This window comes from Crinia signifera, chromosome 4 (genome assembly GCF_055691185.1).
Source record: "Crinia signifera chromosome 4, ASM5569118v1, whole genome shotgun sequence".
NCBI lineage: Eukaryota > Metazoa > Chordata > Amphibia > Anura > Myobatrachidae > Crinia > Crinia signifera.
This window is the reverse complement of record NC_139220.1, coordinates 237,730,561-237,791,508: the sequence shown is the minus strand read 5'-3', so window position 1 is coordinate 237,791,508 and position 60,948 is coordinate 237,730,561. Positions and strand designations below refer to the sequence as shown.

Sequence of the window (60,948 nt, the reverse complement as noted above, 5' to 3'; positions counted from 1 at the left end):
GCGCTCCCACCGCAGCCCAGCGGTCGCTGGTCGCAGGAACTTGCTAGAATCGCTGGTCACCAGTAAAATACTGATAACAAGCATTCAGTCGCTGAGCGACCAATCGCTAGCGACCAGGTCACATAATATAAAAAATAGTTCACTATATATAAAAACAGTTAAGGTGCCCCAACACTGAGGCGATTTGGTCCGATTTTGGCCAATTGCGACCAATCGACCCGTTAAATTGGACCAAATCGCCTCTCCCTGACATGCCGTTGGGTCCCGTGCGCATCGGACCCGACCAGGTGGTCGGACCGGCAGGCCGTCCACCCGTTCCTCCTGGCGGTGAGGCGGGGCCGGAAGCAGGGACGCATGCAATCTATCACAACGGATCGCATGCGTCCGTGCATGCAGGCTGTCGTGTGTCCGTACACTGCTGCGAGGCGTTGCAGCAGTGTATGGGCACCTTTAGCTTGGTCGATTCCACTGGTACCCCAGGACTGGGTATATTGTTCCTCATTATATTGACAGAAACAGACAATCTCTGACCAACACTTCACTGATGATCATATAGTGGTTTCTGCCTGGTAATACTAATGCAGTTTATTAATGAGTGTTGTATGTGAATGACATTCACAAATATCTGTAGCTAGTTGTATTGTGTACTTATTATTATTATTATTATAGCTTGCCTGAGCTGGTATAACATTCAGTGACTCCTCCTCTCTGAATCCTCCAGAGCTTAGTGTGTGTCTGTGAAATTTGCTGCTGTTTGAGTGACTGGTGCTGCAGGGTGAGGTTTGTGCTCTGATTGGCTCTCTGAGTCAGTGAGAGCCAATCAGAACTAGCAGTGGGCCCTGTTGCCTAGCAGCTACAGCAATCATAGAGAGGGAGGGAAGCAGAGAGAAAAAGTCAGACAGCCTCCAACGAACCTAGGAAGTTTCCCTGACACAGACACAGCAGCCAGGGGAGGCATATCTTTTGAGAATTACAAAAAATAAGCCACCATCGGTACACCATCGAATGATTAGGATTCGATGGTGACAAACATCGGAAGGTCACCATTAAATGGCAAAAACACTAACATCGAAAGAAAACATCGATGTTTCTGAAACATCGACCATCGATGTCCATCCCTACGTGCAGGTGCCGCCGCGGGACAGCAGAATTAGCAGTGTGCGCCGCTCAACAGTTATGCGCCGCTGCCGCCCTAGGATAGAAGGCCACTGATCGGTCCCCTAGCTGCCGGAGCCTGCCACTGATGTTACCAGTGAGTAGTAGGGGAAGGGGGTTGGTGCTTTCTGTGTATGTGAGAGAGGTGTCAGGTGGGTGGATATGGTGCTGTGTGAGAAAGCTGTCACTGAGGAGGGGGTTCTGGTGCTGTGTGTGAGAGGTGTCGGGGGTTGGTGCTTTGTGTGTGTGTGTGGGGTCTGTGTGTGTGAGGTGTCAGTGTGTGTGTGTGGGGGGGGGTCTGTGTGTGAGGTGTCAGTGTGTGTGTGGGGGTATGTGTGTGAGGTGTCAGTGTGTGTGGGGGGGGTCTGTGTGTGAGGTGTCAGTGTGTGGGGGGGTGCTGTGTGTGAGGTGTCAGTGCAGGGATTTTGCTGTGTGAAAGAGGTGTCAGTGGGGGGTGCTGTGTGTGAGAGGTGTCAGTGGGGCGGTGGTGGTGCTGTGTGTGATAGGTGTCAGTGGGGGGTTTGGGGCTGTGTGTGATAGGTGTCAGTGGGGGGTTTGGTGCTTTGCGTGTGTGTGGGAGAGTTGTCAGTGGGGCAGGGGTTGGTGCTTTGTGTGTGAGAGGTGTCAGTGTGGGAGGGTGCTGTGTGTGAGAGGTGTCAGTGTGGGGGGTGGTGGTGTGTGTGAGAGGTGTCAGTGGGGGGTGCTGTGTGTTAGAGGTGTCAGTGTGTGGGGGGGGGGTGCTGTGTGTGAGAGGTGTCAGTGTGTGTGGGGGGGTGGTGTGTGTGAGAGGTGTCAGTGGGGGGGTGCTGTGTGTGAGAGGTGTCAGTGTGGGGGGGTGCTGTGTGTGAGAGGTGTCAGTGTGGGGGGTGCTGTGTGTGAGAGGTGTCAGTGTGTGTGTGTGGGGGGGGGTGCTGTGTGTGAGAGGTGTCAGTGTGGGGGGTGCTGTGTGTGAGAGGTGTCAGTGTGGGGGGTGCTGTGTGTGAGAGGTGTCAGTGTGGGGGGTGGTGCTGTGTGTGTGAGAGGTGTCAGTGGGGGTTTGGTGCTTTTTGTGTGTGTGGGAGAGTTGTCAGTGGGGCAGGGGTTGGTGCTTTGTGTGTGAGAGGATTCAAGATGGCTGCAGGTGGACTGCGGTGCATGCGCTGCTACCTGCAGCTCCTCTCATATGCCTTTACAGAGCAGAGCACTTGAGCGACAGCTCACGGCTCTGCCTCAGATCCCCATGTCTCTTGTAGGCCATGCAGAGGTGTGTGTGTGGCTACGCTGTGTAAATTGGAAACAACATTGGTAGTTGTTCTTGTTCACAGTAATCGCGGGTGCTAGCATCTTCTGGAGCTAATGCGGATTAGGAAGCTCAGGAGGGTGTGAAGGCTGCATGAAAAGGATCCAGGGAACCGGAGTTCCCCGCTGGAGGTATCCAGAGCCCAAGTGCCATGACATGAGGTGAATGATGTCCAGTGTGTCTCCCCCAAAGGCAGGTTTATTTCATCCTTTCAATGGAGGTCCAGGCTAGTAGCCACTACACCCCCCTCACAGCCTAACCCTATCTATATAGACACCCAGCCGCAGCCTATCCATATACACACGCATAGCCTAACCCTCTCCATACACACACACACACCTGTACCCTATCCATACACACAGCCGTAGCCTAACCCTGTCCATACACACATATAAACACAGCTACTGCCTCACCTTACACATATACACACACACAGCTTAACCCTATTCATACACACACACATAGCTTAATCCTATTCATACACACCCAGCTGCAGCCTATCCCTATCAATACACACACCTGTAGCCTAACCCTGGTCATACACACACACACACACACATATACACAGCCACAGCCTAACCCTAACCCACATATATATATACCCATAACTTAACCCTATTCATACACACACACCTGTGGCCTAACCCTGTCCATATACACACAGCTGCAGCCTAACCCTACACACACACACACACACACCCACCCACCCGCACCCATAGCTTAACCCTATTCATAACTGTGGTGGAGAAATCTCATGAGGGGTCGTGGTCAGCAGGGAGGGGAGAAGTGATATGAGGCAGGAGTAGCCCCTTCCCCTTGGCTGACCATGTCCCCTCATGAGATCCCACCCCCATTAGGGCTGCTTTGAGAAATTTCCCAGGCTGGTTTAAAATCCCAATCTGCCCCTGGGGCCAATCCGCCCCTGCCAGTACTCCTCTGTGCTACCTGTTACTTCTATGTGCTCATTATCCACAGACCATCTTACTCATTATTACTGGCAGAGTACCAATTAGTTCCTGTTATACATATATGCTACTAGTCCACATGCCTGTTATTTATTATTACTGCTACCTGATTACAATTCTAGGTACTTGTGAGTTATCCGGACGCCCGATTTCAAAATCGGGTCGGATCGGGCACATCGCATCGCATCGCATGCGACCATGGGATGCGATGCGATGCGATGCGATGACCCGATTTTTCCATAGGAATCAATGTTAAAATGGACTGAGTCCATTTTAACATGGAATTCAATGGGAAAAAGGGGTCCTTTTCATACCCCTACTATCCAAGTGGGCATGGAGTTGGATATAAACCTGTGGCGAGCGTAGCGAGCCACCGAGCCCGAAGCGTGGCGAGCGTAGCGAGCCCCGCGAGGGGACACGGAATACCGTCCCCTCGCGGGGCTCGCTTCGCTCGCCACGCTTCGGGCTCGGTGGCTCGCTACGCTCGCCACAGGTTTATATCCAACTCCATGCCCACTTGGATAGTAGGGGTATGAAAAGGACCCCTTTTTCCATAGGAATCATTTTAACATTGATTCCTATGGAAAAATCGGGTCATCGCATCCGATGGTCGCATGCGATGCGATGCGATGCGATATCGCATCGCATCGTATCTGATTGTATGCCTTAACTTAAGGCATACAATCAAAAAATCGGGCGTCCAGATAACTCACAAGTACCCAATTCTACATACTCTTAAGCCCCGTACACACGGGGGATATTTCGCTGAGCGATATATCGCTCGCAATGAGCGATATATCGCTCAGTGTCCCATTTGCATCAGTGACCAGAGATGGTCGCTGATGAAAATGAAACTGCCGGGGGAGCCGCAGAGGGAATCAGCTGGTCGCAGGAGCATGTTCCTGCGATAGCGATCACTACGGGGGAGAAAACGGGAGCACGCACCCGGCGATATATCCCCGGTGCACACTCCTATCGCGGGCAATATGGTCGCTCAGCGACCATATTTCCCGCTATATTAGACAAAATCGCCCCCCTGTGTACGCACCTTTACCCATAATTACTACCATAGTACTAATTAATACCCGGTGCTTATCTATACTTACAGTCTACAGAGCCTCCTACTAATCACTTCCAGAGGATTACATGATACATATTCCTCATCTATACTACCAGATTAGAGACTCACTAATTATTACAGACAGGGTACCACTAGTCCACAGATCCTTACTTATTATTACTACCAGAGTACCCAGATAGTGCTTGTTCCTCATCTATACCACCAGGTTAGAGACTCTCTTATTATCCCTACCAGTTCATATTTTCATTTTGCTCATTATTACTACTAGAATATGTTACGCGTGGCTGTCATTCCTTTATACTATCAGTCCAGAGCCAATTTTACTCATTATTGCTCTACCACCAGAGTTCCAAATACGGATTCAGTATTGAATCCCGGTGGTCGGGATCCCGGCGTTCAGAATCCCGACAGCCGAAATGCTGGCAAGGGGGGGACGTGGATCGCCCCCTCTTGCGGGCTCGCTGCGCTCGCCACACAGCGGGCCCGGTGCCTCGCTACGCTCGGCACACTAATTTATTCTCCCTCCAGGGGTGTCGTGGACACCCCAGGAGGGAGAATATGTCGGCATTTCGGCGGTCGGGATTCTGGCGTCGGGATTCTGAACGCCGGGATCCCGACCGCCGGGATATTAACTGCATCCCCCAAATACAACCTGTTACTCATCTGTGCTACCAGATCCAGAACCCTTACTGTCTAAACCTGTGGAACACATTGGGGAAGGGGAGTGAAGAGTCTGCAGATTGCTGCATGTACATTCCCTGTTCTATACCCCCCCCCCCTCTATGCATGGACTGCCTGCGGACCCCGCTGCATCTTGGATCCTTCGCCCTGTCACATGACCAGCCAGCACTGCTGAGAATTGTATCTTGCCACAATGTCCCGCAGAGATAACGGTTACTATGTTCATAGTCTTTGGGCTGATCCATTGTTTGAGGATTTGGTAGGGAACCCCATATTTGTTACTACCACTTTCCTCTTAACCCCTTATTTATGTGCTCTTTATTAACCCTTCTTACACTGTGGGCCTTGCTCCTCTCCCTCCTGTGTTGCCCGATTCCCCCCCCCCCATTTGCTTCATCAGGTGTCGGTGCTCATGGGAAGAAGAGGAGTCTAATGAGCGAAAACAGAAACCTGAAGGAGCAGCAGGAACAGTCAACAGACAAGAAGCTGCTTCTGCTGCAGAGTCAGATCGAGCAACTGCAGGAGGAAAACTACCGGTAATGGGAGAAGGGTGGGGCCTAACGGTCAAGAGGACCAGCGCTTGCTTTACGCATGGCTGTAGGAGCTTTGCGATCCGGTACATGTGGGGCTTGCTTGATGGCGGTTTTTGCTGCCTATATGGGAACGTGTAAATTATAGGGATTATAGCAGTTGCAACATATTTTTATTAACCCCTTCAGTGGTAATCCAGGAAGCTTTCCAGGCTATGCTTCAGTGCTAGCACTTCCAGGATTGCCACTGTCTTTTCACCCTCCTTGGCTCTGGGCAGCACCGCTGAGCTGAGCGATGATCTCCTCTGCAGCGGCTGCCCGTCCCCGGCTCCTTCCTTCCTGGCTGTTTGCGGCTTGACCTTGCTAACGTCACGCCATACACAGCCAGGTTGCTGGGGTAAGTTCCGGAAGGCGCTGCCCAGCCTCGGGACACTCATCGGTGGCTTTTTTTTTTCTTTTACTGAGCCCCTCCAAAAATCCTGCCCTGTGGGGAGCGCTCCCTAAACAAAAACAAACAATGACTGTAGGGGGTTAAATGTCCAGAATGAATGGCTGTCCATGTGCCCCCAGTGGCTTTGGATGATCTCTGTGAGAGGCCGCATAGAAGGTAACTTGTGATGTTTCTGGGCTTACTTCAGGCTGGAGAGCGCGAGAGATGACTACAGACAGCGATGTCAGGAACTGGATCGGGAGGTTCAGGATCTGCACATGCGTAACCAAGATCCAACCGGGCTGGCTCATGAGGCGCAGTCCCTCAGGGATGAGATGGACGTACTCAGGTGAGCAGTGGTCCAGGGAATGGGGCTCTCGGGCCTGGAATTGCAGAGAGATCACCTGCTTTATGACTTATTTATCCCTTGCCTGAGGTGTGGTCACAATTTGTAATTTAGTGAGACCAGATTGACTCTAGGCCAGTTGCAGTATCAGACTATGCACAGCAACACAGAGTATTTCAGGAGTTGAGCCAGCTGTACTTGTTGAAGTCTTGTATTTGTAAAATTAAACAGCAGGAGTGGAATGGATGCATCAAGAATCCAGAGGCTGAAAGTTGTATGGTAGAAGGAGCAGAGTCCACAACAGAGTAGTGATATGAGGATGCAGCAAGAAGCCACAGGCTAAAGTCCCCCATACATTAGTTTGACTATTCCAAGTCGGACCTGATTTCTCCTGCACTTTTCCCCTGGAGGGGTCACACACGATTAGGCACTTGATGTGCCATGTTTTGAATGCGATTTATCATATGCAACTCCCGGGGAGCTGCAGGGGGAGAGGAGGACAAAGAGGCAGCGGACAGGGGATGCTGGTGAGCCAGGCAGGTGGAGCAGCGGACACAGATGCAGTGGGAGGGGGATGCCGGTGAGCCAGTGGGGGGTGGGTGAAGAACGGTGAGCTGGGCAGGGGGATCAGGGAGCTGCAAGGGGGAAAAAACACCCCAATACTAATTAATGGGCTGAATCAAATGAATCAGCAATTGGCTGAGAGCAATCAGCCAATCACTGGCTGCCCATTCATTTGTATTGGTTTTTACTTTCCTTGCAGCTCCCTGATTGTCCTGCCCAGGCGTACCCTGCCCGCTACCGCTGTGTTCGCTGCCTGCTTGTCACTGCACTTGCAGTGTCTCCCGCCCAGAGGCTGCACATAAGTTTTAGAAAGTGTTATGTGCAGCCGGCCTGACTCTGATCCGGTGCACAGAGTTACATCAGAAGGAGCAGGGTACCCAGCAGCACATAGTAGTAATATGAGTGGGGAATAGTGGTGGCAGGTAGACTGAGAGCCAAACAGGTACTGTATGTACTAGAAGGGTCACAGAACTGAAAGAGACCACCTTCCCTGTCAGTTCCATGTGTTCTATACAAGGGTGTAGCTACCATAGGGGCAGGGGGGTGCAGCTGCTATGGGGCCCAAAGCTAAGAGGGGCCACCTTCCCTGTCAATTCCATGTGTTCTATACAAGGGCGTAGCTACTATAGGGGCAGGGGGTGCAGCTGCTATGGGGCCTAAAGCTAAGAGGGGCCACCTTCCATGTCTGTTACGTTTATAGTTATTTAGGTGTGTGTTTATTTTATTATACAATTTATTAAATGAATCGCCATAAAATTCGACACAACACAACAAAATACAGTAGCAGTAATATCACAATAAGTCAGATCCAGTTTATCAGACTAAAAGATAACCGTCAAAGGCAATAGAACCAAGAGAAGGTCGAGAAGGAGAAGACATAAGGAAAGAGAGAAAAAACAAAGTGTGGGGGGTGTGGGAGGGGGGGGGGGGGGGGTGGAGAAGTCGGCATGGAGACCAGATCTTGCTAAATGTTTTGGAAGTATGTATTATGGCAGCCATATATTCCTTATCTGGTATGTTTAGAAGATTGAATATAACGGCCTGCATGGGGAATGTGGGGGATTTTTCCAGTTGTATAGTTACTTTCCAGACGATGCTGGTCTAGAGCGGTGAAGTGGTTAAATTGCCCCCCCCCCCCCCCCCCCCCCCAAGAAAAAATTACATGTGGCTTGTGGATTGTAAGCTCCGCTGAGGCAGGATCTAAGGTGTACCCAGCTTAATTCTTATCCATGAAATGGGTGTAACTATAATTATAACCTTTCAAAAATAATTAACAGCTCTTCCAACACACCCATGAGGTGGCTGCCTAGTGTCGTTTTTTTTGTGGGGTGTCGCCAGTAGCCCTAATCCCCAGATGACATTGTAGTTCAGACCAAACTACAGACATGGAAAGTCGTGACTGCTTAGAGTCGGTTAGCAGAACTGTACCGGACAGGTGGAACACGGTACATCTCCGGAGAAGTAGTCGAGGACGGAGCAGGCAGCAGGTGCAACAGGTGTCTATTCTTTGTCATGCAGGTCGCCATTAACTGATGATATGGTATCTAGCTCCATTGGCACGTTGTGATAGCTTTTACCCCATTTAGGGCACACAAATTGAATGTCGTCAAAGAGGCTTTGGTCCATGTCAGTAATCGACTCTTTGTAGGCTTCGCTGTAAGACAGGGGACATTGTTGAGCTGTACCATGCACGTGTGCCTTGCACATGTGCGGTTTGAGTGGAGACGCTGTTTTTCCAGTCTCTACGTTTTGCCATGCAACTGAAGAGAAGTAGGGGTGTTCTCGCACGTTGCCGTTTACCCCGAGCCGGAGGGTCTGGTCCTTGCGCAGGAGTTGGGATATAATGTCCTTTGTTGCGGGATCAGTAATATATGCGTACGATGGTTTCTTAAGGGTACTTCTCATGATCTTTTCCTTAACCTTTCCAGGAAAAGGGTGGGTTCCTAGGGTGAGCTTATATAATATCACACCGAATGCAAACCAGTCCACGCCTGCACTATATGATGCACCTAATAAAACTTCTGGAGCCTTATAGCCACGTGTCCCAACAATCATACTGTCCTTGGTTTCTCCATATACATTTAACATGGCCAGACCAAAGTCTGTGATCTTTACATGTCCACACTTTGTCAGCAAAACATTCTCAGGTTTTAGGTCTCTGTGGATTATTCCTCTGGAGTGCAGGAACTGCAATCCACAGACCAGTTCTGCGGCAATAAATTTTATCGCCAATGGGTTCAGCATGTTCCTGACCCCAAAATCAAAGAGGTCCCCTCCGCCAGCAAGTTCCATTACATAATAAAGATAGCTGTTTGTTTGGAAGGCTGCGTATCCACGGATCAGGAAAGGACTCTCATGTGCCACCTGAAGTACCTGACACTCGGTCATAACGTACTCACGTTCATGTGATGCTCTCATCTTTGCACTTTGAATGAGTGCTCTTTTCTTTAGGATCTTAACTGCTACTCTTTTCTTATGAACAGAGTCTTTGGCAAGCATCACTTTGCCGTAACCTCCCTTTCCAAGAAGCGAGTGGAAAGTAAATGTTTCCACTGTTAAGGGGACAGTAACGCTCTCTTCTGCAGTTTGCTGACCTTCTGCAGTTTGCTGACCTTCTGCAGTTTGCTGACCTGGTAGGGTGTCTGGTTGTCCTCTGCCAATTGCTGTTATAAATTGACTCTTTTTCTCTTTAATAAAACCAGCAAATCTATTCCAGTGTCTATGCCAAGCTACTTTGCCTAACTTCTTATCGCAACTCTTTTTCTCTGCCAAGTTTGTCTGGCCTGCCCAACGGCTTAATCCTTCCCCTGGATCTTCAGCAATGGACATGTTTCTCCTTTTTTTCACTTGCCAAAATCTGGGACATCTGCGACATGATTTAAGGAACTGATCTCTTTTCTTTGTCATAAAGGCTACCAATCTCTTCCAGCCTCTTTGTACACCTGCTACCATTGGCACATTTATCATGTGTCTCACTCCCTGCTTTATTTTCCTGCTCACTTTCCTTCTCCTCTGCATTTTCTTTCCTTTCTTTATCCATGCTTTCTTTCTCTTGATAGGACCCATGTTATGTCCAAAGACAAGACTAGGGCTCTTAGAGAACAAACAAATTTGCACTATCGCAAAAACAAATTTGCACAAATCGCAACTGTGACCTCCAGTAAGAACTGTATATCACATCTGAGACTCTGTGTCTTCAGCAGTTGTGTGATGTCATCGGTAACTGTGATGTCACAATGGAGCATAGTTCTAAAGGTCACCTACATTATGCCAGCTGATATGAGGTGTTTTTTTTTTCTTTACAAATTCTAAAACTTATTTTCACCAGTTATGATATTAACTATTAGAAAACCTAAATGTGTTCTTTAATATTGCCAATGTTTTCCACCAGTCCTACAAGGAGTTATTTGCTCAATGTAGCTTATATCTATCTAGTGCTTAGTGCTGCTTCAGTAATCCGGAAGCCCTAACTTGGCTTAATGGGGACAACCGATAATGTGGCAGATGTATTAAGCCTGGAGAAGAGATAAAGTGGAGATCAGATAAAAGGAGATAAAGCACCAGCCAGTCAAATCCCAACTGTCATTTTGAAACACAGACTGAGAGTTATATAGTAGAAGGTAGAAGCTTCCCAACTGGCAGAGTAGGAATAAAAGGCTCTTGTTGGTTGATGTTGATGAAGTTTGTTCTGGGGGAATGGGATAAATGTACAGATATGCCCTGCTTCATCTTTTCCCCAGCTGCGACTATTCAATATACCCGCGATAGTAGTTCCCATGAACGGGTTAATGTGTTGCGCTCGTACCCACATCCCAAAGGGAAAGAATGGTTGCTTATGCACGGCATCAAAGACCCATGCGGCCTCCAACAGTTACATGCTTCAATGGGCATGGCCTAGATTATGCCGGACTCCTCTGTATGCAGCTATTGAACGCTTTACATGGCTGGATCAGTCCCAGTGCCTAGTGAGAGTATAAGCCACATCCTTACATCGCTTGTTATTGTGGTGCGCATGTCTCACGACACTGTGTACATACAATAAACAGCTGCTATCCCAATATAGTGTTCATTCTAGCACCTTTTTGAAACGTGTGCAGTTCCGCTTTCTTGCCTGTGGGGGCGCTGTCTGCTGTGGTGCTTCTAGTGGAGTCTAGTCTGTATGAAGAAAACCACAGCAGGTGACGCCACCACAGGCAGGAAAAGGAACTGCACATGTTTTGAAAGGTGCAGGTTGCTAGAATGAACACTGCCATAACTGCTGGGAAAAGAAACTCTTCAATTGTGGAATCTGAACGAATGTAAGGTTCCTACATGCTACGGTAATAGGATAGAGCATCTAGGCGGACATCTAGAGGATGATGCACAGTGGGAGGTATTGTACGGTGTATCTGGTGTGCGGGAGGGCGGACATCTAGAGGATGATGCGCAGTGGGAGGTAATGTACGGTGTATCTGGTGTGCGGGAGGGCGGACATCAATAGGATGATGCACAGTGGGAGGTATTGTACAGTGTATCTGGTGTGCGGGAGGGCGGACATCTAGAGGACGATGGACAGTGGGAGGTATTGTACGGTGTATCTGGTGAGCGGGAGGGCGGACATCTAGAGGATGATGCACAGTGGGAGGTACTGTACGGTGTATCTGGTGAGCGGGAGGGCGGACATCTAGAGGATGATGCACAGTGGGAGGTATTGAACGGTGTATCTGGTGTGCGGGAGGGCGGACATCTAGAGGATGATGCACAGTGGGAGGTATTTACGGTGTATCTGGTGTGCGGGAGGGCGGACATCTAGAGGATGATGCACAGTGGGAGGTAATGTACGGTGTATCTGGTGTGCAGCCACTGTGTGCATACCCAGTTAGTGTGCGCCTATGGAGACTTGCGCCCTTCCGTGTGTGGAGTGATGGGACGTGGGGAAGGGAGGGAGCAATATGGGGGAGTATCTGTGACCAACGAATAAAATATTGCATTCAAGCTCAAGTTTAAGCCCCAGCAGCAGCACCAACACACAGGAGGGGAGGAGGAGGCGCGGCAGAGGGGAGGGAGCCGGGCAGCGCTGAAACAAGCTGAGTTCAGCGATGCCTGGCCCTAAACACTGGGAATCCCTAGAATTTTCCAGGCTTGCCAGTCTGGGCGTTAAAGCATAGCCCGGAAAATTCTCGGGATTACCAGCGAAGGGGTTAATGGAACTTCCATCTTAGTAAATAAACCACTTAACCCTTAACTGTGGTGTCCCAGAGCCTCCCCCTATGTATATATACTGTACACAATGCATTGGGGAACCTCATCTGCTGACGTTAATGTTCTAGCAAACTCCAAATTAGCGGGATGGCAGGAACTGTAGTGACCAGGTGCAGGCGCTGAGCCATAACTCAGAGTAACTACAACCCAACGAATCTCCAGAAAACTTCCCTTGTTCAAAGTGGTGATGCAAGTGCCGTTATAACATCTACACTGACTCCCTGGAGTGTATTACTGTGGGAAAGGTTTATTCAGAGCTTAACTGGCTGGATAATATAGAAGCCAATACTGTAATAGTCCTGTGGAAAAACGTGTTCTGTACTTTATCTCCATATTACAGTAATACGAGCATGGTTTGGCGGGGTGTTTGCACTTTAGGCACCTGTAATCAGCACAACGGCTGTATGCAGCACCATTGGGGTAATACTGTACTGTTGTACCAAATGGAAGGCATTGCCCATTTCAGAAGAAGGAGGGAGCAGTTGGAAGAGAGTAACCCACCAGGGACTTCTAGATGAATATGAGTCAGTCTCTACAGTCTGTGGAGATAAAAATAAGTTTCCCATAACTCATCCCCAGATCTTTTTGCCAATAATATAAAAAAAACAGTACTTTTAGGATTTCTACTACAGCGGGGATTGATTTAGTAGCTGGAGGCAATTCTAGGCATATGGAGCTGGAAGGGACAACCACATCTTGTCCAGGTCCAAAGCATCACTTAGGATAATGTAACGGGGCAGATCTATGGACCTCGGCCCCGCCGGACCTGCCAGTGCAGCCTAGTCACCGCTAAGCCATCTGGTTTATACAGTATCTCCGCTTCGTTTCCTGCCCTCTTTGGTATATGACTCTCAGTTCCTCATTGATGGGAAGAGGAAGGATTTAAAATTTTCCACCTTTTCTGTTTGCCCATTGATAGTCTCTTATACAGCCCGTTATCCTTGGGAGCAGCAGCAGGGGTCTGATAGAAGTAGATGCCCCCCTGAATACAGTGTCCCAGGATGCAGCAGTGGATCTCCTGTGACACCATTGGCCAGTTGCTTGACAAATGAGGCCACGCAAGCTGACCGCTGCCGCTCCAAACTGGAGGCCAGGAAATCTGTCTTCCTGGCTGTGGCCATCACTGCATCCAACTGACGGCAATTACTGACAGTCTGCACCCGTAGCGCGCCCAACATCGCGGGACCTTTACTGCACATGCTCAGTACAAGTCCTGTGGATAAATGGGCTAAAGATAAAAGCCAGACATGGACCAAGCTTGAGCTTACATTCCAGGTTACATGCAGATTGCAGACATTTCCATAACCTGTATCCTAATACCATATTTTGTAAGGGTAACACACATCACAAAGTCACGATTACCCTTATGTCCATGTTTAAAGCACCTGCTGCCTCGTGGAGAAATATTTTCGGCACACATTGTGCCATGAATACTGTGGTCAGAACAGCCCACAGAAATACACGGTCAGGGAGGCCAAGGTCAAACAGGACACATCCAGGGGTCCACTGACTGTCACGTGGGCACAGTCCTTGAGGAGCGTGAATGTGGAGCTGAGCTGGCTGTAGCCACGTCCATGTCTGGTCTCTTGCTGCAATAGTCTCTGAGAATTCACGCAAGTACCACTACAGACACATACAGCAGAGAGAGAGAGTGAGAGATACAAGTACCAGCCAACCAGCTCCTAACTGCCATGTTACAGGCTGTGTTTAAAAGATGAGATTTCAGAGTTAAGTGGTTGGCAGTTTAGGTGTGTGTGTGTGTGTGTGTGTGTGTACCACACACTGGGCCTGATTCAGACTTGATCAATGCTGTGCAAATTTGCAGAACCCTGTGATCGGATATCCTCTCCCCAACAGAGTGACATCCCGCCCTGTGCAGGTCTACGAATGGATCGCTGAACTGAAAACCAGTCCACAACTTGCTCATCATGACATGATTTCCCCGGTCTGTGCACGCATGCGTAACCCTGTCCCTTCCACTAGTCTGCCACAGAGACAGGCTGATCGAGGCCAGAGGTGACAACACAGACCCTTCCTGACAAGCCTAGGAATGCCTGCGGGTTTTCCTGACACTCTCAGTAAAGGCCGGTCACCACTCCCAAATGCCAGATTCCCGCCAGTCACGTGAAGGGAATGTGATTTTGCCCTTTGGGGTTGAACAGTGCAAAACACGGATTTACACAACAGTAGAAAAATAGCTTTAATAATAAAATGTAATGTTAAAAACATCCCTAGCCTGAAAGCAGACTAGCTTGTTATTTTATGTGCAAAATACATAATAATATATACAGGTAGAGCAGGCCTAGAAGCGGCTTTGGCACAGGGTGAGGTCGAGGTGGGGGGACATTGTGCAGACAGAAACAACTTGTGCCACAGACTAGTCACTCTAGAAGTCCAGGCAGAGGGTTTGTACCGCAATGGGCAGAGGTGTGTTCCTTTACCTCGCAACCATGTAAGGGGAGTCTATGTCCATTTTGGTCCTTTACCTCGCAACCATGTAAGGGGAGTCTATGTCCATTTTGGTCAGGCATGTCCAACCTTGGCCCACTAGCTGTTGTGAAAGTACACGACCCATCATGCCTTGCCACAGTTTTGCGATTACAGAATGCTAAAATTATGGCAAGGCATGCTGGGATGGGTAGTTTCACAACAGCTGGAGGGCCAAGGTTGGGCATGCCTGATTTAGGTTATATTTGGAGGGGCCTCACTTGACTACTGGATTCATTTTCCGGCAAGACAGGGACAGTATCCACTATGGGAGTTGTGGGCTCATTTGGGGTATAAAAGGGACTGACATTGAATATCGTGTGGACCGGGATGTCTGGTGGTCTGGTCTCCGGATGCGGTAGAGTCTCTTTGCACGCTGGGTCCTCAGGAATCTCCCGGTCCAGGCTGCCAGAAGTCTCAGAGGCTGAACTGGCAGATCGTCTCAATAGCATCTCACCGCTCCCAGGGGCGGCAGATGGGTCTGAGAGAGAGGAGGATGAGGAGAGTGGAGAGGCCCCAACGCCTGGAAGCAGGCGGCTCAGCAGAGGAAACGGACGGGTGACCGATTCTTCGTTCATCTCCTCGATGTCCGAGAGGGGCTGGAACTGCATGTCTTCCTTAGCGAGCCTGCCACCAAAAAAAAAGGAGTCCAGGTAGGTTATGAGGTAAAATAAGAACATGTCCACGTCATCTCTACGTTCAGATTGAGTAATAAGTAGGTAATGAAGCGGAAATGCCCATAGCAACTGATTCTGAATGGTTGCTATGGGCACTGGTCTCTTTTTAAAGCTTTAAATAGTGGTGGTACTCACGCCATGTCAAATGTTGATCCCTGGAAGGAGGTTTGATGTTTCTGAAATAACGTGGCGTCGGTGTAGGGAGGACGGGGATCCGAATCATTCCAGTATCGATCCTTCACTAAGAGAGGGACATCCCCATACATCTCATCAACAGCCATCATGGACACCTAGAGGAAACGGGAAGCCAGAGTTACAGGTGCTCATGCGTGTGACTGCCATGTGTGGTAAGGGACACAATGGGCCATAATACAGTACAATATAATGCCAACACGAGAAACAAAAGAACGTGCAGAGTTGCTGCCATAGCTGGAGACCTATGGTGGAGGAAATGGAAAGCGGTGATGACCAGACCTTGCCTTGAATAGCACTATAGCAGTTACCATAGGTATCCCCAGAGCTTTCTCCACAGTACCGGAGCATGGATACAGGTATCAGTTAGTGCTGGGATGTAGCCTCTCCTGCACTTACCCCATCAGTCATGGTCCTATTACAGTGGTTCTCAAACTCGGTCCTCAGGACCCAACACAATTCACATTTTCCAGGTCATCCGACAGATGCATTCATAACCGACTGACACATTTTTAAAGATCCACAGGTGGAGCTAATTACCGTATATACTCGAGTATAAGCCGAGTTTTTCAGCGTTTCTTTTAGCTGAAAAAGTCCCCAACTCGGCTTATACTCGAGTCAGTAGCTTCTGTCCTAAGTCCGGCCATCCAATTCGCTGCACGGCTCCACTTTGAGGAGAGGCGCGGCTACGGCAACATGGCCGCCGGCCTCCTGCACTATACATGTCCTCAGTGAAGGAGGCCGGCGGCCATGTTGCCGTAGCCGCGCCTTTATTCAAAGTGGAGCCGGGCAGCGAAGTGGACGGCAGGGCAGTGGCAGCAGCGGCTGCGTACCCCTCCCGTGGAGCCATTCAGCGGCGCACCCCAAGCCCCCTGGAGTCGGACGCTTGAGGAGGTAAGCGATGGCTGCTTCCTCTCCCCTCCATGTGTTTTGTCCCTTGCAGGGGGATCAGCTTGTGGTGTCACAGGGATGAGCAGGGGGATCACCCTGTGGTGTCCCAGGGGTGAGCAGGGGGATCAGCCTGTGGTGTCCCAGGGGTGAGCAGGGGAGCAGCCTGTGGTGTCCCAGGGGTGAGCAGGGGAGCAGCCTGTGGTGTCCTGCTATTGGGCAGGAGGAGCAGACTGTGGTGTCCTGCTATTATGCAGGGGGAGCCACCTGTGGTGTCCTGCTATTATGCAGGGGGAGCTATCTGTGGTGTCCTGCTATTAGACAGGGGGAGCAGCCTGTGGTGTCCTGCTATTATGCAGGGGGAGCCACCTGTGGTGTCCTGCTATTATGCAGGGGGAGCTATCTGTGGTGTCCTGCTATTAGACAGGGGGAGCAGCCTGTGGTGTCCTGCTATTAGGCAGGGGGAGCAGCCTGTGGTGTTCTGCTATTATGGAGGGGGAGACGACTGTTGTTTCCTGGTATTATTATACAGGGAAATGTACCAGTAGCTGCTGCATTTCCCACCCTAGGCTTATACTCGGGTCAATAAGTTTTCCCAGTTTTTTGTGGCAAAATTAGGTGCCTCGGCTTATATTCGGGTCGACTTATACTCGAGTATATACGGTACATCACTTTATTCTGTGAGGAGACCTGCAAGACATGCGCTGTGTGGGGGGCCTGAGGACTGACTTTGAGAACATGTGTCCTATTAGAATACCAGCAGGATAGGGGCACATTTCGCATGGCTATTAATGACTATAGAGCTTGGACAGGGCAGTCCAAGCAGTGTGGGCCCCTGGGCAAAGCACTGGGGCCCTTACCCTCTAGGGAGGTAAGGGGTGTTTTATACTCAGGGGAGGGTTGGATAATTGAGTGGGCTTAATATTCGTCATTTTCCGGTGGAAGGGCAGCTTGTTTGACTGCAGATATCGCCATTATCTAGAAATATATTTCTTAGCCTTCAATAGTATAAAAACCTAGAGTCCCAACTTTCAGGAGGTGCTGGGAACTTGGGGATCAGAGATCAGGAGCCAGAACAATCCATTGACAAAATTATAAACTGTACACCAGACGTTTGGAGCTGGAGCAGGGACCGGCTGCTGGAAGGCTGATATCTCTGGTTCTGGGCATGATAGAGACAAGCCGCTAGTGTCGACAGAAAGAGGAGAGTCCCAGTTTTCTAAGTCAGAGAGAACCTGAGAAATATGACTGGGAATTGCAATTAACAGGTGGGATGTGTTAGAGGCATCCTGGATGGAATACAAGCATAATAATATACAGACGGAGGAAGAATCCCCCTCATTGTTTTGGCAGGCCTCCGTAATCTGTATTAAGAGGAAACATTATCTCCTACACATCTAAACATAAAAAAGATGCCCAAAAACTATATTTAGATGCCCAGGAGGGATTAACCGAAGCGTATCAAACATTCCAGAATCACCCAACATTGGCCAACAAAGCTAAATATAATGAAAAAAGGAATCTATTTGATGCCCTACTAACCCAACTGGAGTCTAAAATCACATTCCTGTCACAGGCCAGATTCCATAGATTTGGTAATAGATCAGGCAGGTTGTTATCTAATTTATTGAAAGGCCAGCATCCCCCTAGTGTCATCCAGGCATTTAAGACAGTAGATGGTACAGTTGTACACTCTGGACAGCAGATCACTGACACACTTCATAAGTTCTATGAGACATTGTATGCTCCACTTTCAGTAGGGGATCAGCGAGGGGAGACTTTCTGGGAGTCTCTTACACATCCAATCCTAGATCCAGACTCCTCAAATTCTCTACTGACACCTATAACGGAGGAAGAGGTATTAGCTACGATTAAGGCACTTAAAATGGGTAAATCCCCAGGCCCGGATGGATTATCTAATGAATATTATAAATTACTGGCACCTAAAATTGTAAAACCCCTATCCATCTTTTATAATTCCATACTACAAGGAACACCTCCTCCATTATACTTTAATTCGGCCCTCCTTAAAATTATACATAAACCTGGTAGAGACCCTTTACTCCCGGGATCCTACCGACCCATATCCCTCCTAAACTCAGACTACAAAATTTTTACAAAAATATTAGCGGACAGACTCAAGCTTAAGCTTCCCTCGCTGGTACACCTTGATCAAACAGGATTTGTTTGGGGCCGTCACTCGGTCCTTAACGTCCGTAAGGCCCTCACAGTCATGCAGTGGGTGGAGTCCGCTGGGGAGCCCGACCATTATGCTTTGCTTTCATTAGATGCTGAGAAAGCTTTCGATTTAGGGCCTTATTCGAGTTCACTCTTTCAGACAAAATCCTTCTTAGATGGACAAAACCATGTGCACTGCAGGGGGGCAGATGTAACTTGTGCAGATCTAATTAGATTTGGGTGGGGTTTTACTTCAAAGTGAGATCTATATTGCAGTGTTAAAATAAAGCAGCCAGTATTTACCCTGCAAAGAATCACCAAAAAATCACCAAATCTATTTCTATCTGCACATGTTACATCTGCCCCCCTGCAGTGCACATGGTTTTGTCCATCTAAGAAGGATTTTGTCAGAAAGAGTGAACTCGAATAAGGCCCTTAGTCACATGGGAACATTTGTATGATACCATGGAGAGGTTTGGGCTCCCGGGGGACTTCATCCGCACTATTAAGTTATTGTACTCAGGCTCGAGATCCCATATCTTAACGAACAACTATTTATCGGACCCGGTATCTGTCACACGTAGCCGCGACGGAGCGCGGCGGGTACAGTACTCACCCGTCCGCGCCCGCCGCCGGCTAGCGTGTGCAGGCTCCGGTCTGCGGTGTGCGGGTAGCGGCAGCTCTGGGTAGGGATGGCAGCAGGGGAGCGTCGGGTAGCGGTGTCTTTGCAGATAGTGGTGCCGGGAGGCCGGCGTCGCCATCTTGGTTGAGGGCAGGAGACAGATTGGCCCAGAGTGGAGGTTCCCTCCTCATCCTGCGCTGACAGCCAATGGCAGCCGTCCCCTGGGGATATAAGGGATCTGCCTAGGCTGTTCAGTGTCAGTGCAATGAGTCGTTGGAGTCATTCACAACTCCTAGCTGATTCCCGGATCCTGGCTCTTTCTCTCCTGACTCTGGTGCCTTGCTCCCTGCATCTTGCTACAAGGAAGTTTTCTCCTGACACCAATGCTGCAAGTCCTACCTAGTGCTTGTTCCTGCTTGTGTCCCAGAATTACCCTGCACAGCATTCCGCTGTCCTCCTTCATACAACTCATTCATTCCATCATCTTTCAGTCATCCGGATCCATTTCTTCTGTCATCAAATCAACCTCTTTCCGGATCTTCCTCTATGTACTCTGGCTCATCAAATACACGTTTCCAGATTTACCTGCTCGTTATTAATATTGTGCTGGACTCTATTTAATTTATCCCAACTGTCACTTAAAGAAGTATTTGAGTGAAGTTTATCATTTATGAAATCTGTTATTAAACCTGCACGTTTCAATCCTACTCCTCCTGGTCCGTCTCCGGCTTCTGTGCACCACACGACTCCATCCAGCCCTTTAGCCGTGACAGTATCATTATATCGAGGCACCAGGCAGGGTTGTCCCTTGTCGCCCCTACTATTTGCACTCGCAGTCGAACCACTAGCAATAGCTCTGAGAGCTTCGAGCGAATTTACTGGAGTAAAGGTGAATAATATGGAGGTCAAGCTTAGCTTCTTTGCGGACGACATCCTTTTATTTATAGCCAATCCCACGACTTCGATCCCCGCCATACAAGAGATTGTATCTCGTTTCTCTACCTTCTCGGGGTTTAGGGTGAATTATGATAAATTCCGTTTACTGCCACTGAACTCCTCCTCAGCATATTTTAATTCTCCCTCCTTCACTTCACAGTTTGCCATCTGTCCACATTCGCTTAAATACTTGGGAGTTCAAATCCCTATAAAACTAGATGACCTTTATAATATAAATATTAATCCCTCTTACTTGTCAATTGAAAAACTTTTGAATGGCTGGATGGGGTTGCCTCTGTCTCTAGCGGGCAGGATAGCTGTAATTAAAAATATAGCCTTTCCCAAATTATCCTACCTCATTCAGATGTTGCCACTGCAGCTCAGAAAGGGAGATCTGCAAAAATTCAAATCGTTGTTTCTTAAGTTTGCCTGGGCGGGAAAGGGGGCACGTGTACCGTATACTAGATTAAAGCTTAACAAGGCTGATGGAGGTTTTGGCATGCCCGACATACAATCATTTGCTCTGGCAGCGCATTTCAGATATATTACGGACTGGTTCACAGCTAGGTCAGAATATACCTCCCCCTCTCTTGAAAAACAATTATTCCATCCTTACTCACCAGCAGCGTTATTACATGCCCCAACAAGACTAATACCTAAACCAATCAGAGATTTAGTCCTATTTAAAGACACTTACAGGTCCTGGAGGCAAATTAATAAAATATTGCACAGAGAATATACTTCATCCCCATTTACAACCTTATGGGGGAACCCCCAGTTCCTCCCGGGACTTGAGAATGCAGAGTTCCGTGGCTGGAGAGACAAAGGTATATCTAATGTTCGTACATTATTCGACCCGGGTGGCTCAATGCGCCCATACTCTGAACTGGTAGAAAAATTTGATCTACCCAACAGACAATTTTACATGTACCTTCAGTCGAGACACTTTGTACAATCTCAACCACCCTCCATGAGTTTGACCACTCAGACAGATCCAATTGTATCTTTGCTACGTCCGGAATATGTATTGGGATATCGGATCAAATATTTATATTCAGAACTTATTGTGGCAGGGAAGGATCTACAACTTCAGAGACTTCACACTAGATGGCTTCTGGATGTTCCTGACCTTCCAGAGCCAACTACTCTATATAACAAACTGTCATTCACCATGAGGCATTTGCAGTCGGCTGCTTTACAAGAAACCCATCCCAAATTTATAAATAGAGCATACATGGCCCCAGCGCAGAGGGCGCACTATGTCCCCACTGATACTGGGGCGTGTTACAAATGTCAAAAATCCAATGCCTCTTACTTTCATAACTTTTGGGAGTGTAGGAAAATTAGATACTTCTGGGACAAAGTGATCAGTTATATAAATAGCATCTATTCGCTGAAACTTCGAAAGCACCCGACTGCATGCCTATTCCTATGTTTTCAGGTCTGGGACCTCGGCCCCAAGAAACCACAGATCATACCTGTTTTGTCCATTATTCTAACTCTAGCCAAAAAATTGATCCTTACGCACTGGATCCATGGAGTTGGCCCCTCTATTACTGAGCTAAAAAAATCCATTATGAATACCCTGTTTTATGAAAGGCAAGCAATGAGATCAGACCTCGAGAAAGGGGCTCCGCGCTTTTATAAAAAATGGGAAACCTATATATTGAGTCTTGAACATCAGGTTCAACTACAAATACAAAAAATGTTTGAGTCGACCACCTGGTTTCTTCTCCGACAGATTTAGATTTCATCCCTTCCTAATGAGATGTTTGTCTGACTCAGAGAGATCTATTTGTTGAGAAGTGATAGATTATGTGAAGAGAATTGTATTCTATACTTGAAAAATTATTTTAGGTTCTGTCTTGTGTCCCCCCCCCCTCTCCTCCCTTTTCTTCCCTTACCCACTTGTTACTATTTTTAGAGTGATGCATAGAATAATGCTATTCTGTTAAAACTGATATACAGAAACAATAACATTTTATATTTTATAATTTTTATTTTTTATATGGAAAATATGTATACCAGACTACTTGAAAACTTGTCACACAATTGTATACATCTATTTCTGCTATATTTTACTTGTATTGTTCTATATTGCTCTATTCTGCAAAACAATAAAAATTGTTTAAAAAAAAAAAAACAGGTGGGATGTGGACTTCTGCTTTGAAGTTGGATATCTCCAGTTCCCCAGGGTCGATTTTCAAAATTCTAGTATCCCTGGAAGAAGGGGGTCCTCAGTTATCAGCATAGGTCCCTTATACACCTGGGGCCCCTGGGCAAGTGCCCATTAAGCCCATATGAAAAGACGGCCCTGAGCGTGGAGACTTGGGTATGATGACATGAAAGGTTGGGGGTTGCTAAGAGCTACGTCATTATGAGGTGGGGTGCCTAGGACTGACCTAACTCCATTCACATGAATATTTTGGCACTAGATCTTGGGGCGAGTCCTCCAGTGACAGATGCAGGTTACACCGTGTTCTTGGGAAAAGTTCTTGCTACCTGGAAATTCCGGTCGATCAAGAAGTTGGTTTCAAAATCATCATCGTCGTCACCAAAGGGATTGATCAGCTGCTCAGCCACCTGGAGGGGGGAATATGGAGAACGGTCAATTGGATTTAGACATGGTGCACAACGGCCCCTTATGTAATTACCACCAGCTGCCGACACAGGTGTGATCCCGGTGACGTATCTTTATCGGCAATAAATTTAAAATGAAGATAAACAGTTTGGTCGTTCCAGAACATTTCTTTATTCGGCATGCGCAGAACTATTGCAAAGAACAGATTCATTATTACTCTGGAGCTTTAAACTGAACATTTAATTAATGGCACCATAAAAAGTGTTGAAGGGTATCCAGGCACATTAACATCCCCACCTTGAGCCAGCCAGCATAGAAGAAGAACTGCAGCAGAGTGAATACAGGGACGTAGAGGTTCAGGTCGTGTCCGGTGTACCCCTTGGATGTATCCAGAAACTGCCGTCCAATCAAACAGGTGATAAAATAGCTGTACACCGCGATGGTCACCACCTAGTGGAGAGAGAAGAGATGACAACGCGACTCTGTGACCTGGTGTCAGAAAGGGAGTCTGCACCCTACAAACACACATGCCCACACACCCACTCCACAAGCAGGATCTCTGTGTTAGATGTATGAAGCAGTGAGAAGTAGGCGGGAGGAGAAGTTGGCCCATGGTGACCAATCAGCATTGAAGTAACATCTATAGTTTGCATAATATAAGATTATACAGAGCAGCTGATTGGTTGCCATGGGCTACTTCTCCCCTGGCTCACTTCTTTCTTATCACTGCTTCATACACTGCTTCATACATCTACCCCCAAGTACTAATTATATATATATATAAATCTAAACAAAAGATTTGTAAAAGAGAAAGTTCTCTTTAGTGAGGGATCAGATAGAGGTAAGATTTATACAGCAAACATGACTGGAATCTCTGGGACAGGTGCTCATCTGACAGACTCTCTGTACAACCGCCGCCTGAGACCATCTTAGACCTCCTAAGGAGGAATCTCCAAATACATATCATTTTATAGTATCCTCCGAATCTTCCGAGATTAAAAAAAAAAAAGGTACTTGTTTCCTAGCAGGGCGCCCACTAAGCTATTTCCTTAGTGGGTTATTCTGCGTAGTGAAATCGCATCGCACATTTTTGTGGCTTGCGATGTGTGCGATGCGATCTCAGTAGTTAATTTAGTTCATTTATTCACTGCACCCTGAGTGAAATCACATCGCAGATGAGATGAGATCTCAGTAGTTCATATGGTAAAACAGCTAAAACGTCGGCGTGGAGTTGATATTATATAGTGTGGCGAGACACCAAGCCCGAAGCATGGCGAGCGTATCGAGCCCCGCGGATTACTTTACATGTATTCCACGTCCCCTTGCTGCGCTCGCCACACTATATAAAATCAACTCACCGCTGATGTGGATAGTGGGTGTATGAAAATGTCGGAGGATGCGTTCCGCCGCCCCTCGCGGGGCTCGCCACGGGGTGACGTGGAGAGTGGTGCTGTTTTAGGTGTTTTACCATATGAACTACTGAGATCTCATCTCACGCCACAAAAAAGCGATGCGATTTCACTCAGGGTGCAGTGAATAAATTAACTAAATTAACTAGTGAGCGTACGTAGGAAATCTGGGCGCCCTGCTAGGAAACAAGTACCAAAAAAAAGTATAATATGCCCCGACACTGGACGCAATTATACATTGCTACCAACCACTAACTGTTCAGAGTCCTTACATAGAAGTTGAGTTCTGGGAATTGTTTTTTTATCCCAGCAACCTGTGTATAAGATATCTATACGCTGACTGATAACACGCCCCCTTAGAAGAGCCAATCAGCTGCCGACCTGCTGGGCACTAGTGACGCCCTCCTTACCTGAGTGTAGACCAATGGGATGCTGATCCAGTCATAGTGGAAGAGCATGCTGCAGTTCCCCCGAAACGCATTCAGTTCCTAGACACAGAGAGAGCAGCGGAGATAGGACATAACTGTAAATACGGTTCTCTTTAAGTCTCTGTAAATGGTCAGAAATACATCGAAAAGGAGAAATATTAACATTCATAAGCTGGGTTCACAGACCGTACACTAAACGCATGACCACCGGTAACCAGTGCCCTTATTCTGATTCGTGTGGCCAGAGCCGCACACGGTGCTCCGGCCGCACAAACCAATCCCCGCCCACACTACGGATCGCCACGGCCGTCCGTACACGGACGGCTGGCGATCCGCACGAAAATGGTGGGGCGTACGCCTCCACCATGGTGGGAGCTGCCCCCTGCATTCGATGGTCGGTGACCATCGAAGGCAGGGCCGCACGCCCCACCAGGTCCCGCAAGCTGAGACCACACGGACAATCGTCCGTGTGATAGCTTGTATGGGGGCTGAGAGCTGACATCCGGCGACGTCAGCTTTCCGCCCCCATCACTGGCGTCATACCCTCATTAGCATGCATACGCCCCGCGTTTGCATGGGAACGCCCATGAAACGCGGGGCGTATACATAGGGAAATGAGGGTATGAAGCCCCTCACGCCCCTATACGCCCCCTTTGCGGCGTAGTAACTTTATGTGCGGCGAATTCGCCTGCACATGCGCAGATTGACCTCTGCGCATGTGCAGACGGAAAACATCGGCGGTACGGCCGCACGCGGGCCGTACCGCTCGAATCAGAATAAGGGCCCATATTATTGTGTATGCACTATATTAGATCGTTCGTGACCCCCATTGTTTTCTGTACATGTGGCTCATTCCGGACTATATTGACAATGACATTTACATTCCTGTATGTGGTCACTGAACGATATCATCTGTAAAAATCGTTTAGTGTGTAAGCACGATATTATTTGTCCTGGAGCTCTGGGGAGTTCAAGGGAAATTGTTATTGATATTATATCATTTACAACAGTGGTGGAACTTGTGAGTGGTTGGTGCAAAATAGCATTTGGGCTCCCACTCCAACCCAAGATTACAATATGCCACCCAGCAGTGGACGATCGGGAGAGGCAGAGGGTGACAGGGGGAGCAAGGTGGGTGACTGTTTAAAGGTGCGTACACATTAGACGATAAAATCAACAATAAGCACAATAACGAGGAACGCTAATGATTTTTTCATGCAGACCATCTAAGATATATGTCCTACAATGCTAAAAATGTGCTCTCCCGAGGGTCCTGAGAGATGTCGTACATAGTCTGTATTGGAGGATATCGCTAGCGGGAGCCATGTTGCAGAATCCATCATGGGCGCTGCTCCACCTCCGCTCATCGCAGTTGGTATCTTAGCACGTGTGTATGCACTAGCCAATACAGACTACACAACACTTTTATTGGCAAGCTGCTCAATCAGAGGTAATGTCATTCAGGTGCCAACAGGGAGGGGTAAATCTGGTTAGGAAAAAAAACAGTTTGTATCCCAATTGCACACTGAATGAGAAATATACATATAATAATCAGATAATACAGAGATCTTGGTTGCATATATCTGCAGATATAGGGCTAAGCCCCCAGGCCGTACGTCAAGGCATCTCTGTCACTGGGGGTCCCTAACACTGGGTATGGGTCTGGGGTGTCGGCCCCCAATATGCCGGCACAGGCTGACTACTCCAGGGCAGCACACAAATAAAAATTAGTAGGTGTTAAATAAGAAGCACATAAGTGCTATGTAAGGAGGTGAAGGTGTGGTTAAAATAATACATACAATGTGATAGGGAAAAACATAAATGTTAATAAAGTGTTAGGGTGTGCTGACCTGGAGCAGACCAGCCATACCAACAAAGAGGGAATCACACTCCCAAACCCATCCCATGCACAATAACAAATTTTTGGGCCTAATAGCCCAGTGTAAGGCCACATGATAATGGCTTACAACATCTGAGAGCCAGCTTACCTGGAGATACCCCTGGCTTCTCCAATGGCACTCAGGTGTCAGCAATCCCTCCTAATGCTGACCCATCTATGCCTCTCTCAACTACACAACACTTTTATTGGCAAGCTGCTCAATCAGAGGTAATGTCATTCAGGTGCCAACAGGGAGGGGTAAATCTGGTTAGGAAAAAAAACAGTTTGTATCCCAATTGCACACTGAATGAGAAATATACATATAATAATTAGAAAATACAGACTATCTCGCCAGGTCCCGTAACCAACAAGGTCGCTGGGTACACAGTATCGTCTAGTACCCAGCTTAAGGCTGGGGGAAGCAGACGGTGACAGTGGAAAGCAGAGGGAGCCAGTGGGTGACAGGGAGAGGCAGTGGGAAGGAGACTGACAGAAAACGGCAGGGAATAGGGTGGGGCACTGGGTGACAAGGAGAAGCAGAGGTTGATATACAGAGGAAGACCACAACAACGAAAGGAAAGAGGTAGAAGGTGAAGGCGGAGCAGTGGGTGACAAGTACAAGCACAATCTCCTGCATGGTGCGGAGAACAGGGTAAGGTAAGGTGCAGGTCCCTCAGACAGTGGGGTCCACCTCAAAATGGTCTGCGGAGGGCTCAGGGGTATAACTCATTGCTGGTCTGGGCAAAAGTGGTCCCCAATGCTATACACCTGCTACACCAATGAAAGTTCTGTCTCTGGTTTACAATTCATCTAATATGGACCCAACTATAGACTCCAAGGGTGCAGCACCCCCTTGTGGACAAATAGTAATTACCAAGTCACAGAGCTGAATATTTCTTTAATCGCTTGCTCTAGTAAAGTATATTCTGGAAAATGTAAATGTTGGTTGTAACACAGTTGGATGACACAGTTTTGTAACCTGTTTTATAATATTAGATCAGACTGCACGCACTATGGTTGATAAACTACAAGATGGCGCTATAGTACTGAATACCGGACACATGTTACTGCATAGTCACCAAGTATTAGTACATTCTCATTAGAGAAATGTGGAGCTTGTTGAACCTAAAAGGGAAAATGCTCTAATCCAGGGGTTCTCAACCCTAATCCTCAGGTACCACCAACAGGTCATGTTCTCAGGATGTCTTAGCGCTATCCACTCTACCTAAAGCGCAATTACCAAGTCCCTCAGCGATAACAAGTTCTGGCCAATGCGGTTGAGAGGGAGGACCAATCAGAAGCTTCACTCAGAGACAGTGGCATCTGGTTGGCCAACCTGCTCACACAAATCATCTGCAGGCAGATCAGAAGTGAGTAATGCATTGGGGTTTCCGGATTTGGCTATAATGAAGCATTTAGCCATGTATAGCAGCCCTGGGTGTACCCAATGGTTGGACCTTACAGCTACACACTACAGAAATAAAAGGGAGAATGTATCATTATGTTACCACTAGATGGCAGTCTCTCACCTGTATGAGCATTTGATATGCGTGGTCATCGTGTACAAGAGGAGAAGGCAGGTGAGCCAAGGGGAGAGAAAAAGATGAGAGGAGTCTATTACTTGCTAATTTAACCCCCTCCTCCACCACCACCACCACCAGAGGGTACTTTGCCCACTCTCTCCCCCCAACACCGGGCACCTTGCAACACCTCAGAACACTGGGTACTTTGCCCTGCTCAACCCCAGTAAGACCTGTACATCGCCCTCAGGAGACTTTACTGAGGCCAAGCCAGGGGGGGAGAGCGGCCTGGCGGGCAACCGGGCCATTTCCCGGTGGGCTGGCCCATAACATACTAAAACAGGCCGCTCTCCCCCCTGGCATGGCCGCGGGACCTCAGCGGTATTTAGATTTTTTTCCCAAAAGCAAGACGGTGAGGCTGTGAGCGGCGGGGGAGGCAGCGGCTAATTACAGATCAGTAGCCTGTCTGTCACTAGTACACAGACCACAAGACCAGAGTAGGTGAGCGCCGAGTGTCCGACAGCGATCAGCCTGGCGAGAGGGGAGGGGCGAGATGCGGCTGGAAGAGCAGACACGCTGCTGAACTCAGAACAGCGTGTCTGCTCTTCCAGCCATATCCCGCCCCCCGCCGCACTGATAGGCCTAGGCTGCAGGTGCCGCCGCGGTACAGCAGAATTAGCAGTGTGCGCCGCTCAACAGTTATGCGCCGCTGCCGCCCTAGGATAGAAGGCCACTGATCGGTCCCCTAGCTGCCGGAGCCTGCCACTGATGTTACCAGTGAGTAGTAGGGGAAGGGGGTTGGTGCTTTCTGTGTATGTGAGAGAGGTGTCAGGTGGGTGGATATGGTGCTGTGTGAGAAAGCTGTCACTGAGGAGGGGGTTCTGGTGCTGTGTGTGAGAGGTGTCGGGGGTTGGTGCTTTGTGTGTGTGTGTGGGGTCTGTGTGTGTGAGGTGTCAGTGTGTGTGTGTGTGGGGGGTCTGTGTGTGTGAGGTGTCAGTGTGTGTGGGGGGGTCTGTGTGTGAGGTGTCAGTGTGTGTGTGGGGGTCTGTGTGTGAGGTGTCAGTGTGTGGGGGGGGGTCTGTGTGTGAGGTGTCAGTGTGTGGGGGGGTGCTGTGTGTGAGGTGTCAGTGCAGGGATGTTGCTGTGTGAAAGAGGTGTCAGTGGGGGGTGCTGTGTGTGAGAGGTGTCAGTGGGGCGGTGGTGGTGCTGTGTGTGATAGGTGTCAGTGGGGGGTTTGGGGCTGTGTGTGATAGGTGTCAGTGGGGGGTTTGGTGCTTTGCGTGTGTGTGGGAGAGTTGTCAGTGGGGCAGGGGTTGGTGCTTTGTGTGTGAGAGGTGTCAGTGTGGGAGGGTGCTGTGTGTGAGAGGTGTCAGTGTGGGGGGTGTGTGTGTGTGAGAGGTGTCAGTGGGGGGGTGCTGTGTGTGAGAGGTGTCAGTGTGGGGGGGGGGTGCTGTGTGTGAGAGGTGTCAGTGTGGGGGGGGGGTGGTGTGTGTGAGAGGTGTCAGTGGGGGGGTGCTGTGTGTGAGAGGTGTCAGTGTGGGGGGGGGTGCTGTGTGTGAGAGGTGTCAGTGTGGGGGGGTGCTATGTGTGAGAGGTGTCAGTGTGTGTGGGGGGGGTGCTGTGTGTGAGAGGTGTCAGTGTGGGGGGGTGCTGTGTGTGAGAGGTGTCAGTGTGGGGGGGTGCTGTGTATGAGAGGTGTCAGTGTGGGGGGTGGTGCTGTGTGTGTGAGAGGTGTCAGTGGGGGGGTTTGGTGCTTTGCGTGTGTGTGGGAGAGTTGTCAGTGGGGCAGGGGTTGTGCTTTGTGTGTGAGAGGATTCAAGATGGCTGCAGGTGGACTGCGGTGCATGCGCTGCTACCTGCAGCTCCTCTCATATGCCTTTACAGAGCAGAGCACTTGAGCGACAGCTCACGGCTCTGCCTTAGATCCCCATGTCTCTTGTAGGCCATGCAGAGGTGTGTGTGTGTGTGGCTACGCTGTGTAAATTGGAAACAACATTGGTAGTTGTTCTTGTTCACAGTAATCGCGGGTGCTAGCATCTTCTGGAGCTAATGCGGATTAGGAAGCTCAGGAGGGTGTGAAGGCTGCATGAAAAGGATCCAGGGAACCGGAGTTCCCCGCTGGAGGTATCCAGAGCCCAAGTGCCATGACATGAGGTGAATGATGTCCAGTGTGTCTCCCCCCAAAGGCAGGTTTATTTCATCCTTTCAATGGAGGTCCAGGCTAGTAGCCACTACACCCCCCCTCACAGCCTAACCCTATCTATATAGACACCCAGCCGCAGCCTATCCATATACACACGCATAGCCTAACCCTCTCCATACACACACACACACCTGTACCCTAACCCTATCCATACACACAGCCGTAGCCTAACCCTGTCCATACACACATATAAACACAGCTACTGCCTCACCTTACACATATACACACACACAGCTTAACCCTATTCATACACACACACATAGCTTAATCCTATTCATACACACCCAGCTGCAGCCTATCCCTATCAATACACACACCTGTAGCCTAACCCTGGTCATACACACACACACACACACACACACACACACACACACATATACACACACACAGCCACAGCCTAACCCTAACCCACATATATATATACCCATAACTTAACCCTATTCATACACACACACCTGTGGCCTAACCCTGTCCATATACACACAGCTGCAGCCTAACCCTACACACACACACACACACACACACACCCACCCGCACCCATAGCTTAACCCTATTCATAACTGTGGTGGAGAAATCTCATGAGGGGTCGTGGTCAGCAGGGAGGGGAGAAGTGATATGAGGCAGGAGTAGCCCCTTCCCCTTGGCTGACCATGTCCCCTCATGAGATCGCACCCCCATTAGGGCTGCTTTGAGAAATTTCCCGGGCTGGTTTAAAATCCCAATCTGCCCCTGGGGCCAATCCGCCCCTGCCAGTACTCCTCTGTGCTACCTGTTACTTCTATGTGCTCATTATCCACAGACCATCTTACTCATTATTACTGGCAGAGTACCAATTAGTTCCTGTTATACATATATGCTACTAGTCCACATGCCCTGTTATTTATTATTACTGCTACCTGATTACAATTCTACAGACTCTTAAGCCCCGTACACACGGGGGATATATCGCTGAGCGATATATCGCTCGCAATGAGCGATATATCGCTCAGTGTCCTATTTGCATCAGTGACCAGAGATGGTCGCTGATGAAAATGAAACTGCCGGGGGAGCCGCAGAGGGAATCAGCTGGTCGCAGGAGCATGTTCCTGCGACCAGCGATCACTACGGGGGAGAAAACGGGAGCACGCACCCGGCGATATATCCCCGGTGCACACTCCTATCGCGGGCAATTCGGTCGCTCAGCGACCATATTTCCCGCTATATTAGACAAAATCGCCCCCCTGTGTACGCACCTTTACCCATAATTACTACCATAGTACTAATTAATACCCGGTGCTTATCTATACTTACAGTCTACAGAGCCTCCTACTAATCACTTCCAGAGGATTACATGATACATATTCCTCATCTATACTACCAGATTAGAGACTCACTAATTATTACAGACAGGGTACCACTAGTCCACAGATCCTTACTTATTATTACTACCAGAGTACCCAGATAGTGCTTGTTCCTCATCTATACCACCAGGTTAGAGACTCTCTTATTATCCCTACCAGTTCATATTTTCATTTTGCTCATTATAACTACTAGAATATGTTACGCGTGGCTGTCATTCCTTTATACTATCAGTCCAGAGCCAATTTTACTCATTATTGCTCTACCACCAGAGTTCCAAATACGGATTCAGTATTGAATCCCGGCGGTCGGGATCCCGGCGTTCAGAATCCCGACAGCCGAAATGCCGACAAGGGGGGGACGAGTATCGCCCCCCCTTGCGGGCTCGCTGCGCTTGCCACGCAGCGGGCCCGGTGCCTCGCTACGCTCGGCACACTAATTTATTCTCCCTCCAGGGGTGTCGTGGACACCCCAGGAGGGAGAATATGTCGGCATTTCGGCGGTCGGGATTCCGGCGTCGGGATTCTGAACGCCGGGATCCCGACCGCCGGGATATTAACTGCATCCCCCAAATACAACCTGTTACTCATCTGTGCTACCAGATCCAGAACCCTTACTGTCTAAACCTGTGGAACACATTGGGGAAGGGGAGTGAAGAGTCTGCAGATTGCTGCATGTACATTCCCTGTTCTATACCCCCCCTCTGTGCATGGACTGCCTGCGGACCCCGCTGCATCTTGGATCCTTCGCCCTGTCACATGACCAGCCAGCACTGCTGAGAATTGTATCTTGCCACAATGTCCCGCAGAGATAACGGTTACTATGTTCATAGTCTTTGGGCTGATCCATTGTTTGAGGATTTGGTAGGGAACCCCATATTTGTTACTACCACTTTCCTCTTAACCCCTTATTTATGTGCTCTTTATTAACCCTTCTTACACTGTGGGCCTTGCTCCTCTCCCCCCCCCCCCCCATTTGCTTCATCAGGTGTCGGTGCTCATGGGAAGAAGAGGAGTCTAATGAGCGAAAACAGAAACCTGAAGAAGCAGCAGGAACAGTCGGCAGAGGGCATGGGGACACCAGTGTTTGGCAAGAAGCTGCTTCTGCTGCAGAGTCAGATCGAGCAACTGCAGGAGGAAAACTACCGGTAATGGGAGAAGGGTGGGGCCTAACGGTCAAGAGGACCAGCGCTTGCTTTACGCATGGCTGTAGGAGCTTTGCGATCCGGTACATGTGGGGCTTGCTTGATGGCGGTTTTTGCTGCCTATATGGGAACGTGTAAATTATAGGGATTATAGCAGTTGCAACATATTTTTATTAACCCCTTCAGTGGTAATCCAGGAAGCTTTCCAGGCTATGCTTCAGTGCTAGCACTTCCAGGATTGCCACTGTCTTTTCACCCTCCTTGGCTCTGGGCAGCACCGCTGAGCTGAGCGATGATCTCCTCTGCAGCGGCTGCCCGTCCCCGGCTCCTTCCTTCCTGGCTGTTTGCGGATTGACCTTGCTAACGTCACGCCATACACAGCCAGGTTGCTGGGGTAAGTTCCGGAAGGCGCTGCCCAGCCTCGGGACACTCATCGGTGGCTTTTTTTTTTCTTTTACTGAGCCTCCTCCAAAAATCCTGCCCTGTGGGGAGCGCTCCCTAAACAAAAACAAACAATGACTGTAGGGGGTTAAATGTCCAGAATGAATGGCTGTCCATGTGCCCCCAGTGGCTTTGGATGATCTCTGTGAGAGGCCGCATAGAAGGTAACTTGTGATGTTTCTGGGCTTACTTCAGGCTGGAGAGCGCGAGAGATGACTACAGACAGCGATGTCAGGAACTGGATCGGGAGGTTCAGGATCTGCACATGCGTAACCAAGATCCAACTGGGCTGGCTCATGAGGCGCAGTCCCTCAGGGATGAGATGGACGTACTCAGGTGAGCAGTGGTCCAGGGAATGGGGCTCTCGGGCCTGGAATTGCAGAGAGATCACCTGCTTTATGACTTATTTATCCCTTGCCTGAGGTGTGGTCACAATTTGTAATTTAGTGAGACCAGATTGACTCTAGGCCAGTTGCAGTATCAGACTATGCACAGCAACACAGAGTATTTCAGGAGTTGAGCCAGCTGTACTTGTTGAAGTATTGTATTTGTAAAATTAAACAGCAGGAGTGGAATGGATGCATCAAGAATCCAGAGGCTGAAAGTTGTATGGTAGAAGGAGCAGAGTCCCCAACAGAGTAGTGATATGAGGATGCAGCAAGAAGCCACAGGCTAAAGTCCCCCATACATTAGTTCGACTATTCCAAGTCGGACCTGATTTCTCCTGCACTTTTCCCCTGGAGGGGTCACACACGATTAGGCACTTGATGTGCCATGTTTTTATTGGCAGAGTGTATATAAGTACGTGCAGTGTGGTTGTTAGACCTCACACTTAGAAGATATAACCAGTTTGAAGGGTTTATTCAAGTGGCAGGCTTGTAGGTTACAACAGTACTTCATGTGTTAACTTCAAGCAGTAATACAACTTGTACATTTGGTAACGACAGTCTCTGGTTGTTACTTAGCTGTAGCGTTTTGGCGCGTGCAGGGTAAATGACAGTCTGCTGGTTTACGCTGCGGTATCTCTCCCAGTCTCGCTGCTGCCAATGATGACTGATCTCCCTGTGCAAAAGGTCACGCTGGTAACGGGTTTACAGCGGGGACTTGCTCCTATGCGCTCCGGTGCACGTGGAGCTACAAACAGCATGGACGGAGTCACACACGATCTGAGGCACACTCTAACGCGGGGACTTCCTCACAGGAAAAGAGTAACGCTGCCAGCAGGGTCAGGGGTCTCTGCCCTGCTATTCGCTTAAGCGACCTGTCACTCAGGGTGACGCTTAACTACGTTGGCTGCAAGGGGGAAAGGGAAGACTGTAAGTCTCACACTAAGCAGTGTATGCGGAGACAGGCGCTGAGCGCTGCAATCTAACACTCCCCCTCGCTTAAGGCTGTCTTCGGCTACATAAAAGAACTCAATACAATGCTTTGTCCTTTTGTGTATTCACTGACTTGGAGTCTGCCATCCCATACTTCAAGATTGTTGCCTCGATGTACGTTTGTTGGTCGACTGTGACTGTTCCCTTTTGCAAGTTTTGAACAATCCTCATGCCCAACAGATGATTGGCTGGACCTAAGTCTTTCAACTTGAATCTCTGTTTCAGTTGATCTCTCACACTTGTGATGTGATCTTCGTGACCTGCTATAAGTATATCATCCACATAGACTGCTATGATGAACAACTTTTCTCCCAGAGTTTTGTGATAAAGGCAGTGGTCAGTCTCTGATCTAATAAAATTCATTTCAAGCAGTACTGTGTCCAATTTTATGTACCAGCAACGACCACTCTGCTTTAGGCCATATATGGATTTCTTCAGAAGACACACTTTCTCTGTCTGAAGTTCATTCTCATCATAATGATCTGGTGATTCCATATAGATCTCTTCAAGTAGTTCTCCATTTAGAAACGCTGAATCGAAGTCTAGTTGGTATAGCAGTAAGTCTTGTAAAGTGGCGACTGCAATTACTAATCTGAGAGTGTTATACCTCGCAACAGGTGAGTATATCTCCCCATAGTCAATTCCGGATCTCTGTGTGTATCCCTTAGCAACAAGACGGGCTTTGTAACGGGCAACTTCTCCGTCTGAATTTAACTTCTTGCAGAAGACCCACTTGTTCTTGACTGTCTTGCGGTTGCTTGGCCTATTTACTATGGTCCAAGTATCGTTCTCTCTCAGTGCTGATAACTCTGTGTCTATTGCAGATTTCCATTTCGCCCAATCACTGCACGCTTTCGCTTCTTGAATACTCTGAGGTTCACTGAAAACAATATTCGCATATTCTTCCTCATATCTTCTGGCTGGTATGCCCTTGTTTCTTCTTACAGAAGCTCTTTTAGTTGGTTCGCTTCCTCCTTCAGTATTTTCTGTTGCAGGTATGCTTTCTATTTCACATACCTCTACTAGTGCTTGCTTTTCTTGCTCTTTTGCTTTTGTGGGTGATGCTGTTTCTTGAAATATCACATCTCTTGATTTCAGGAGACGTCTGTTCTCTGCATCCCAGAGCCTGTACCCTTTGCTCTCCTCACAATAGCCTAGCAATATGCACTGTCTTGATTTTGGGTCAAGTTTCTTCCTTCTCTCCTTTGGTATATGTGCATAAGCTCTGCTCCCAAAGACACGGAGGTGACTGATGTCTGGCTTCTTCCCAGACCAGGCCTCTAAGGGGGTTTTTCCCTTCACGGCCACTGTAGGTGTTCTGTTTTTCAGGTATACTGCAGTAGATACAGCTTCTGCCCAAAAACTCTTCTCCAGGCCAGCATCGTTCACCATCGCTCGTGCTCTTTCAACGATTGTTCTGTTCGCCCTTTCACTTACGCCATTCTGTTCAGGCGTGTAGGCCATCGTCAGCTGATGCTTTATGCCATGCCTTTTTAGGAAGTCGGTTAGTACTTCATTTTCGTACTCTCCCCCATTGTCGGATCTCAGGACCTTTAGTTTTAGGCCCGTCTGAGTTTCCACTAGGTTCTTGTACTCCACAATTTTCTTGACCACCTCACTTTTCTTCTTTATGAAGTATACGTGTGTCATTCTTGTGGCGTCATCGATGAGAGTCATGAAGTATTTGTAACCACTGGTTGACTCCTCTTCCATTGGTCCGCACACATCTGTGTGCACCAGAGCTAGTTGTGTTTCTGCTCTGCCTGCTGACTTGGGAAATGGGTTGCGGGTCTGCTTGCCTTTTATGCAACTCTCGCACACAGGTCTTCCGGTGTCTTTCACTGTGATTCCTGTTGCCATCCCATCAGCTAATTTCTGGACATTATCATATCCTAAGTGTCCCAAACGTCTGTGCCAGAGCTCCATGGACTCATTTTCAGCAGAGGCTGCCAAAGCTACACATTCATCTGTGTCTAGGACGTATAGTTGGTTGCATCGGGTTGCTGAAGCAATTACAGTCCCTCTTTCATTATGCACCATGCACTTGCCCTTTGCAAACTGGACTCTGTAGCCTTTTGCCTCGAGTACGCTGATAGCGATGAGGTTACTTCCCAATTCTGGTACATACAGGACGTCTTGGATATCTGTGACTACTGTCTGTCCCTCAATTCTTAGTCTCACTGTGATTGTCCCAACACTTGAAGCAGTAAGGATCTTTTCACCAATCCCGGTAACTGTTGTGGGGTTACACTGTGTTAAAGAATTGAACCACTCCTTGTTGCAGCTGAAGTGTCTAGAGGCTCCCGAGTCCATGTACCAGAGATCCCTCCTTGGCTTGTCTGTTACATTCAGTGCTGACTCGTTCTTTTTATCATGCCGCTTGTGCATGCCACTAGTGTTCTTCAGCCTGCATTCTGAAGCCTTGTGCCCTACTTTGTGGCACACATAACATTTGAATGTGCATTTCTTGGGTTTCGCACCCTTTGCTACTAAGGCAGAACCTTCAGCTATGGCATGCTTGTGGATTCTCTCTTGGAACTGTAGTAGTTTGGCTCTCACAACTTCAGTTGTAAGCTTGGTCTCATTTGACTCTAGTGCGACAACCAGAAAGTCAAATTCCTCTGTCAAATTCTGCAGCATTACCATTGCTACTTCTTCCTCATCCACTTTTGCTCCTACACACGCCAATTGCTGAGCTATCGATAGTATTTTATCAATATAATCGTTCATGTCCTTGCATGCATTCAATTTTGTTCCATACAGTGTGCGTCTCAGACTTATCCTTCTCATTAAGCCTTTATTTTCATAAGCACCTTGTAGAGTTGTCCACATGTCCTTAGCGGACTCCTTCCCACAGATAGTAGAATAAACATGCTGCTCCACAGCCAGGCCTATTGTGCCAATGGCCTTGTCTACCTCTTCTGGGTTTGGACTTTCTCCTGGGGCTATTGTGACTTTCCATAGCTTCTCCCTCTTAAGCTGCATTTCCATAGCGAACTTCCATGTAGTGTAATTCTCTGAGCCTTTGAGCTTTGGAAAGTTCATGCTATGCCCTGTACTGTGCATTCTCGTTAACTCTTCCACAAATGGCAATTTAGAAATAATTCCTTTGTGTTCTTTTATGTACTGCGCTAGCACTTTGTCTTCAGGGGTTAATCTTCGCGCACGTGACGTGCTGGGCCCATAACCTATTGGCAGAGTGTATATAAGTACGTGCAGTGTGGTTGTTAGACCTCACACTTAGAAGATATAACCAGTTTGAAGGGTTTATTCAAGTGGCAGGCTTGTAGGTTACAACAGTACTTCATGTGTTAACTTCAAGCAGTAATACAACTTGTACATTTGGTAACGACAGTCTCTGGTTGTTACTTAGCTGTAGCGTTTTGGCGCGTGCAGGGTAAATGACAGTCTGCTGGTTTACGCTGCGGTATCTCTCCCAGTCTCGCTGCTGCCAATGATGACTGATCTCCCTGTGCAAAAGGTCACGCTGGTAACGGGTTTACAGCGGGGACTTGCTCCTATGCGCTCCGGTGCACGTGGAGCTACAAACAGCATGGACGGAGTCACACACGATCTGAGGCACACTCTAACGCGGGGACTTCCTCACAGGAAAAGAGTAACGCTGCCAGCAGGGTCAGGGGTCTCTGCCCTGCTATTCGCTTAAGCGACCTGTCACTCAGGGTGACGCTTAACTACGTTGGCTGCAAGGGGGAAAGGGAAGACTGTAAGTCTCACACTAAGCAGTGTATGCGGAGACAGGCGCTGAGCGCTGCAATCTAACAGTTTTGAATGCGATTTATCATATGCAACTCCCGGGGAGCTGCAGGGGGAGAGGAGGACAAAGAGGCAGCGGACAGGGGATGCTGGTGAGCCAGGCAGGTGGAGCAGCGGACACAGATGCAGTGGGAGGGGGATGCCGGTGAGCCAGTGGGGGGTGGGTGAAGAACGGTGAGCTGGGCAGGGGGAAAAAACACCCCAATACTAATTAATGGGCTGAATCAAATGAATCAACAATTGGCTGAGAGCAATCAGCCAATCACTGGCTGCCCATTCATTTGTATTGGTTTTTACTTTCCTTGCAGCTCCCTGATTGTCCTGCCCAGGCGTCCCCTGCCCGCTACCGCTGTGTTCGCTGCCTGCTTGTCACTGCACTTGCAGTGTCTCCCGCCCAGAGGCTGCACATAAGTTTTAGAAAGTGTTATGTGCAGCCGGCCTGACTCTGATCCGGTGCGCAGAGTTACATCAGAAGGAGCAGGGTACCCAGCAGCACATAGTAGTAATATGAGTGGGGAATAGTGGTGGCAGGTAGACTGAGAGCCAAACAGGTACTGTATGTACTAGAAGGGTCACAGAACTGAAAGAGACCACCTTCCCTGTCAGTTCCATGTGTTCTATACAAGGGCGTAGCTACCATAGGGGCAGGGGGGTGCAGCTGCTATGGGGCCCAAAGCTAAGAGGGGCCACCTTCCCTGTCAATTCCATGTGTTCTATACAAGGGCGTAGCTACTATAGGGGCAGGGGGTGCAGCTGCTATGGGGCCTAAAGCTAAGAGGGGCCACCTTCCATGTCTGTTACGTTTATAGTTATTTAGGTGTGTGTTTATTTTATTATACAATTTATTAAATGAATCGCCATAAAATTCGACACAACACAACAAAATACAGTAGCAGTAATATCACAATAAGTCAGATCCAGTTTATCAGACTAAAAGATAACCGTCAAAGGCAATAGAACCAAGAGAAGGTCGAGAAGGAGAAGACATAAGGAAGGAGAGAAAAAACAAAGTGTGTGGGGTGTGGGAGGGGGGGGGGGGGGAGAGAAGTCGGCATGGAGACCAGATCTTGCTAAATGTTTTGGAAGTATGTATTATGGCAGCCATATATTCCTTATCTGGTATGTTTAGAAGATTGAATATAACGGCCTGCATGGGGAATGTGGGGGATTTTTCCAGTTGTATAGTTACTTTCCAGACGATGCTGGTCTAGAGCGGTGAAGTGGTTAAATTGCCCCCCCCCCCCCCCAAGAAAAAATTACATGTGGCTTGTGGATTGTAAGCTCCGCTGAGGCAGGATCTAAGGTGTACCCAGCTTAATTCTTATCCATGAAATGGGTGTAACTATAATTATAACCTTTCAAAAATAATTAACAGCTCTTCCAACACACCCATGAGGTGGCTGCCTAGTGTCGTTTTTTTTGTGGGGTGTCGCCAGTAGCCCTAATCCCCAGATGACATTGTAGTTCAGACCAAACTACAGACATGGAAAGTCGTGACTGCTTAGAGTCGGTTAGCAGAACTGTACCGGACAGGTGGAACACGGTACATCTCCGGAGAAGTAGTCGAGGACGGAGCAGGCAGCAGGTGCAACAGGTGTCTATTCTTTGTCATGCAGGTCGCCATTAACTGATGATATGGTATCTAGCTCCATTGGCACGTTGTGATAGCTTTTACCCCATTTAGGGCACACAAATTGAATGTCGTCAAAGAGGCTTTGGTCCATGTCAGTAATCGACTCTTTGTAGGCTTCGCTGTAAGACAGGGGACATTGTTGAGCTGTACCATGCACGTGTGCCTTGCACATGTGCGGTTTGAGTGGAGACGCTGTTTTTCCAGTCTCTACGTTTTGCCATGCAACTGAAGAGAAGTAGGGGTGTTCTCGCACGTTGCCGTTTACCCCGAGCCGGAGGGTCTGGTCCTTGCGCAGAAGTTGGGATATAATGTCCTTTGTTGCGGGATCAGTAATATATGCGTACGATGGTTCTTTCTTAAGGGTACTTCTCATGATCTTTTCCTTAACCTTTCCAGGAAAAGGGTGGGTTCCTAGGGTGAGCTTATATAATATCACACCGAATGCAAACCAGTCCACGCCTGCACTATATGATGCACCTAATAAAACTTCTGGAGCCTTATAGCCACGTGTCCCAACAATCATACTGTCCTTGGTTTCTCCATATACATTTAACATGGCCAGACCAAAGTCTGTGATCTTTACATGTCCACACTTTGTCAGCAAAACATTCTCAGGTTTTAGGTCTCTGTGGATTATTCCTCTGGAGTGCAGGAACTGCAATCCACAGACCAGTTCTGCGGCAATAAATTTTATCGCCAATGGGTTCAGCATGTTCCTGACCCCAAAATCAAAGAGGTCCCCTCCGCCAGCAAGTTCCATTACATAATAAAGATAGCTGTTTGTTTGGAAGGCTGCGTATCCACGGATCAGGAAAGGACTCTCATGTGCCACCTGAAGTACCTGACACTCGGTCATAACGTACTCACGTTCCAGTGATGCTCTCATCTTTGCACTTTGAATGAGTGCTCTTTTCTTTAGGATCTTAACTGCTACTCTTTTCTTATGAACAGAGTCTTTGGCAAGCATCACTTTGCCGTAACCTCCCTTTCCAAGAAGCGAGTGGAAAGTAAATGTTTCCACTGTTAAGGGGACAGTAACGCTCTCTTCTGCAGTTTGCTGACCTTCTGCAGTTTGCTGACCTTCTGCAGTTTGCTGACCTTCTGCAGTTTGCTGACCTGGTAGGGTGTCTGGTTGTCCTCTGCCAATTGCTGTTATAAATTGACTCTTTTTCTCTTTAATAAAACCAGCAAATCTATTCCAGTGTCTATGCCAAGCTACTTTGCCTAACTTCTTATCGCAACTCTTTTTCTCTGCCAAGTTTGTCTGGCCTGCCCAACGGCTTAATCCTTCCCCTGGATCTTCAGCAATGGACATGTTTCTCCTTTTTCTCACTTGCCAAAATCTGGGACATCTGCGACATGATTTAAGGAACTGGTCTCTTTTCTTTGTCATAAAGGCTACCAATCTCTTCCAGCCTCTTTGTACACCTGCTACCATTGGCACATTTCTCATGTGTCTCACTCCCTGCTTTATTTTCCTGCTCACTTTCCTTCTCCTCTGCATTTTCTTTCCTTTCTTTATCCATGCTTTCTTTCTCTTGATAGGACCCATGTTATGTCCAAAGACAAGACTAGGGCTCTTAGAGAACAAACAAATTTGCACTATCGCAAAAACAAATTTGCACAAATCGCAACTGTGACCTCCAGTAAGAACTGTATATCACATCTGAGACTCTGTGTCTTCAGCAGTTGTGTGATGTCATCGGTAACTGTGATGTCACAATGGAGCATAGTTCTAAAGGTCACCTACATTATGCCAGCTGATATGAGGTGTTTTTTTTTTTTCTTTACAAATTCTAAAACTTATTTTCACCAGTTATGATATTAACTATTAGAAAACCTAAATGTGTTCTTTAATATTGCCAATGTTTTCCACCAGTCCTACAAGGAGTTATTTGCTCAATGTAGCTTATATCTATCTAGTGCTTAGTGCTGCTTCAGTAATCCGGAAGCCCTAACTTGGCTTAATGGGGACAACCGATAATGTGGCAGATGTATTAAGCCTGGAGAAGAGATAAAGTGGAGATCAGATAAAAGGAGATAAAGCACCAGCCAGTCAAATCCCAACTATCATTTTCAAACACAGACTGAGAGTTATATAGTAGAAGGTAGAAGCTTCCCAACTGGCAGAGTAGGAATAAAAGGCTCTTGTTGGTTGATGTTGATGAAGTTTGTTCTGGGGGAATGGGATAAATGTACAGATATGCCCTGCTTCATCTTTTCCCCAGCTGCGACTATTCAATATACCCGCGATAGTAGTTCCCATGAACGGGTTAATGTGTTGCGCTCGTACCCACATCCCAAAGGGAAAGAATGGTTGCTTATGCACGGCATCAAAGACCCATGCGGCCTCCAACAGTTACATGCTTCAATGGGCATGGCCTAGATTATGCCGGACTCCTCTGTATGCAGCTATTGAACGCTTTACATGGCTGGATCAGTCCCAGGGATGTACTAAGTGCCTAGTGAGAGTATAAGCCACATCCTTACATCGCTTGTTATTGTGGTGCGCATGTCTCACGACACTGTGTACATACAATTAATAAACAGCTGCTGTCCCAATATAGTGTTCATTCTAGCACCTTTTTGAAACGTGTGCAGTTCCGCTTTCTTGCCTGTGGGGGCGCTGTCTGCTGTGGTGCTTCTAGTGGAGTCTAGTCTGTATGAAGAAAACCACAGCAGGTGACGCCACCACAGGCAGGAAAAGGAACTGCACATGTTTTGAAAGGTGCAGGTTGCTAGAATGAACACTGCCAAAACTGCTGGGAAAAGAAACTCTTCAATTGTGGAATCTGAACGAATGTAAGGTTCCTACATGTTACGGTAATAGGATAGAGCATCTAGGCGGACATCTAGAGGATGATGCAAAGTGGGAGGTATTGTACGGTGTATCTGGTGTGCGGGAGGGCAGACATCTAGAGGATGATGCGCAGTGGGAGGTAATGTACGGTGTATCTGGTGTGCGGGAGGGCGGACATCTATAGGATGATGCACAGTGGGAGGTATTGTACAGTGTATCTGGTGTGCGGGAGGGCGGACATCTAGAGGACGATGGACAGTGGGAGGTATTGTACGGTGTATCTGGTGAGCGGGAGGGCGGACATCTAGAGGATGATGCACAGTGGGAGGTATTGTACTGTGTATCTGGTGAGCGGGAGGGCGGACATCTAGAGGATGATGCACAGTGGGAGGTACTGTACGGTGTATCTGGTGAGCGGGAGGGCGGACATCTAGAGGATGATGCACAGTGGGAGGTACTGTACGGTGTATCTGGTGTGCGGGAGGGCGGACATCTAGAGGATGATGCACAGTGGGAGGTACTGTACGGTGTATCTGGTGAGCGGGAGGGCGGACATCTAGAGGATGATGCACAGTGGGAGGTATTGTACGGTGTATCTGGTGAGCGGGAGGGCGGACATCTAGAGGATGATGCACAGTGGGAGGTACTGTACGGTGTATCTGGTGTGCGGGAGGGCGGACATCTAGAGGATGATGCACAGTGGGAGGTATTGAACGGTGTATCTGGTGTGCGGGAGGGCGGACATCTAGAGGATGATGCACAGCGGGAGGTATTGTACGGTGTATCTGGTGTGCGGGAGAGCGGACATCTAGAGGATGATGCACAGTGGGAGGTAATGTACGGTGTATCTGGTGTGCAGCCACTGTGTGCATACCCAGTTAGTGTGCGCCTATGGAGACTTGCGCCCTTCCGTGTGTGGAGTGATGGGACGTGGGGAAGGGAGGGAGCAATATGGGGGAGTATCTGTGACCAACAAATAAAATATTGCGTTCAAGCTCAAGTTTAAGCCCCAGCAGCAGCACCAACACACAGGAGGGGAGGAGGAGGCGCGGCAGAGGGGAGGGAGCCGGGCAGCGCTGAAACAAGCTGAGTTCAGCGATGAACTCAGCAGCGCTGCCTGGCCCTAAACACTGGGAATCCCTAGAATTTTCCAGGCTTGCCAGTCTGGGCGTTAAAGCATAGCCCGGAAAATTCTCGGGATTACCAGCGAAGGGGTTAATGGAACTTCCATCTTAGTAAATAAACCACTTAACCCTTAACTGTGGTGTCCCAGAGCCTCCCCCTATGTATATATACTGTACACAATGCATTGGGGAACCTCATCTGCTGACGTTAATGTTCTAGCAAACTCCAAATTAGCGGGATGGCAGGAACTGTAGTGACCAGGTGCAGGCGCTGAGCCATAACTCAGAGTAACTACAACCCAACGAATCTCCAGAAAACTTCCCTTGTTCAAAGTGGTGATGCAAGTGCCGTTATAACATCTACACTGACTCCCTGGAGTGTATTACTGTGGGAAAGGTTTATTCAGAGCTTAACTGGCTGGATAATATAGAAGCCAATACTGTAATAGTCCTGTGGAAAAACGTGTTCTGTACTTTATCTCCATATTACAGTAATACGAGCATGGTTTGGCGGGGTGTTTGCACTTTAGGCACCTGTAATCAGCACAACGGCTGTATGCAGCACCATTGGGGTAATACTGTACTGTTGTACCAAATGGAAGGCATTGCCCATTTCAGAAGAAGGAGGGAGCAGTTGGCAGAGAGTAACCCACCAGGGACTTCTAGATGAATATGAGTCAGTCTCTACAGTCTGTGGAGATAAAAATAAGTTTCCCATAACTCATCCCCAGATCTTTTTGCCAATAATATAAAAAAAACAGTACTTTTAGGATTTCTACTACAGCGGGGATTGATTTAGTAGCTGGAGGCAATTCTAGGCATATGGAGCTGGAAGGGACAACCACATCTTGTCCAGGTCCAAAGCATCACTTAGGATAATGTAACGGGGCAGATCTATGGACCTCGGCCCCGCCGGACCTGCCAGTGCAGCCTAGTCACCGCTAAGCCATCTGGTTTATACAGTATCTCCGCTTCGTTTCCTGCCCTCTTTGGTATATGACTCTCAGTTCCTCATTGATGGGAAGAGGAAGGATTTAAAATTTTCCACCTTTTCTGTTTGCCCATTGATAGTCTCTTATACAGCCCGTTATCCTTGGGAGCAGCAGCAGGGGTCTGATAGAAGTAGATGCCCCCCTGAATACAGTGTCCCAGGATGCAGCAGTGGATCTCCTGTGACACCATTGGCCAGTTGCTTGACAAATGAGGCCACGCAAGCAGACCGCTGCCGCTCCAAACTGGAGGCCAGGAAATCTGTCTTCCTGGCTGTGGCCATCACTGCATCCAACTGACGGCAATTACTGACAGTCTGCACCCGTAGCGCGTCCAACATCGCGGGACCTTTACTGCACATGCTCAGTACAAGTCCTGTGGATAAATGGGCTAAAGATAAAAGCCAGACATGGACCAAGCTTGAGCTTACATTCCAGGTTACATGCAGATTGCAGACATTTCCATAACCTGTATCCTAATACCATATTTTGTAAGGGTAACACACATCACAAAGTCACGATTACCCTTATGTCCATGTTTATAGCACCTGCTGCCTCGTGGAGAAATATTTTCGGCACACATTGTGCCATGAATACTGTGGTCAGAACAGCCCACAGAAATACACGGTCAGGGAGGCCAAGGTCAAACAGGACACATCCAGGGGTCCACTGACTGTCACGTGGGCACAGTCCTTGAGGAGCGTGAATGTGGAGCTGAGCTGGCTGTAGCCGCGTCCATGTCTGGTCTCTTGCTGCAATAGTCTCTGAGAATTCACGCAAGTACCGCTACAGACACATACAGCAGAGAGAGAGAGTGAGAGATACAAGTACCAGCCAACCAGCTCCTAACTGCCATGTTACAGGCTGTGTTTAAAAGATGAGATTTAAGAGTTAAGTGGTTGGCAGTTAAGGTGTGTGTGTGTGTGTACCACACACTGGGCCTGATTCAGACTTGATCAATGCTGTGCAAATTTGCAGAACCCTGTGATCGGATATCCTCTCCCCAACAGAGTGACATCCCGCCCTGTGCAGGTCTACGAATGGATTGCTGAACTGAAAACCAGTCCACAACTTGCTCATCATGACATGATTTCCCCGGTCTGTGCACGCATGCGTAACCCTGTCCCTTCCACTAGTCTGCCACAGAGACAGGCTGATCGAGGCCAGAGGTGACAACACAGACCCTTCCTGACAAGCCTAGGAATGCCTGCGGGTTTTCCTGACACTCTCAGTAAAGGCCGGTCACCACTCCCAAATGCCAGATTCCCGCCAGTCACGTGAAGGGAATGTGATTTTGCCCTTTGGGGTTGAACAGTGCAAAACACGGATTTACACAACAGTAGAAAAATAGCTTTAATAATAAAATGTAATGTTAAAAACTCCCTAGCCTGAAAGCAGACTAGCTTGTTATTTTATGTGCAAAATACATAATAATATATACAGGTAGAGCAGGCCTAGAAGCGGCTTTGGCACAGGGTGAGGTCGAGGTGGGGGGACATTGTGCAGACAGAAACAACTTGTGCCACAGACTAGTCACTCTAGAAGTCCAGGCAGAGGGTTTGTACCGCAATGGGCAGAGGTGTGTTCCTTTACCTCGCAACCATGTAAGGGGAGTCTATGTCCATTTTGGTCAGGCATGTCCAACCTTGGCCCACTAGCTGTTGTGAAAGTACACGACCCATCATGCCTTGCCACAGTTTTGCGATTACAGAATGCTAAAATTATGGCAAGGCATGCTGGGATGTGTAGTTTCACAACAGCTGGAGGGCCAAGGTTGGGCATGCCTGATTTAGGTGATATTTGGAGGGGCCTCACTTGACTACTGGATTCATTTTCCGGCAAGACAGGGACAGTATCCACTATGGGAGTTGTGGGCTCATTTGGGGTATAAAAGGGACTGACATTGAATATCGTGTGGACCGGGACGTCTGGTGGTCTGGTCTCCGGATGCGGTAGAGTCTCTTTGCATGCTGGGTCCTCAGGACTCTCCCGGTCCAGGCTGCCAGAAGTCTCAGTAGCATCTCACCGCTCCCAGGGGCGGCAGATGGGTCTGAGAGAGCGGAGGATGAGGAGAGTGGAGAGGCCCCCACGCCTGGAAGCAGGCGGCTCAGCAGAGGAAACGGACGGGTGACCGATTCTTCGTTCATCTCCTCGATGTCCGAGAACGGCTGGAACTGCATGTCTTCCTTAGCGAGCCTGCCACCAAAAAAAAGGAGTCCAGGTAGGTTATGAGGTAAAATAAGAACATGTCCACGTCATCTCTACGTTCAGGTTTTAGTAATAAGTAGGTAATGAAGCGGAAATGCCCATAGCAACTGATTCTGAATGGTTGCTATGGGCACTGGTCTCTTTTTAAAGCTTTAAATAGTGGTGGTACTCACGCCATGTCAAATGTTGATCCCTGGAAGGAGGTTTGATGTTTCTGAAATAACGTGGCGTCGGTGTAGGGAGGACGGGGATCCGAATCATTCCAGTATCGATCCTTCACTAAGAGAGGGACATCCCCATACATCTCATCAACAGCCATCATGGACACCTAGAGGAAACGGGAAGCCGGAGTTACAGGTGCTCATGCGTGTGACTGCCATGTGTGGTAAGGGACACAATGGGCCATAATACAGTACAATATAATGCCAACACGAGAAACAAAAGAACGTGCAGAGTTGCTGCCATAGCTGGAGACCTATGGTGGAGGAAATGGAAAGCGGTGATGACCAGACCTTGCCTTGAATAGCACTATAGCAGTTACCATAGGTATCCCCAGAGCTTTCTCCACAGTACCGGAGCATGGATACAGGTATCTCCGGCACTTACCCCATCAGTCATGGTCCTATTACAGTTGTTCTCAAACTCTGTCCTCAGGACCCAACACAATTCAAATTTTCCAGGTCATCCGACAGATGCATTCATAACCGACTGACACATTTTGAAAGATCCACAGGTGGAGCTAATTACATCACTTTATTCTGTGAGGAGACCTGCAAGACATGCACTGTGTGGGGTGGGGGGCCTGAGGACTGACTTTGAGAACATGTGTCCTATTAGAATACCAGCAGGATAGGGGCACATTTCGCATGGCTATTAATGACTATAGAGCTTGGACAGGGCCGTCCAAGCAGTGTGTGCCCCTGGGCAAAGCCCTGGGGCCCTTACCCATTCTCCCCTCCTAGGGGTGGGGGGTGCTATCAGCAGCAGCTTTGATGTCCCACGGGTGGCAGTGGGTGCTCTATCTTCCAATCGCGGGGATTACTGGCAGTGTGCAGGTACACATTTACCCCCCTGTGCCCTTACCCGCACCACACACGCTCCACGTCACCCACCCGACAGCTGCCCCCGGTTCTCCCCCACGGCTGCACCCCTTCCCCTCTCTCTCACCCACCTGGCAGCTGCACCCTCACCCATGGCTGCACTGTGCACCCCCCACCCCAATTCTCACCTGCGACTGCCCCCGTCACCCACACCCTATCACTCCACCACCTCAACTCACGCTTTCTCATTCCCCTACCCCAACTCTTTTCTCTTTTTTGCTCTCCACACCTCACTCTTTCTTGCTCCCCTTCAACTCTCTCAGTCACCTCACCCCTTCTAGCCCCGTCACCTCACCCTATCTCGCCTCATCCCTTCTAGCCAAAAACCTCACCTCACACCCACTAGCTCACCCTCTTGCCAGCTCTCCCCCTCTTGCCTCCACCCCGCCAGCTCCCCTTCACTCCACCCCCCCTCTCTCTTGCCTCACACCCTTTAGCCCCATGTCAGCCTCATCCCCTTTAGCCCCCTGTCAGCCTCACCCCCGTAAGCTCACCCTGTCTCGCCTCACACCCATTAGCCAACCATCTCTCTCCTTACGCCTTCTTGCCGTGTTACCTCACCTTGTCACCTTCCCCCCTCTCATTTCACTTCCCGTCCCATATATTTCCTCTTTTTCACTCTTCCCACCCCTTTTCTCTTGTCACCTCACCCCCTGTCGCTCCACCCAGTCATCTCACCCACCCACCCCATCTTTCCTATTATTTTTTTGCTTTCTTCCTTTCCCCGTTTCCCTCTGGTGTCCACTTGTCAACTTACCATCTCACCATATCAACTTACCCACTGTCACTGCACCCCCTCTTAACCTGTCCACTCTAAGCTCATTCCTCCCTCTCATCTCACCCCTCTCTATGAATCACCTCTCTCCCCTTCTCTCCCTCTCTTTTTCTCTCAATTGCTCTTTTTCCATGAAGCTTGGGTTCGTATCTGCGACCTCTTGAGGGAGACCGGAGCCATGCACCGCCGGGACCCACCTGCCACCTCTTGTGGGAGCCCTCAGCCGAGCACCGCTGGGACCCACTTGCCACCTTCCCATGGGAGACCAGAGCCATGCACCGCCAGGACCTGCCTGCTACCTTTTGTAGGAGTCCAGAGCTGCACGCTGGTAAGAGGCTGAACAGGACAGAGGACAAGCAGAGCCAGCAAGTATATATACACACTGTCCTTTCTTTCTCTTCAATTGTCCTGGTGACACAGCTCACATTGGGATGTAGGAGGGTCCATCGGAGCCAGGCACCTATCCTAAAGCTTTTAGAGAGGTAGGCTCCTCCCATCGGAATCCCACAATGCTACAGTTCGTTTTAGGTGCCCACAGGAGTGGGTGCAATGCTGAAAAGGGCTGCTGGAGCAGCCTTTATTAGAGTAGCTAGGTGTTTGTTTGTTTTCTTAATTTTACACTTCGTTTAGGTAGGCACAGTGGGCCTTATTCTAGTTCACTCTTTCTGACAGAATCCTTCTTAGATGGACAAAACCATGTGCACTGTAGGGGGGCAGATGTAAAATGTGCAGAGAGAATTACATTTGGGTGAGTTATTTTGTTTCTGTGCAGGGTAAATACTGGCTGCTTTATTTTTACACTGCAATATACTGTAGATCTCAATTTGAAGTAAAACCCCACCCAAATCTAATTCTCTCTGCACAAGTAACATCTGGTTTTGTCCATCTAAGAAGGATTTTGTCAGAGTGAATTAGAATAAGGCCCAGTGTGAGGATTCTACATGAATCCGCACACTAAGAGCGCAGTAGGGGCTGACAGAAGCGCGTCCTGTCAGCTCCCTGTGTGCAGAGAAACACTGTCTGGTCTCTCTGCACAGCGCTTGAAACTTCTTTGAAAATAAGTTTTCGACAAACCTAAAGGGATTCCCTCCAAGGCGGTTCCTGCGTACACCATTGCCCAGGGAGGTACGTCTCAGAACAGCCCTTTTGGGGGCGGCGCAGTCTCTCCTGCAAATGGGCGTGGTGATCCCGGTACTGCGAGAGGACAGAAAGAAGGATTTCTACTCCATTCTGTTCTTAGTACCCAAACCAGACAATACGTTCAGACCAATTCTGAACTTGAACTCCTTAAATCTGCATTTATGGGTGGATCATTTCAAGATGTAATCTCTAAGGTTGGTTCTGTTGAGCCTGGAACCAGGAGAATTTCTAGTGTCAGTGGACATTCAAGACGCATTTTTACACGTGCCTATATATGCAGATCATCAGTCTCTACTGCGATTTGTGATAGGGGATCTTCACCTACAGTTTCATGACTGTCGGTTTGGCTACTGCCCCAAGGGTATTTACAAAAATTATGGCAGTAATAACGGCAGTTCTCTGACAAAAGGGAATTGTGGTTGTCCCGTATTTGGATGATCTCTTGTTCAAAGTGGAGTCTGCAGAAAGGTTGTGTCAGGACCTCTCAGACACTATTCAGTCTTTGCTAAATCACGGCTGGATTCTAAACCTACAGAAATCTCAGCTGTGTCCCACTCAGAGACTCCAATTCTTGGGAGTTATATTGGATACCCATTTACATCGGGTGTTCCTGCCAGAGTCTAAGGCAAGGGACATTTGTCAACTGGTATGGCATATTCTGGGGCCCCCAGATCCTTCTGTTTGGGGTTGCCTAAAGTTATTAGAAAAGATGGTAGCCTCATTCGAGACCCTGCAATATGCCAGGTTTCATTCTCGAACGTTTCAGTGGAACATTCTGTCAGTTTAGTCAGGAAACACCAAACCATGAAGACAGAAAAAGTAGTTTTGACACCGGAAACACAATCTGCTCTGAGGTGGTGGACGGATGTGTATTCTCTCCAGTGGGGCCGATCCCTACGGACTTGGGAGTGGCTGGTGGTTACCACCGATGCCAGTCTCAGGGGCTGGGGTGCGGTGGCTCTGGATTTGAGATTACAGGGTCTGTGGTCCAGAGACGAGTCTGGTCTTCCAATAACTATCTTGGCGTTAAGGATGGAAGACCTTGTCACAGGCAGAGGAGAAGTTGAAGGGTTCTCCCATCCGTATTATGTCAGACAATGCCACGGCGGTGGCATATTTGAATCATCAGGGAGGCACACACAGCAAGATGGCGATGTTGGAAGTGACTCGGATCCTTCAATGGGCGGAAACACATGTTCCAGCCCTGTCAGCAGTGTTTATCCCGGGAGTAAAGAATGTGGAAGCGGACTTCCTGAGCAGGGAGGAGCTGCTAGAAGGCGAATGGGTGCTGCATCCTCAAGTATTCCAGGAGATTGTGGACCTCTGGGGCCTGCCAGAGGTGGATTTGATGGCATCACGGTTCAATTGCCAGGTACCCAGGTTCTTACGTTTTCTTACGTCAAATGTCCAGTTGGCTTACGTTTTTCCGCCATTCCAAATGATTGCCCGGGTGTTGAAGAGCGTGAGATCCCAGGGGACTCAGGTCATCATGATAGCTCCATATTGGCCAAGGAGATCCTGGTACTCCAACATTCTGAGGTTGTCGATAACATCATTGCGTCTTCCTCTACATCCAGACCTGTTAGACAAGGATCGTTCTTTCATCAGGACCTAGGTCGGCTGAATTTGACGGCTTAGCTTTTGAAACCTCCATCTTAAGGAAGAAGGGGTAAATGTATCCTCCACCAATGGATCCAAACAGAGCCCCCCAAGGTTCAGTTGTTTAGGGTGAAGCTTTTCCACATGTTCCACATGGAGTGGGTGGAGGCCTCTCTGCAGAAGGAAGAACGCACGGAACAATTCTTTCAGATTTGGGAGGGATTTATTGACTCTATCTACTTTGCTCAAGGCACAAATATTGAAATGTTTTAGTTCAACGCAATGGTATGAGACCCAAATTGTTTCAGGTAATCCACCAATTGCTCTTCAGGTTAACTGACTCTAGAACCGATTGTGCACGGTCCTCCAGTTGCATCCATCCAAAAAGACCTATAGACAAAAGCAACAGGTCAAATACCTGTTAAAACCATATTCAATTGTACTTTAGCCAAATTGATTTTCAATACTTTTGTTTCCATCTCTGCATGACTATTTTGTAAACTGTCAATATCCATGTTATGTTCAGTCCTCAATAACAAACTTTAATAAAAAAAAAAGGAAGAAGGGGTTTTCGGATGCCGCTATTAAAACTATGATTAAGGGCAAGGAAGCCGGTGTCTTTGGCCAATTACTATAGGGTATGGAAAACATACATTAGGTGGTGTAAGAGACAAAGAGCTCACACTTCTAGGTTTAAGATTTCCAGGTTACTGTAATTTTTGCAGAATTGATTTTCTTCTGGACTGAGTCTACAGTCGTTGAAAGTGCAGAGTTCGGCATTGTCCATTTTCTTTCAAAAGAAGGTGGCATTACTGACTTTTCTTCAAGGGGTCATGAGATTAAAACCCCCTTATAAACAGCCGGTGGCTCCATGGGATTTGTCTCTGGTGCTGGCGGTTCTTCAAAAACATCCTTTTGAACTGTTGAGGTCGGCTGATTTAAAAATTTCTCACGTGGAAATTAGTTTTCTTACTGGCTATCACCTCGGCTAGGCTAGTTTCAGAGTTGGGAGCATCATCTTGTAAGACTCAATTTTTTATTTTTCATGCGGATAGGGTTGTATTGAGTACAGTCCCTACATTTTTGCGTAAAGTTGTCTCTCTTCATTTAAACCAAGAAATTGTCCTTCCGGTATTCAGTCCTCCGGAGGATTCTAGGAAAAGGGACAAACAAAGGAATTTGGATGTTCGCGTTTTGCGCATTTATGTGGACAGGGTGAAGGATTTCCGTTAGACGGATTCTTTGTTGGTCTTGTTTGATGTACACAAAAGAGGCTGGCCTGCTTCGGAACAGACCATTGCTAGGTGGTTGAGGTCAGTTATTGCATTTGCATACATTAAAGTTGGAAGACCAGTTCCTGCTAGGATAAACACTCATACCACCAGGTCGGTTGCAGCCTCTTGGGCGGTGCACCATGGAGCTACAGCGGAGCAAGTATGCAGGGTGGCCACTTGGTCATCTGTTCACACTTTTACCAAATTCTGCAGGTTCCATGAGTTCGCGTCTCATCACGCAGTGATGAGAACTGCAAACCTGAGCGTACCCTCCCAAAGGACCTGCTCTTGAACGTCCCAATGTGAGCTGTCACCAGGAAAATTGAAGAGAAAAAAGGGATTTTTGTAAGAACTTACTCTCTGATATGGTCCTGGTGACACAGTGATCCCTCCCTTACGCTCAGTAAGTAAGACCATTTCATGTGTTGTCATGTTATATTGTTTATGTTTAAAATGTTATTGTGAATATAATATGTTCAGGCGTTGTACTGAGTTTATGTATCCTAGTGTGCTCTTGAAGTTGAGCATTGTGGGATTCCGATGGGAGGAGCCTACCTCTCTAAAAATTTTAGCGTGGGTTCATGGCTCCGATGGACCCTCCTACATCCCAATGTGAGCTATGTCACCAGGACAATATCAGAGAAAAGGATTCGAATGGTAAGTTTTTACAAAAAAACTTTTCTTCTGACTGTCTCCTCGGGCCAACTCTCTTTCTCTCCTCCTTCGCTCTCTATTACTCAATGTGCCCTATAACTCACTCTGAAAAGGGAGGAGGGGGGGCAAAAATATTGTGCCTAGGGATGGCCTGACCTCTAAATCTTGACCTGCCTCTCCTTGCACACTGCAACCCCGCAGCCGCCCTGCGCTCTCCCCAGCCGGACTCAGCCCCGTGTACACAGCAGAGCTGCTTCTGAAGAATAGGCCCCACTTCCTGGAGGCCTGGTGCGGGCTGGCCAATCTAGGGGTGCTTGATGCCTGCTACATCTAAAGAGGACCCCTGTGGTACAGAATGCAGTGCTTTGGGGGGGTCACTGAGGCTCACTCTCCGGGACTTCTAATGTCTGAGGAGGGAAGGCAGCTGGTGTAAGGTATGTGCCATGCTGGCAGGGAAGGGGAGAGGAGGCGGATGTGCCATGCAGGAGATGAAAGAGAATAGGCTGCTATAGCACTGTAGGTAAGGAGCACTTGTGTAGCATAATAATATAATAGGCATTATGGTGTGCGGTATGATATGTATTGGGCACTACGGTGTGTGGTGTAAAGTGAATTGGTACTATTATGTGGCCACACCCCTTCCCCCACAAAGCCATGCCCTAAATTATATGTACCTTTCTTTGTGAGTGGGCCAATTGATACTCCTCCCCCCCCCCCTTCCTTCCCAGACCCACATGTGCCATGCTGGGGATAATGGGAGAGGAGGTTTTATTCCATTGGGACTCAGAAAAGGTCAGGTAGGACACCAATTTTTCTAAGTGAGGGATCCCAGGGACCCACTATTTTTTCGGGTTTTCACGATCACTGGAAGCCGTCTCTAACCACCCCTCTAACTCTCTTTCCCCGACACCCTCTTTGTCTCTCAATCTTATCAGAAGCATAATATGTCACAATCCAGAACGAGTGGAATAGGACCCCATGTTTGTAATGAGCACAAGAAAAAAGGATCTCAATCTATTGAAGAAAAAGATAACGGCGCCTGTGATATAGGTTGGTCCTCAAAAGCAGCTGCTAGGTTATAGGGATAATCAATCCCTATGAGATAAAACATGGAAAAATATATAAAGATAGCAGCGCTTAGCTACAATGAATACAAACTACACAACTAGTATAATGAAAATTTTATGTAAGAAAAATTGTTTAAAACATACACATGAAATGAATTAATGATGACTGATTCACAAGCTTCCTCTCAGGATAAGTTATGAAATTGCTCAAATAGGTCTTTCCTGTCTGGTGACTAAATTCTGGCCTGCCGTCTGCTCAGGAGGGAGATAGGACACAGCGGCGTGTCCTAGCTCGTCTCTTGCCTGCCAAAGCCACCTCCTCTCAGCATATATATCAGAGATATCTTTCTCCCTCCCCCCTTCACCTGCGGACCGGTTGCTGGGGATCCACTGCTGACCTGTCTCATGGAGCTGTCGCTGTGTGCGGCTTCGCTGTGCCCGGGTCTCGACCGTGAGACTTGACACTGCAGCCGCGTGAGGTAAGCCCAGCTCCTTGCCGCTTCCTCCCTTCCCTCACCTTCCGGAGATCCCCTGCTCTACCCGGTGGTAGGGACTCCGTGGGAAGTTATATGTACAGCGGCTGCTCCACTATTTGCTGCAGCTATGTGCGTTTCCTCCTGCACATCGGCGGCTGCTGGCTCTGGGTGTCTGCCTCTGAGGTAAAACAACGAATATGAAGAATAAATACAAAGCCACTCCATTTATTCTTCATATTCATCGTTGTACCTTGCTTTTAACTGTACATGTTTATCTCTTCTGCACTTACGAGCAATCTTTTTATATCCTCTTTGCTGCAAATATCTAAATTTTTTTGCCTTTCCTTCCTCCTCCAACTTTATTACTTAAGAGGATTGATCCCCATTTATTTTATTGTATTTTTATAGTGTCCATTTATATAAAATAAATATTTTTTAATCTGTATATATTTATACTACTCTTTTTATATTTATTACTATAGTCGCCGGGTTTTAAATACTTTTTACTATATATAATGTCCTGGGACGGCACTCCCCAGATGAATGCAGGTAAGCTCTCCCCCCTAAGGAGTAAGACGGGAACCGGTGCACTCCGTGCTGGCTATGCTAGCAGCCAGAAATATACGCAGATCGGGAGGCGGCGGCACTAGACTGTGAAACATGCACCTTGATAAAGGGACCTAGCTGTCTCGAAACGTTGGTAAATCTGGCTGCTGTGTCTTTAATCAAGTGCTCCTGCCTCCCCATCTGCATATTATTTACTTTGGCTCCTAAATTTTTGTCCTGGCTCCTAAATTTTAGAAAAATTTGTCAAGCCCTGGCTTATGTGTAAGTTGCTATAATGCGCAGATACAGTCCTCAGTCTCAAGCCCTGTACACACGCTTAGATTTGATGTCAGATTCGATTTTCTATTATGCAGCCCACACACGCACCGATCCCGACGTGTGTTGTGGGCTTAACTAGCACACAAAGCATTGCATCGTATGCCTTGTGCATACGATGTGCATGCAATGCTGTGCTAGAAAAAGCTGGTACAAAAAGTATGTGCAGCACATACTTTTTGTACTGTGCGATGAGGTGCCGTGGGAGCGCTTACCCCATCGTACAGCATCGCACCGCCCGCATCGGTGCGTGTGTGGCCTGCATTAGATCTGGCATTAGATCATCCCATTCGATTTGGCATTAGATCTGTACTTTTGTATTCGATTCGATTTTACAATGTAGGCACAATGTACTCATTTGATTTACTGGATCGAATTCGAGATTTCCTTGGCTGCACAGTAGATTTTTTTATTCGATTTTGAGAAAACGGGAGCGCGCATCGAATTGAATGCAGATCGAAAGTGTCCTAAAAACCATTCGCTGTGGATTCGATTTTGCTTCTATAAGCAAAATTGAATCAAAAACAGGAAAAAATCTAAGCGTGTGTACAGGGCTGCTTGGTCTTGGCTAGTAAACTATCATCTGCACCACCCCAGCAGTCTGTGATAATGTCTAATGGGCCCCACAGGCAGGGTGACATTCAGGCATTTTCTGAGCAATTTTAATAAATCACTCAGAAAACGCATGTAAACCGCTTCGTGTAGACCCCCCTCGCGGCACCCAGATCCCTTACCCTCATTAAACTCACCCTGGTTGTGGCCGTGGCCAGCCAATCACAGCTTGCTGTGTCATTGCCCCGCCCCCTAGAGCTGGCTGTATTAGCCTGCCCCAGACAGGAGGCAGCCGGTCCAACAGCGGAGGAGCAGAGAAGAGCTCCAGAAGAACAAGCCCTGGGAGGTGGAAGCCATACAAAAGAGCTCAAAAGGCCGCAGCACCCAGGTGAAGAACACAGATGAAGAAGCTGAAGCCCTGGGAAGCAGCGGCCATGCAAAAGAGCTTAAAAGGCTGCTGCCCCAGGTGAAGACTCTGCAGAAGACCTGGGGGGCATAGGTTCCCCTGGGTGTAGACAATGTGCAGTTTCATAAAATATTTAAAAACCTGTGTTTGTGTTTTTATTTGAATATTTCCTTTACAGGGGGCTATAGGTGCTGGTGGGCCTTTAATGCCCCCACATGCTGGTACCTGTGGTTCTCCCAAGTACCAGCATGTGGGGCAGGCTTGCTGGGACCAGTAGTCCTACTGTAAAAAAAACAGCTATCAACCCTGCGAGGGATAGTCCCAGGCTTCAGGTCTGGGGTGCCCTGAAGAAGGGGACTCCACCTCCCCCAAAACTCCTGGCCTGGGCTGACTAGTTAGGGTGGGTAATGTTTTGTGCCAGGGGACCCCATCAAACTTATCTCCTGGCTATGGCATTACACCTGCTTGTGGAGCCGGATGCTAGTCCCCAAAATATGTGTGACACTCATTTTGTCCCCATATTTTGGGAACCAGGGCCGGCTCAAGAGTCTGGTGCTGGTTTCTTGAGTATAGGCGGACTTTGGTATTAGAGAATCCAGGTCTGGCTCAGAGCGGTAATGCACATGAGGGGGACCCCACACCAATTTTTTTTACATTATTTTTGTATTATAGACATCCCCCAGGCATTATTCAAACCCATTTAAATTTGAAGACTTTGTTTATTCCCCTGATGTTGCCTAAACACTTTCTGTGACCGGTTTTAAATCTCTCACAGACTCTCCCATTATGAATCTCTGGCACAAATCTCTCCGTGTGTAGGGCCCTTTAGAGAGAACTCTGGGATAGTATGATGGGTTTTTCTACATGTGGCCAATGTAATAGAAAGTTATTGTGGACAGTTTGATACTGGGTCATTGTGCTTGGACTGTCACACCAGGTCTTGTGTTGCATTAAGGGACTTGGCCATGGCCCTGCTCTGGTAGAACCCACATGTGCACAGGCTTTGGGGTGATTGGTCTCAGCACGTAAGTCTGGGATGCAAACTTTACAATTACTTGCCAATCGTACAGATGCAGAGGGGGGGATCACGGAGGCCGTGCATATGGCGGTTGGTAGGAGCAGTGGTAGCATGCGGCTGCTTCAGCTGTTGCCTTCCGCCAGCCGTGGATTCCAGCTCCCGTATTTTGCTGCGCTTGCATGATGCCGGAATGCTGTTGTCTTTAAATTGATAACAGGCATCTTGAAGGGCGCTAAATCATAGGACTCCCCTCTGCAGATGTATTGGTGCTGGGTGTACAGGCAGCCTATGTATTTGTGCTGGGTGTACAGGCAGCAGATGTATTGGTGCATGGTGCTGGGTCTACAGGTAGCCTATGTATTGGTGCATGGTGCTGGGTCTACATGCAGCCTATGTATTGGCGCATCGTGCTGGGTGTGCAGGCAGCAGATGTATTGGTGCTGGGTGTACAGGCAGCAGATGTATTGGTGCTGGGTGTACAGGCAGCAGATGTATTGGTGCTGGGTGTACAGGCAGCAGATGTATTGGTGCATTGTGATGGGTGTGCAGGCAGCAGATGTATTGGTGCTGGGTGTACAGGCAGCAGATGTATTGGTTCTGGGTGTACAGGCAGCAGATGTATTGGTGCTGGGTGTACAGGCCGCAGATGTATTGGTGCATTGTGCTGGGTGTACAGGCAGCCTATGTATTGGTGCATGGTGCTGGGTGTACAGGCAGCAGATGTATTGGTGCATCGTGCTGGGTGTACAGGCAGCAGATGTATTGGCGCATTGTGCTGGGTGTACAGGCAGCAGATGTATTGGCGCATCGTGCTGGGTGTACAGGCAGGCTGCAAAAGACACCGATACAAGAATGAATCCAGCTCCAGTTTTAAAGTTTAAAATTTATCATACAAGAGACCCTCTTCACTCCACATTATATATATATATATATATATATATATATATATATATATATATAATTTATTTACAGTTTCTTATATAGCGCAGCATATTCCGTTGCGCAATATATATTCGAAGGAGCAATGCCTTATAATTCAATTTGAAAGTGCTACCCACTGTCCTAAAATACCCATACAAGAATAGTAAGTAGAGATATGGGTGCACTGAAAGTCCTGTAATACTAAATAAAATGTAACTTTTAAAATGAAATGATTCTGATTGACTCGCTAAGCAGTGAGAATTCGCTGCATGACGAGTCTTCCAACGCTGACTGCCACAATCCACACATCCCTGCAGCTTTGCAAATGGATGTTTTGCATTAATATCCATTCGTAGGGTAGCTTAACTACTATGGTTGCCAACCATCTAATTACTTTTTCCCCTGCTCGCAAACCAAAGTCAATCTGGACTGACCTAGACTTGCGGCATTTGGGTCCGAGAATGGAGAGGTGGCTAATGTACTGTGACATCAGCTGCCCACCCCCAGAAGGCAAGTGCCTGTCTGCATTTCCTGGGCCCATCCATAAGGACCTAACATCTATGAGACCATAAAGGTCCTTAAGGCTGGGCTCGACAAACTCCGGGAGCCAGGTCGCCATGGTGACCAGATTTTCCTTCCTGGCGACCAGGTGCTGTGGCCTGCTGATGAGATAGGTCATAGGACGTGGCAGTGCCTCTACGCTCCTTTTATAACATTGTAGACCACATACCCATTGTTACTGGTCCAGCGGACAATAGTAGCCCCTAGTAGGTGAACTCCTCGTGGCATGTGGGTAGGAGATCCTTCTGAGCAACATTCTGCACTCAGATGCTGGGGTCTGCCACACGCTGTGAAGCCAACCCCCCCCCCCCAATTTCCGTAAGACGATGATGTCTTAGCGCGGCTCTTCTCAACCTCCAGCCAGCACACTCGCCTGCAGAAGCACCCGGAGGATGATCACGAGGTGCAAGGGCAGATGGCTCGCTATTGCGGAGGTCCCTGCTGCTGGCGAATAGCATCAAGCGGTGATGTGTCATCCATGACCGTGCTGGCGGAGGGGCCGGGCAGTAGAGGTAGCGCTCGTCCCGCAGTATGGAAGGCTGGTGCTCTGCATGGAAGATGAGCACCGTAGACGGAGGGGCCGGGCAGCCCAGTAATCCCCCAGGGAGCTTGCCAGATAAGGCTGCAGAAGATGAATGCGTACCGGGCATCGGCGGTGGGAGGCTCTCTCCTCCTGCACCCCTACTGGAGAAGGTGAGCGGGGAGAGACACAATGCGTGCCGTTGAGGTTGTCCCATCCCTGGCTTTTATCTGCTTGTGTCATGGCAGATGATGCCCCTACTCTGTGCGCAATGCATCGGCCAATGAGACCCTGGAGGGCAAGGGGTGACCAGACAGAAGCTGCCCACAGGGGGCAGGGTGGAAGGAGGTTGCCCAGAAAGGGGATAATTATTAAGGGACAATGTGAGAAAGGGATCAGGTTGTAGAAGGGTACCCAGAAAGTAGGGATAATCATTAGGGAAGACCGAGCAGAGTATCCAAAAGTAGGGACAATCATTTAACAATGTATGCAGGGAACACAGAAAGAGGGATCAGGTGCAGGAGAGAGTCCAGAAAGTAGGGAAAGTTATTTGGGCAATGGATGCAGTGTGGCAGCGTCCCTCTGGCACAGCTGGATGTCAGCAATGCAGTGATGGGGAAGTGATGTATAGTTCGGGAGATTTGGTCCCACCGTGGCTGGTTTCCTGTCAGTGGGTCATCTGGAGCTGCGCCCTGTCTGCTGCCGGAGTCGGGGTGAGTGCCCTGTGCACAGCCGGTGTTAGTAGCCGGAGTCCATCATGCGCTGCTGCTGTCATTCTCTTGGCTGCGGCCACTACCAGAAGGGGACATTCATAGACTGTTTTAGTAAAATGGTCCTTGAAGAAGTGGAGGAAGTCCTAAAGAAAAAACGTAAGAATTGTAATTTGACTAAAAAGGAGTGG

The 60,948-nt window shown here is 48.4% G+C and overlaps 3 protein-coding genes across 7 annotated transcripts; 2 read left to right on the top strand and 1 right to left on the bottom strand.

The window, feature by feature from the left end:
* The first annotated feature begins 371 nt into the window (after positions 1-371).
* LOC146075129 (protein Hook homolog 2-like) lies at positions 372-16,220 on the top strand. 4 transcript variants are annotated; one of them, XM_083184042.1, is made up of 5 exons: positions 372-1,252; positions 2,460-2,595; positions 5,562-5,697; positions 6,330-6,470; positions 14,130-16,220. In XM_083184042.1, the coding sequence occupies exons 3-5, from the start codon at positions 5,594-5,596 to the stop codon at positions 14,290-14,292; spliced, it is 408 nt and encodes a 135-aa protein (XP_083040168.1). In that variant the 5' UTR covers positions 372-1,252; positions 2,460-2,595; positions 5,562-5,593; the 3' UTR covers positions 14,293-16,220. The 4 variants fall into 4 exon arrangements, with proteins under 4 accessions (XP_083040168.1, XP_083040169.1, XP_083040170.1 ...); XM_083184043.1 differs by having other exon boundaries at positions 14,098-16,220; XM_083184044.1 differs by having other exon boundaries at positions 10,467-16,220.
* On the bottom strand, positions 14,543-30,016 carry LOC146073043 (bestrophin-2a-like). The gene is made up of 7 exons (XM_083180220.1): positions 29,980-30,016; positions 28,079-28,302; positions 24,653-24,730; positions 23,131-23,283; positions 22,755-22,835; positions 15,572-15,726; positions 14,543-15,386 (listed from the first exon to the last, which is right to left on the bottom strand). The coding sequence occupies exons 1-7, from the start codon at positions 30,014-30,016 to the stop codon at positions 14,960-14,962; spliced, it is 1,155 nt and encodes a 384-aa protein (XP_083036346.1). The 3' UTR covers positions 14,543-14,959.
* On the top strand, positions 28,713-33,715 carry LOC146072555 (protein Hook homolog 2-like). Of its 2 annotated transcripts, none has more exons than XM_083179773.1 (4): positions 28,713-28,846; positions 30,088-30,223; positions 32,598-32,757; positions 33,391-33,715. In XM_083179773.1, exons 3-4 carry the CDS (start codon positions 32,630-32,632, stop codon positions 33,533-33,535), a joined length of 273 nt encoding a protein of 90 aa, XP_083035899.1. In that variant the 5' UTR covers positions 28,713-28,846; positions 30,088-30,223; positions 32,598-32,629; the 3' UTR covers positions 33,536-33,715. The 2 variants fall into 2 exon arrangements, with proteins under 2 accessions (XP_083035899.1, XP_083035898.1); XM_083179772.1 differs by having other exon boundaries at positions 30,088-30,255.
* The last annotated feature ends 27,233 nt before the right edge of the window (positions 33,716-60,948 follow it).

Coding starts and splice junctions, on each gene's coding strand:
- LOC146075129 (XM_083184042.1), top strand. CDS start 5,594: ATGAGCGAAAACAGAAACCTGAAGGAGCAGCAGGAACAGTCAACAGAC. Junction 5,698..6,329: donor CTGCAGGAGGAAAACTACCG/GTAATGGGAGAA, acceptor GGCTTACTTCAG/GCTGGAGAGCGCGAGAGATG. Junction 6,471..14,129: donor GATGAGATGGACGTACTCAG/GTGAGCAGTGGT, acceptor TCTCCCCAACAG/AGTGACATCCCGCCCTGTGC.
- LOC146073043 (XM_083180220.1), bottom strand. CDS start 30,016: ATGGCCTACAAGAGACATGGGGATCTAAGGCAGAGCC. Junction 24,731..28,078: donor CATATCAAATGCTCATACAG/GTGAGAGACTGC, acceptor CTCTGTGTCTAG/GAACTGAATGCGTTTCGGGG. Junction 15,727..22,754: donor TGATCGACCGGAATTTCCAG/GTAGCAAGAACT, acceptor CGTTTCCTCTAG/GTGTCCATGATGGCTGTTGA.
- LOC146072555 (XM_083179772.1), top strand. CDS start 30,228: ATGATGTCCAGTGTGTCTCCCCCCAAAG. Junction 30,256..32,597: donor CAGTGTGTCTCCCCCCAAAG/GCAGGTTTATTT, acceptor TTGCTTCATCAG/GTGTCGGTGCTCATGGGAAG. Junction 32,758..33,390: donor CTGCAGGAGGAAAACTACCG/GTAATGGGAGAA, acceptor GGCTTACTTCAG/GCTGGAGAGCGCGAGAGATG.